Source organism: Cryptotermes secundus, unplaced genomic scaffold (genome assembly GCF_002891405.2).
Source record: "Cryptotermes secundus unplaced genomic scaffold, Csec_1.0 scaffold371, whole genome shotgun sequence".
In the NCBI taxonomy this organism is placed as follows: Eukaryota; Metazoa; Arthropoda; class Insecta; order Blattodea; family Kalotermitidae; genus Cryptotermes; species Cryptotermes secundus.
Genome location: NW_019741978.1, coordinates 1 through 72,089, shown reverse-complemented (window position 1 = coordinate 72,089; position 72,089 = coordinate 1). Strand labels below are relative to the sequence as shown.

The window sequence follows — 72,089 nt, the reverse complement described above, 5'->3', positions numbered from 1 at the left end:
TAATGAGCGTAAATGGCCGGTCACGTTAGCCGAGCGGTCTAAGGCATGTTCTGTCTTCGCTCGCTTGGAAACCGGGATCGTGGGTTCGAATCCCGCTCAGGGCATGGATGTTTAGTTTGTGTGTGTGCGTTTTTCTGTGTTTGTGTACAGGTAGAGGCCTTGCGACGAGCTGATCACCTGCCCAAGGAGTCTTACCAAATGTGTAAGATCTAGAAAAACCGAAGTGAACGGAGTTCATGGAGGAAGGCCTAGGCCCACTGGCGCTGTAGTGCCAAGGAAAGAAAGAAGAAGAAGTGAGCGTAAATGAGCCGATTTGACCCATTCAGTTCCAGCCCCTCATGATTTTCAAGAGACGATGAAGGATCCCGTTGTTTCACACCACTGAGAACAGGAAATACAGAAGGCAAATGTTTATGTAAACGGGCTTTGCCATAAGTAGATTCTAAAGGGCTCTGAAGATGATGTATAATACTTGTCATTGATGGGTTTTTAGATTATGTCCTCCGTCCGGTATTCTAACGAACACAAAGGAACAAAGCGTTTTAGGAAGTGGGTCTGTTTCTGTCCTCAGGTGAGGGGTGGGATATGACTACACTTACAGGACGATGAAGTCCAAAAAAAAAAAAAAAAATCCCAATGACCTGCTATAGATTATATTTACTTCAATCTACTAAGAAGATATTTCTCCCATATATATATAAAGAGAAAAGCGTTCCTAACGAGATTTGGTTTGTCGCAGTGCTGAAAATTATTATTGTAATGTTTGTAGTGCAGATTCGTAGGTGGATACCGAAGTTAGGAGGAAGTTTTTTTATTGCTAGTGGGGTGGGACTAAGTCCCTTGTACTGCGGCCATTTCTGGCCTATTGTACCAGCCCCAGATGATAGGTGAGGGTGATTGTGGAGCAATTGGTGGAATGAAGATAGGAGGAAGTTACGTTCTCTATATCACAGAAGGGAACCAATCTGGGATGTATGTAGGTTATGTACAGAGATGACCAATGGGAACCCGAAACACGAGAGAACCGAAAAGGGTAACTTGCAAGGTTGCCTACGATGTCATAGTACAAAAGGTCACGGTGTACCTATTTGTGCAAGAAACCACTGTATATATCTGAGGGTAATTTCATTTAAGAATAGGACGCCTAAAGATAGGTTCTCTCGTGTATGAGTAGATCATTATGTATCCTCCAGAGTACAAGATGCTCAAAATCACGATTCCTGTCAATAGTAGCACTAAAGCATCTTTTATCAGCACGAAGAGTGAAATACAGGCAACAGGAGACAGCACGTAACAAGAACAAAGTAGTATTCACTTATCTACAGCAAAACATAATGAAATATTCAACTATAATATGCTACCTTAATTTATTTGGCATTCTTTCGTGTTATCTAACAACTCTCTAAGAGGTGTAAAAGGTCATTTAGTGTCAAAGGAAATGTCAGAACGAGAGTGATAAATAACAGACTGAAGAGGAAATGCCTTAGCTTATTTGTAAGCGACTTCTGTCTCGACATTGGGGAGAGAAGATCGAGGAAAACAGAAAACAAAATAAAGAAAGAAGAAACACAGGATAATCGGTCGACTTTGCAAGGTTCAAACCGAAAACTTATCGAATGCAAATAAGACAAGGAACTACCCACTTCCTTGCACTCATATGTGTCTAAGCAATAAATAAACACATGTCGTATCTAACAAATAAAGCTGCACTTATAATCGTGAATTATTGTGTCCTACAATAACATTTAATTTAGCACATCCCTACATCGTTCCTTTGAGTCACAAAACAAGATCGCTGCTCCAAACACTGCTGTTCCTCTCAGTTGTAGCAAATACTCGTTATCAGTTTACTCGACATTAAGATTTCTATCAATTACATAGCTCAAGATAATTACGGCTGGCTTCTGAGAGTGGAGTTAGAGTTCAATTCCTGCTGAATGCTGTGAAATTTGTAATGGATGAAGTGCTACTGCAGCAGAATTTTCTACGAGTTTCTTCAGCCTACGCTTGCTAATTACGATTTCCATCAATGCTCTATAGTTATTTATCACCAAAGGCCGCGCCACAGCTCAAGCTGTTAGTCGCTGGCTTCTCACCGCGGCGGTCCGGGTTCGATCCCGGGTCTGGTGAAGTTGGATTTGTGGTGGACAAAGTGGCGCTGGGGCGGGTTTTCTCCGAGTACTTAGGTTTCCCCTGCCAATCTTCATTCCACCAAATTCTCCATCATCATGATCACCCGGGGCAGGCTACAATAGGCAAATCAGTGGCCGCCGTGCCGACTGGACCCAATTGGACTCCACCCCCTGAGTTGTGCAACAGCACATTATCACACTCGATATTTTAAGTTTGGCGCTTGGTCCGTTACAGGATAAGGAAGTTACTTTACAGCAATTACATTAGTAACAGCTGGCGTCTTATTAAGCACAGCGATGTAGTTTCTGCCTAAACTGTATGGTCCCTCTCAACTAGAAATGAAAGTTAATGTGTACGCAGCAATAAATTTTATCTCGTGTGTAACAGCTGGGCATTGTGAACATTCACATGTCCCTCAGATGTATTACAACATGCTGTGTTTATAGATAGTAACACTGACATTCTGGGGACATAACGCCATGTATTCCGTTGAAAGTCATTCGATATTTCAGAGGAATATGTAGCCTCCATCTTCAGGGTAGAAGAATAAGACAAACAAGAAAGGAGCATGAAGCGGGAGCAAACAGGAGTCGAATAAGAGCAGTATTGCCCGATTTTATTTACTTATGACACGTTTAAAACAGCCACTGTATACATAAACTCATTATCGTCTAGTGGCCAGCTTTATCAGAATTTCCCAATTCCGTTTATGGCTCTTATTATCTCTGTTTATTTTAATACTCCTGTTTGCTACACGCTTAATGATGGTTTCTTGCTTGTCTTATTCTTTGACTCTTACGATGGAGGGGACATGTTCCTCCGAAACGTCTGTTTACTTTAGACGGACTACACGGTGTTATATCCCAGAAACAGATCATCGAAGGTCGCAGTACGAGGGCCGGATTTTATGGCTCACCCCTTACACATACATACATAATATCCCAGAAGATAAAACGCTTCATAACCACAGCTGAGAGAACCTTAAATTCTAAACTGTCTTTATTTATTCTTGTACAAATCACCAGATGCCTGCGTGTTCAGATCAGGGTCCTTATGATTAGGCGGTAATGAATTTTCTCATTTACTTAGTACCTACAAGTACATTACACTATTACACATCACTGTTATCACTATGTAACGCGATGATTCTGACCATTCATTATTTATGACCACTACGATAACAACATATCGCATCACAGCATATGTGTACGACAAAAATTAAAAAATGTTAGAGATATCAAATGCACCTACAGTAGTACTGTGACACGTAGGTAATGGCACAAGTTACGAGCAGAGAACAGAGCACGCGTGCGTTTTCGACGACGATAAACTGAAAGGGAAAACATGACTCCTACTAAACACAGTTAACCGACGCACCTTTCTTCCGTCTTTTTCTGCACATTAACAACAAGGCTGAACAAGAATATTCCGAGCATGCACTGTAAATGTTCACTGCCACCAACATACTGTGATCTCAGAAGATATTTACTTAATAACGGTATATTAGAAACTGTCACTCAAAGAGAAATAAATGTGAATAGATCAAACCTTACCGTTTCAATCTGTAGTATTTCCAATCCATCACAGCACGGATTGTGCTGGTATTCTACACACTTAGTTTGAATTTTGATAGCACTGCGACGTTCACGGTGAAACGTACCGTAGACAGATCTCAGAGTGACGTCAGCTCGCGTCGCCGGATCGAACATATTTCGCTTTCTGCGTCGGCCACTTGTTGGCGTTGCGGTCTCATAACCAAATAAAATAACATATGTAAAAAAATATCCAATATATCATTTAAACGAAGTTTACATGTGGCGAAGATGAATACACAATCAGACAGCAACGGATGTGAGAAAGAGTTATCTGTCCACGCATCTCATGACACACCACAGATTCTGCAACGCCAGAACTGTATTATTCTTCGTTCAATGTGTTTCATTGACGTACATATACCGGAGGTACGTGGCTTACAATCGTCACCAACTTCCAAATGAGGACGGTACCTGGTGCAGTCTGTTGATAAGCAGTGCAGTTTTAGATAACACACCCATAATTCTTGGAAACGCAATCTTTGGCCATGCCTACTGGTTTTTTTTAATGTCACGTGAGTGTGGAAAAAATAGCTGAATAAAAATGAAAAATTAACACACTACAAGTTAAGTGAAGTTAATTTTTCTCCCTGTAAAAATGTTCTTAGGAATCAATATCCGTAACACTTGCTTCCCTTGAAATCTGAACTTTTAGTTCCTCTTCAGGGTCTGTACGTCCTACAGCATAATAATAATAATGACAACAAGGAAGCCATTCTTGAGAAGCTACGCAAAATTTCACTGCCTTTTGTGATACTCAAACGATCATTGCCATGTTTCCAAGATGAGGGCTGGATTGGATCCTGAGGCCGATGCATACAGTCCGAACCTTCACACCGCATTTCCGTGACATTTTTTCTAAAGATCAGCCTCATCTCCTAAGTTTCCTCTACACTTCAGATATTCTGACCAAAATAGCAGTAAAATTATAATAAAAAGTAAAATTGTTCCCGTGCTTATGAATCACTCAGTGAAGACGATAGAGGAGTTCAGTTCATTATTATGCAAGGTATTATATGGAGTCGAGTGGTTAGCCTTACGTTCTGGCTGCTTTTTTCCCTGAGTAATGACCCTCCAGTACACATATGGAACAACAACCACCTAAACGTGGCTGCCAACACGTGGGTGGGAAAAGCAAATGAAGTCTGCCTAGACAGACACCTAGACAAATTATTTCAGTCTCTGAACTGTTGGGAGCATTGCTGCAATACAATTTCACGTTACCAGAACGACCTGATACACGCAGCATGATGGGATCAACAAGGCTGATGGCAGTTCAGAGGTATATGCATCACGATAAGGTGTGGCAAGCGTGATTTAGTGGTGTGCATTGCAACTGTTGCTACCATATGGAAAGGACGCTCCCATCCCACGTGTTCCCTGTGACGTCTCGCGCGCGCCGCCGGGTTCAAGTTGGTATCGATCCAAGATGGCGCGAACGGACCAACAAAATATTGTAACAGGGGGGGAGGAAGGGAGCGTTTCTGTGTATATCATCACCTGACCTCACAAAAGAAAGGAAGACGAACTTCGCAGGTAGCCGCTGGAAGTCCACACAACGATGTCAAGCACTGGCACTGTGCAGAACCGACTACAAACAACAATCTTCTCATGACATATGGCAACTTGTCTTCCACTCCTAACCTCACCTTCTGTATGATGTAGCAGCGTGGATTGTAGGCAGTACAGATGTAGGTGCCATTGGCGTCCAAGCAGGCCGTGAGAGGATCGGCAACCGCCGCTTTGTGAGGTGGTGGAAGTTGCCCGCGGTTTCTCTGTTGGAGCATCTGTACGTTGTCGGGACCTGCTGACCATGCCGACCTGTTGAGTCCAGGCACTTCGCCAGCCGCACACGACGACAGCAACGTCAGCCCAGCTGCTCGTCACAGCCCCCTCCAGCTACGGACGAGGACGCCGGCGCGCTGACTGCGTGGCATCTCGTGATGTAGAGGAAATCATCTCGCACGGCTGGGACAGGTTACGCCGTCCGCAAACTTCAATCCATGTCCTTGGTGCGTATAAAAGGCAATAGGCAGGTTCAAGTAATACAATACCATTGGGTCAATCGAGAACCGGAACTAGTAGCCTGCGATCTGAGGGAAAACTGCAAGTGTTTGAACAATCAGGACCGTAACCTGAACGTCCGATATGTTACAATTTATTTCCAAACACCATTGCACATAAAGCGTACGAAAAAATGACTTGAAATGGAATAAAGTTCAGGCATATTCGTACATTTAGGGCGTTAGAAATTATGTTACGCAAACAGAATAACAGAAATGTTGCTTTCAAGTTAATGTCTGCAAACACAAGGAGAATAACTTTGGAAATGCAGAGTAAATTGTAAAAATGTCTCAACATCTCGAATTATTAATGAATTTATTTCCACTTTACACGTCGAGAGGCATTTCGTCAAAGAAACTGTAGAAAATGGACAAATAAAGACACGGGGAAGTATCATATGACTGTGCCGTTCATTCTCATATTTCAGATTGTACAAACTAGAGTGTTCGTGCGCATTTTCTTAAGAAGTGCATGAAAAGAGAGCATAAATTGGGAGGGAGGACGTATAAGTTTACCATTCATTCTGTATGTTTCATCTTTCAACAACCCAATGAATTTTGATTAAGGGTGACATTGAGGATCGCGCCATAGCTCAAGCGGTTAGTCGCTGGCTTCCCACCGCGGCGGCCCGGGTTCGATCCCAGGTCTGGTCAAGTGGAATTTGTGGTGGACAAAGTGGCTCTGGGGCAGGTTTTCTCCGAGTACTTTGGTTTCCCCTGCCAAGTTTCATTCCACCAATTTCTCCACAATCATCCTCACCTATCATCTGGGGCTGGTACAATAGGTCAGAAGTTACCGCAGTACAAGGAACTTAGTCCCACCCTACTTACTTACTTACTCATGGAGCTGAGCCGTTCTTGAGGAGCCGCCAATTCTGCAGCTACTCAAGAATTTCCCAGCATTTTATGGAACGCGAAGGTTCATCACCGTGTTCACAAGAGCCCTCGACTGGTTCCTGCTCTGAGCCAGATCTATCCAGTTCATACCATCCCATCCTATCTCTCTAAGATCCATTCTAATATTGTCCAACCACCTACGCCTTGGTCGTCCCTGTGGTATCTTTCCTTCCGGCTTTCCCATCAATATCCTATACGCATTCCTCGTTTCCCCATTCGTGCTACATGACCTGCCCACCTCATCCTTCTTGACTTGATCATTCTAATTATACTTGGAGAAGAGTAAAAGTCATGAAGTTCCGCATTATACAGTTTTCTCCAACTTCCTGTCCCTTCATCCCTCTTCGGTCCAAATATTTTCCTTAACACCCTGTTCTCAAACACCCTCAGTATATCTTCCTCCCTTAATGCCAGGGACCAAGTTTCATACCCATACAGAACCACAGGCAAAATTAGAGTTTTGTATATTCTAACTTTTATGTTTTTGGACAGCAGACGAGAAGACAAAAGGTTCTGGACTGAATGGTAGCAAACATTACCCGAGTTCAATCTCCTCTTAATTTCCTCCTGAATCAGGTTTCGATCAGTTATCGTTGTTCCCAAATATCTGAACTGTGCCACATTTTCAAAACATCTGTTTCCTATCTTTATGTCATGATTTTGCTCTGCATTTTGGTGACGAGACAGCAACATATACTTAGTTTTCTCTGTGTTTACTTCTAGACCAACCTCTTTACTTGCGTCAATTAAAGTTTGTGTGTTTTTCGTTATGGTATCTACATTATCACCCAGTAGATTCACATTATCGGCATAGACCAACAGCTGATGTGTCTCGTTTAATTTCAGTTCCACCTGGTTTCCCTGGACCTTCCTAATGGCATATTCTAAAGCAAATTGAAAAGGAGCGGCCCACTAGCAATAAAATAAAAAAGGGTGACATTGGGAGGTTAGTCTAAATGATGTTGGATGAAGCTAATTTGTCTCTATCGGTTCAAAAAATAACCCCCACTTCAAATGAAATACAAATCGAACGTTGTACTTTCTCTCAGAAGCCGTGGATAAATAATTTGCGTATATCATAAAACAGGCACCTCAGTACGACCTACGTTTACTTGAAGCAATTTTCGATATGGTGCATAACGAAATGAAAGGAAAGAATACTTATGACTTTGCGATGTGACGATTTATTGGTGTGATTAAATTGGCAGTAACAGATCTGTCTACGGCATGTACAATAATAAACACCGAGCCTATCCACGTAAGCAAAATCGCGAAAAGGGAATTACGAAAATAAGTAACTAATGGTTGGGGTACATCTTTCCTCTGTTTTTGTTTTCCTCAGTCTCTTCAGGCAAATGTATGGATAGCGTTACAGGGATAGTACTTTGAAAGAGACCACAACAGCCCCCTTCCAAATCCTTACCTATTTCTGATATTATAATTTCATTACACGCTGTTCTTCTATCTTTGATTGAAGTTCAAACGGCTCCATTAAGCAGGATAAAACCCATCAGCCTGGTTTAGCATCTTACAAACAAGAACTGCGTTGGCCCTTTTCCTCCTTACTTTACTGAGTACGGCCTCCTTGCCAGTTTTGTTCCACACTTAAACAACGAGGTGCCAAGCAAATTTTGCAGTTAATTAAACATCTCGGAATTCTAATTACTGGCACCAATACATATGATAATTAATTAAGCACAACGTCATGAAGACGTATGGGAGAGTGGAGGTATAGCTCCACAATTCTTGACTCTGGCAATAGATGGAGGTGAGAGGTCAGTTTCACGCCTCGGCTGCTTTACTCATAGGGAAAGACCTCCCGTACTTATCGGGTAGGAGACTGGGTGGGCCCCAGAGCCGGTCTGGACACTAAGAAAATCTAGTGCCCCTGACAGGAATAGAACCACGGCCGTCCTGCCCTTAGCCCGTCGATATACCGACTGACCTATCCTGAGACCGATGGATATACTATAACATATATTATTGGTATATAGGAGGCGAGGTAGCGCAGTTGGTATAGTGACTGGCTACGGGCTGGACGACTGAGGGGTCGGAGTTCGAGTCCCGTTAGGATCAAGAATTTTCTCTTCTCCAAGTAATCCAAACTGGCTATGGGGTCCACCCAACCTCCTGTCAAATGGGTACCGAGGATTCTTTCCCAGGGGGTAAAGCGGCCGGGTCGTGAAGCTGACCACTCACCTCCAGCTAGTGCCGCGGTCAAGAAAACTTGGATCTATACGTTCACTACCCCATACGGCTTCGTGGCGAAGTGCTTAATTAGTTAAGCACAGAGACAACTTTACCTTTTTTTTTACCTATTATTATTGATATATATATATACCGAAGAGGTTCACCCAGAGGTGACGCTGTGTTTGTACGCACAACGTCTCAGTTGAATCATGGCCGGAACACAGGTATCCTGAGGACTTCGTGGTTTTGCCAGTCGCTCCAGGTTAATGCCAGGAAAGTACCTCGATTACGTCACGACCGTTTCCTTCCATGCCCTATCCAAGAGTTTTTAAAAAATTTTCAACTCACGGTACACGGAACAAAGCGCTAGAATTGTCAAGCACACCATCATTTTAAGGAGAGATTTTATCATTAAAAACGAGTAATAAGATTGTGTTTTAAAAGTTCAACAGCTAAAATTGTTATTTTTAAAAATAATGTTGATCGTGGATTTCGGCAATTCTTTATTCCTCATTTTCTTCTTGGTTCTTTTCGACCTTTCCCGAAACTCTCGCGTCACACCAGTGTGCCGGGCACACGGGTTGAAAATCGCTGCCCTATCCAATTCACCGATCCTCCTACCTTCCTACACAATACAGTCTGGATGTTAGCAGCATCGTTAAACAACCCGCAAAACATATTAACAGGGTAGGAACACCGTTTCTCAGAAAATCGATCGTTTTCTTCTTACCGGCCCGTTAAACAAAATAAATCGAGAACAATCGATATAACACGAGATCTGAGGTTCTCACGGCGGTGATTGTGACGAGTATTTCCGGCATGTAACGCTGTGCAGTCAGGTACAAATTTACAGACATTTAGGAGGAAGGTCCATCTTCAGGCTCGAAGAGTACTCCAAGCAACGACTAAGCAAGGTGACTATGCTTGCTAGACAAGAATTTCGAACCTGAAGATGGATGCAGTATGTTGCTTTGAAATGTCAGTAAACTTGTACCAGATTACATAATGTCGCATCCTGAAGATTACACTCTTCAATTTACAAAGCGTATTTTGTCACTATGTGTTGCAATAAAAAATGTAAAGCTCTTCCCTGTAACAGGCCGTGGAGGCCCATAGGGTTGTGAGACATCCGAGGCTCCCACACTTTCTCTAGACAATCGGCTCACAGATGGCGATAAGGTTATCAGCCTTACGCACCGACCGCCCTTTACGCCCCAAGAAGATTCCTGGTTCCCATTTCTGTTAGAGGCTCAGTTGACCCCAGGGCTATAGTGCGCTTGGAAGGATTAAGTCAACTGAAAAAAAAATCCACCTTCTCGGGACTCGAACCCGTGACCTGGTTTGTAGCATAGTGCATCAACCAACTACGCTACCTCGTGCCGTGTTGCAAAAAAGTTCTTGAAATTTTGGACCAAGACCGAGTATAGTTGTATAATTTCCGTTCCACGTACCCCCAAGCCCAAACGATAAATTCATTCTCGCAACATCTTCGTTTGTCCTGTTTTCTTCAGTAACACAAACTTAGCAGCGCGTAGGTACGAAAGTAACGTTCATCTACGATTTGAGTAGCCTAAACGCAAACCAATCAGCGTCGCGATGCACTGATCCCGCTTTGCATTGCTTGGTTCGAATATGGGCCGTAAAACGTAGGCTTTGCTAAGGTGTCCTGTGTCTTTCCAGGATAGAGCCTGGAGGGGCTTATATGCAATGGGTCACGAAGGCCTCAGTTTCCATCTCATTACACGGCGTCTGTTCCTCTCACTGAATTGCAATGCTATGTTAATTGTGCAGTCTATTCAGTGCCCTTGAATAACCACAAGACACATGACAGGATATTTTAAAAACTGAAGAATTGCTTCCATGATTAATAGCTACAGGCTTTCTTAAGCGACGTCGGTGACACGTACCGCGCACAGGGCTACTTGCCGCGGGTGCGAATCCTAGCCAGGCATCGATGTTGTCAGCGGCGCCAGCATAGGTTCAGATGCTGCTCTCCCCTTCAGTTAAAAATTCAACTTTCTGAAAACTTCGTCTCAAGCGAAAACCATCACCCGCTTCTTAAATAAAAGTATAATTATAATGATAAAGTCAAGGAGGATGAGACGGGCAGGGCATGTAGCATGAATGGGGAGAAGAGGAATGCATATATGATACTGGTGGGAAAGCCAGATGGAAAGAGACCACTGGGAAGACCAAGGAGTAGGTGGGTGGACAATATTAAAATGGATTTTAGAGAGATAGGATGGGATCATATGGATTGGATTGATCTGGATCAGGATAGGGACCAGTGGAGGGCTCTTGTGAACACGGTAATGAACATTCGGGTTCCATAAAATGCTGGGAAATTCTTGAATAACTGCACAATTGGCAGCTTCTGAAGAAGGGCTCAGCTACATGAGTGAGTGAGCATAAATTACTCATAATTAATGGTGGCCACATGAATAGACGATCAATTGAATTTCATTTGAAAATGTGCCGCCCCAGCAAACCGCTTTATTCACTTGTCTAATTTTTCCCTGTTCTCTTTGTATTGTCTTGCAATGGTAGGAATATTTTGACGGGCTCATCCATAATTCAGGGAATCATGTCAAAATAATTCATAATCTAAGAATTACTCTGCAAGTGGTACAGGTCAGTACCTAATCTGTAACAGAGATAAATCCATGCAAGGGTGAGAAAGTATAATGTGCAGTAGAGTGCGGATATGTGTGCAACAAATAGGTTTCATAAATTAGTTTTAACCCTTTGGTGGTTGGCTTTATTTCAAGGAAATTTCTTTAATGTGTTCTGACAGTGATTTTTAATTTCTATTGTTTAAAGGGCAAAAATGCATGTAACTTTTCAGACATGACGGAATACCAGTATGTTTTGTTCTTTAATTTTCTGAACACCCAACAAATGGAGACCAGAAGAGTCTACAGCCAGATTATGCAGTACACAGCATGTGAATGGGTTATTTTACATTTAGGTATCTGGACCAGCGACTCCCTTCATTGTTCGTGGTACACTTGGAGTATTCACTTTCTTTTGCATCGCACTAGAATCAGAAAAAGGAACTAAATTTTATAGCAAAAGTACACCTATTTTTCTCATTTAAAGAAATAAAAGTAGGCTTGTTGAAAGTGTATCTTCCTATAAATTTCTGATTGCCTGAACCAACCTCTATTAAACTTGATTGCCACCTGAGCCCTTCTCAATCGTGTACTTCATAAATTCCTCCCATAAGTCTGTCTGTTGCAAGGCAACGACTCTGTAAAAACGTTACTGAAACAACGAATACACATGCAACATATTTATAGGATGCATCATTTTCTATGCAGTCAATGTCATATCAAAGGAAAGCTGGCAATTAGTCCTTCCTTGAACTTCTTGTTTAAACAGTGTCATATATATATATATCATGAACCATAGAGCTTAAAGTTTTGTTACAAACAGCAATTTAAGAACAGAATTACTGGGTTTTTTACTCTGTCCATATAACACTATTCAGTCCTGACCCAAAGAAAGAAACAGAACCATTTTCTAAATCATTCTCTTCTCCAGTTTTTAGAATACCGGGCAATGGACAAAGTCCAAAAACCCATTAATTCGGTGTTATCCACGATCCTCAGAACTCTTTTGAAAGAAACGCTTCTGCCCAAAGTGGTTCTGCATTATAAAAACATACCATCTGGCAGTGATCAAATTCTGGCAGAACTTATTCAAGCAGGAGGTGAAATATTACATTCTAAAATACACAATCTAATTACTTCTATTTGCCATCAGAAAAGATTGCCTAATCAGTGGAAGGAGTCTATTATTGTACCAGTTCACAAGAAGAGTGATAAAACTGATTGTAATTATCAAAGGATATCACTGCTATCAACTTCATACAAAATTTTATCCAATATTCTTCTCTCAAGGTTAAGTCCATATAGAGATGAAACTATTGGGGATCATCAGTGTGGGTTTTGACGTAACATATCAACTACAGATGAGATCTTTTGCATTCATCAGGTATTTGAGAAAACATGAGAGTACGATGAGAGAGTACATCAGCTATTCATAGACTTCAAGAAAGCCTCTGATTCAGTTACGAGGGAAGTATTGTACAATATTCTAATAGAGTTTTGGATACCCGTGAAACTAGTTAGGTTGATTAAAATGTGTATTAAAACGAAACGTATAGTAAATTCCATGTAGGTAAACATGTGTCTGATAAATTTCCTACCCAGAATAGTCTAAAACAAGGAGATGCTTTATCACCTCTCCTTTTCAACTTTGCCTTAGAATATGCCATTAGGAAGGTCCGGGGAAACCAGGTGAGACTGAAATTAAACGGGACACATCAGCTGTTGGTCTATGTCGATGATGTGAATCTGCTGGGTGATAATGTAGAAAGAAAACACACAGACTTTAATTGATGCAAGTAAAGAGGTTGGTCTGGAAGTAAACACAGAGAAAACTAACTATGTTGCTGTCTCGTCACCAAAATGCAGGGCAGAATCATGACATAAAGATAGGAAACAGATGTTTTGAAAATGTGGCACAATTCAGAAACTTGGGAACAACGATAAGAGATCAAAACCTGATTCAGGAGGATATTAAGAGGAGATTGAACCTGGGTAATGCTTGCTACCATTCAGTCCAGAACCTTTTGTCTTCTCGTCTGCTGTCCAAAAACATAAAAGTCAGAATATACAAAACTACAATTTTGCCTGTGGTTCTGTATGGGCGTGAAACTTCGTCTCTGACATTAAGGGAGGAACATAGACTGAGGGTGTTGAGGAGATTACTTGGACCGAAGAGAGGAAGTTGGAGAAAACTGCACACTGAGGAGCTTCATAACTTGTACTCTTCTCCAAGTATAATTAGAATGATCAAGTCAAGGAGTATGTGGTGGGCAGGGCATGTAGCATGAATGGGGTAGACGAGGAATGCGTATAGGATATTAGTGGGAAAGCCAGAAAGAAAGAGACCACTGCAAAGACCAAGGCGTAGGTGGGTGGACAATATTAAAATGGATATTAGAGAGACAGGATGGGATGGTATGGATTGGATTGGTCTGGCTCAGGATACGGACCAGTGGAGGGCTCTTGTGAACACGGTAATGAACCCTCGGGTTCCATAAAATGCTGGGAAATTCTCTAGTAGCTGCAAAATTGGCTGCTCCTTCAGAAGGGCTGAGCTCCATGAGTAAGTAAGTACCATCTTGTAACACCTGACATACTTCCTGTCTCTGGTGTCGTGAAACATCTTGAGCCACTAAAAAGATTATTTTATTATTGTTTGTTAATTCACATTTTTAGTACACACTTCAGTTGATATATTGGGTTTTTGGACTTTATCCATCGTCCTGGTTATATCAGTGTGTTATACACCATCGTCAGAATCCTATAGTAACTACTCACACTTCAGTTGTTCAACTCTGTTGACTAGAGCGAGTGAAAAGCAAAAGTATGTGAATTACAGAGAGCCCAGAGCACATCTGTAATATAAAATTAGTTAATTTTTGTGCCGGGATTATGAAGACTTTGTGGCCAATTCTGGGGTTACCAACAGGAATAATGACTGTCTAAACAAAAGGCCTTGCATATCTACTAATCTAATGTATTTTGCATTAAAACTTAAATTTCATCAGAGACAATTGAGGGGGCTTTGGGCACCTGGAGAACCTTTAGCCAGTTGGGTGTGCAGAACTATAAAATGTGCTTAAGTCGATTCATGTCGTGTTCAATTACATACTAACCGTCCCAAATTATATGTAAGGGCATTTTATAAAAAGCATTGCAAGTAACAGTGTAAGAAAAATTAGTGATGGAATCAATTACTAATCCTACCTTTTTATACAAAATTGTTTCCTGACAAATGTTCTTCACCACTGATCACTAAATAGTGTTTTCACAGTCCAAGAAACATGCTCCCCTTCATGCAGACCTGTGTTACTTTCAGGAGTTACTGAACTCAGCGATTCTTTAATTTCAAAGTGTACTATCACATAACCTCTACCCTGAGACCATAAGGTGATAGCCAGCCCAAAATTTGAATTCCCTTAACTCTTTGACTGGCGCGGGCGTGTTTTAACGCTGGGGTGATGCCAACCGTTCCCTGGCGTTGGCGTGTTTTAACGCTTTGAAAATCTCTTCCCTTATTTGCTCTCTTGGCACTCATCAACCAAAGACATATATATGGTAGTTTTTGTGCATGGTTGTAAAGAACCCTTGTAAACTTTGTGGGGGTCTATATTACTCTCAGAACCCTCCGAGAAGGAAAAGTTCAAAAAATATTTCACATTCATTCAGTTTCACCGTGTCTTCTCGCAGCAATTGTCGACATGTTCCTACAGACCAGCTGGAAAGTGTTGTGAAGGAGATTTGTGCTGATGATGATAGTGGCGATGAAATAATGATTCCTGAATTGGATGAATTTGATAGTGACAATAATACAGTGATAGACAATGATCCACAAGACAGTAATGATGAACATTTAGCTAACACGAGTGCGGTGCCTGACGCCCAGAAAAATACAAGAGGAGAAATTACAAATTCAAAGATTTTATATTGAACTGTGTAGAAAAAATGACAGAACCAAACAAACAGTGTGGAGAGGGAGAACAGTCAAGGAATGAAGTGAATGACGAAACTAATGCGTCAGACTCGAGTGCAGTCACGCCTCCGCACGCGACCTTGAAAAGACCACCAGTGAAAGACCCAGAAAATCGTCTAGAGGGTGGCCTGAAAGTTCACAAAATGGTCCATGTTCCTCCCAGTAACAATAAGAAGAATGGTGCCATGAGAAAGTGTCGAGTGTGTGCTAAGCACAAGATTAGAAAAGAAACAAGTATCATGTGTGCAAGCTGTGGTGTGGCTCTCTGCAAACTTTCATGTTTCAATGTTTATCACACGAAGAAAAACTACTAAAAAGGTATGGAAAGACATTTATTGCATAAAATATTGTCTTTTTAATAGTTCCTGAAAATTTCATTTTTAAAAACCAATTTTTGTTGAAGTTGTTTAGAAAAAAGCAAGCACATGCATCTTAGCGACATAAGGTTTAAATGGCCTGCCAGGACAGGGGTGGGATTTAAATACCCTTCGCGCCAGTCAAAGAGTTAATATTTATTACATGTACTGCTCCATGATGCTCAGTAATTAACCAACATTTTCTATGTTCCAAATTCACACTTCAGGGTCATTCTTCACTGAAGTCTATCTTAGATACTTCCAAAATTCAAATGCTTTTAACCCTATGAAAACCCTCTGATCATGAAAGTTTCTCTGCTAGCAAGCTCCAAAACTGGGTTTATTTTCCTTCCAGGCTGCAGCACACAACCAACCAGCCAGTCAACCGCCTCTCACTGTTCTGATTTACACGCTTATATCACTCAACACATACTTCAATGTCTTTTTCAACACCTTTTTTGTCATTAGACATCAAGTGAAATGTACTTAGCGTGAGCCATCCTTGCAAGAACAGAGAACTCCAAAGAGATTCCCATTTACACCTTCTGATAACAAAAAGAGCTGAAGTTTGACATGAAATCTGAACCATAGGCAGTCTACAGTAATCAGACCTATAATGTTTGCATTTTGTCTGCGGTGAGACAGTGGACACCTGTGCCATGAGCTTCAGCACCTTACCTCTACACCACCAAGTTTACGAATAGATCGTAGCAATAATACTTAGCATAAGAATACAATGGATTTACTCTTTATGCCTTGTCGTCAATTACATAGTGTCATCTGAAGCCCCTTTCAGACACTAGAAGCACAATAAGGTAGAATTATGATTGGCTCAAATTCTGACTGTCCAATGAATTTTCATAATAGCCTTCATTTCACACAAATGGTTGCGTAACAAACCACAACCCCCCTTAACCCATGTGACTTGTCACCATTGCTTAACCTACATGCCCTCAAATACTTAAATTTAAATTTCCAGTGTAACAAATCCCAGAGAAAAATACATTTTTAAGATGCTGACAATGACTAAATTAAAACTGTTTGCAGGAACTAATCTTTAAATAAATATAGAATACAGTATTTGCCCTTTCTTGCATACATGTCTGCACGACTACAGCAATGCACTGCTTGAGTGCACAATCCACATTCTGCATGCTGCTCCATCAACACACAAAACTCTGCAAAAGGACTTGGGATAGTGCAGTGTTTCTCAAGTGATGGGCTGCAGCTCGGTACCACGCCGTCTTACAGAAAAAAGAATTTACCGGGCCGTGGTCTGACAAAGGTTGAGAAACACTGGGATAGAATATTAAAGTCATATGTGCTGATTAACTTTTATTTGAACAACTGAACCATTATACATTTGAACCACTCTATTCAGCCTACTATTTCATTTCATTGAACACCAAATTAATGAAGTTTAGAAAATAATTAAAATTTGGGATGGAGTATTAAAGTCACATGTGCTGATTAAGTTTCAGCTGAACAACTGAACTATTATACACTTCAACCACTCTATTCAGCTTATTATTACAATTCTTTAAACACCAAAATCAAGGAAGCTTAGAACATAAGTTAACAAACTAGTTTTAAAAACATAGTTAACCACATATTAAACAGAATGACAAATAAATTCAGGAAAGAAAATTCCAAATTTTAGGGACGCTTAACAGTCATACTGAAGCATTATCTGAACTGCAACTCATATCTGCATGATCCCCCCAAAAGGCACGAAATATCAAACTGGAGAGGTTGGAGATTTGAATCATCAGTATGCAGTGCTGTTATGCCAAGTGAATAACCATACTCAAAACTAAATGTAGTGTAAGATGTCAGAAGGCCTCAAAATAAACCAAAAACTAACAAACAGCCAGGTTCAAAAAGGTTTCCCCTTACAAAAATAGTTCTTGTGATTACAAAACTGCATACAACACCCCTCCCCCATTAAATAATAATAAAAAAATCCACTGTTAACACTTTTTCCTCCTAAGGGGCTGGTAAATTTCTCTAAAATCATCAACAGCCCTCAGATACATGCTATCTCACACAAAGCACGCACATTGCTTCTAACTGTTGGACAAGAGACTTGTCCGGAATCTAAAGAGCGTAACAGGTTAAGGGAGCTAAGATTATTGCGTGCTTAAAAAAAAAAAAGATACAGACAGAACAGTAGTGCCGACGTGCCCAAATTCAACAATAACAGACGTCAAGTGTCCCACAACAGATACAAATAACACCTTTCAGACTCCTTGGTTGCAATAATTTAGTGTAATGGGAGGATCATTTGTGAGAGGTTTTCTTTAAAAACCATGAACTTTTAGTTGTTCAGGCTTTGCGAGGCCGGCCTTGGTTAACCACTGGCAGATGTTTTCCCTCTGGTCACCCTGGAGCTGGAGCACTTCACCGTACTCGGGATGTTCAATCACAGTGCCATTGCAGGCAAACTCCTAAAACCAACACAATACAAACTACATTAGTTTACAGGAAAACATATCCAGGCACTCCTACCACTATTCCCTCATGTAACTGTTTCTTAGTTTAGGTTTCAATTACAATCATAGGACCTAACATCGCCATTCTATCTACCCATCTCCCAGCAACCTGTTACTAACATCAGATTTTATATAGTTATTAGCCCTAACACAACCCACATAAGTTACAAGAAGTCACTGCATTCTACGGCTGAATCTGATAATACATAAAATTATAACATGTTTTTGTCGAAGAGTACTATCTTCTGGGATATAATGCCATGTAGTCTGTTGAAAGTCAACTGGTGTTGTGGAGGGAACATTCCTGTGAAATGTCAGGTGACTTGAACGGACCACGCTGTTATATTCCATAAAACAGAACTCTTCATAACCACTGATGTGAGAACATCCAACCCTATGCAATGTTTCTTCTTGTTTAGTTTATGATGCTGTCAGTATCTCAGCCTACATAGTTTTCAATGGGAGGATTGGTAAATAATAAAAATGAAAGTGTTTGGGAGCAGTCACAACCTGAGGCGTATCATGGCAAATACCTCTGCTGCAGAGGAAAACAACAAAAATTGTCCTGACAGCTGGTATCCCAGCAGAGATCCTACCAAATACAATCTAGAGCATTTCTGGTACAGCACATTACAAAAAAAGAAAAAGAAAAAAAAAAAAAAAACACCCCGGTTACAAGCTTAGCGGTAAGTAAATTAAGGGTACTTTCTGAAATGGCTTCATTACACTGTCACTTCACTGTAAGGGTGTTTTCAAAAGTTCAAGATGTGTTATCTCTGGTAGTCTTCAATGACAGACTGACAGAAAGACTTTACCAGAGAAACTTTTTATTGCACAACTCCGACACCTGGGAACCCAGAGAAAAGAAAACCAGGCTCTAATGTGTGCAAATCAGAAAACCAGGCTCTAATGTATGAAAATCACTGAAAACGTCATTCTAACCTTTTTACATGCTCGGACAATCTTCTTCAAGTCATACTCAGATGATAGACCCTGTACAGTAGTTAAAGTCTTCCGACCATTGCGTTGCTGAATTCTTATATGCACGAGACCGTCCTGGACATCATCATCTGAACCCTTGATTGCATCAGCAAAGGGGTCTGAAAAGAAAAACGAACACTGAATACAGTCATTCACTTGTATAAAGCAGTAAACAGTAGCAATTCTGTGAGACCAGAAACAAGTTCATCTGTATGTTGTGAGTGAATATATCCAGCTCCGATGATTTTAAGCACTTACCTCTGCAACTTTACGCTCATATGCCACTTAAATCACATTTCTGTGTTTGTGTTATGTTTACTTGTATTGTTAGATTAATTTAAAGCTTAACTTGTACAGGCTAACCTAATGTCCGTTGCATGGCACGTGTGTGTCAACAATGTCGACAACTGTAAGGTAGTCACTAATTTTAACAGAAGAGTGCACTTCTAGTAAATAAATCAGTGGTGGGAATAAATATGTGGGCAAACCTGCTGCCTTAATCTGCATGGCAGATACAATGAAAATAGAGGCAGCAGATCCCTCTGAACTGCCAATACCTATCTATCCCATAGCACATGGTGCCACATGTTAGAAGACTGTTATGATAATACTCATTAGTGAGACCTCCTCAGGAAGATGTTTTTTTTCTTTTCCATTCCTACTACAACTGCTTTTCCAGTAGTCTTGCAATCTCTCATTTAAGTTTTACCACGTAATTTCCATTTTAAGAAAGGATTAATTTCTTTTTAATTACAGAACACCAGCTTGCTAAATGTAATGTCACTCCTGGTTTGCAATAACCATAACTGGTTTACTATAGTCAGCTCAAACAGATCTGAAATGTCTACTGTGCTCTTTAAATTAAGAGATTAAAATTTCTATGAGTGAAATGCAGTGCTCAACGATGAATCCTGCAAGCATAGAGCAACTGGGTTGGAATAACAAAGGAAATGGAAAGGTAAACTAACCACTGAAGAGATGATGAAAGAAAATGACATCTGAAAGGACATTAAGCAGATGATCATCTGATTATATGACTGCTTCTCAGGCAATAAATCTTCAAGCAGAGGTCACAGATCTGAAAGGCACTGAACTGATCCCACCAAAAAAAAGACTGAATGAACACCAAACTAATGTTGCTGTTGGAATGTTTTTTTTTTGTATTTTATCATATCCATTAACAATACTGGTCTATCAAAAAGACAGAGACAGGTCTATCTAAAGAAAAACAGAATCTCACACTAACGCTACACACGATACATGGGGCAGGTAAGAGAAAATTTCATTCTCCAACATACTTCATGTCTAAAAAGATGCACCATGATTACAGTGGACATACACAAACTTCTGCCATACTAAAACTTAAACTGCAACAGTAACCTAACAAAAACAGAACAAACCTAACTGCACCCTCACTCAACCCATGTGTCAAGTTTCAGATGTTAATCATATCCCATTTTCTGGTCTATACAAACTTCATAGCAGCACTGACAAAAGTTTGTACCACAAGACTGGTATATCGATCAGGTATCGCCCTGTACTAAGGGTTAGCCTACACTTATGCAGAACATCAAATCACTTAGGATGGAACAAGCAAATTTAGTATCTTCATTATCTGAGATGCATTATATGTATATCTTATAAAGACCAAGGCATATTACAAGAAGCAACTGAGTCACTGAAGAAATAAATCAGGTGTTCCAACCTTCACGGTAAAAAAAAAACCATACCAGGATCTTTACCAAGACTATGTGTATGACATATGGAAGTAAAGATGGATGAAGAGCAAAGTCAGTAAGAAAACATCAATGGCATTAAAAATAAACTTATCAGAACTGTTAGCTCATAAGTTATACTATGATACTTTAAAAGAACACTCAATCAATCACCAAATGTATGCAAAATTACTTCCTGGAGAAAACATGGAATAATGAAAAACAAAATACCATCAATACAACAGATAATGGTATATAAACCTAGGAAAAAGTGAAGTTCATGAAGAAATTAGGTAAGTGGCACATTAACTCATATGAGTACATGATATGTGAGGATTTGTGTTAGGTTAGGTTAACGCTGAAGTTTAAATTTGGTTAATAATTTCCTACATATCCAAGTGGAATTGTTGATGACTTCATATAATTTTATGGTTACTTGAACCCAAATGTGAAGTAAGAGTGCTGGTAACCCTTCATGTATGAGTGCAGCTGGAGGTCCTACGAGGGCAAGAGATGAGAAGAATGCGGAAGTTGGTTCTGATTCTGTCTTTAGCGCATAACCATTACGCGAAAGGGAAACTTAATTGCTATTATATGCCTTAATCGTTCACAAATGTTCCCGCTCTACTCTGGTACATCAGCAAATGGTACAGACCTGGCCTGACCCTATTATAAAGTACTAACAACAGGAAAAGGAGGCTTAGTTTAACTACCAAACAAGCTTTCAAAGGCGACAATTAATTTCTATTTTATATCGATTTATAACAAGCCAATATAATCTACTGCAGATGGGTGTAAGATTATAAACATACGGTCGAACAATCGTAAAGTGCAAGGTACTTTCAAGAGACAGGAAGTCACCATGACGACCATAATGGCTACTTTGTTAAGACGCAAAACCAGCAGCGTCCTTGGAACCAAATTCGTAACATGTAATACTTTTATCGTTTAATCAGCAGTACTTAATTTCTTTGTACATCCTGGTGCTTTCAACATGCAATCCACAATGAAAAATATAATGCATATTCATCATGATTAAAAAATTAGGGCAACGGCCTTATTAGAATTGCACAATTCCTTCTGGCGCGCAGTAATCCAGATTAGTAGTAAAATGTTTTGGAACTGTGATTCGGTATTTTTGGCCTTTTATAAATACAATTTATTTTACCTTCTTACTTTACAGACAGGAAAGGTCGCAAATACACGTAACTTTACACACACCCAAAAACAACTCAGCTGCCATTTTGTTGGGATCAACCAACAATCACTACTGCACATTACATTAAATTAAAATAAACTCACCGAATGTGTTCAGATTCTGGATGGACATACGACAAATAAGATATGTCACCTTTCAGTATACACCTGCAAACTGCAAAAATTACAGATGATCTTCTCACAAGAGATAAATAATCACAGCACAATTTTCACTACAAAACCCCTCCTCTAATCTGCTGAACGGAAACGTACGTTGCCTACGTTACCCCGTGAATGACGTACCCGATGACGTCATAGTTTCAGAACAACGCTATTGTCGGCTATTGCCATCTAGGTCAAAATATTTTAAATAGCCCGAAGACAAAAAATGTGATCAAATGGTATATTGTAGATGTATCAGGGAATTGGCCAACTTCATGGGGTTGAGCCCTTCTTGTGAAGCCGCCATATGTGCAGCTACTAAGAAATTTACTAACATGTTAGGAAACACGAAGCTTCATTACAGCTCTCACATAAGCCCTCCACTGGTCGCTGTCTTGAGCCAGATCAATCCAGTCCACAGCACACCAGTGCATCCTATCCCGTCCCTTTTAATATTTAATATTAATATTGTCCACCCGCCTACGTCATGGCCTTTCTAGTGGTCTCTATCCTTCTGGCTTTCCAACCAAAATACTATATGCGTTCCTCTTCACCCACATTCATGCTATATGCCCTGGTCATCTCATCCTCCTTGACTTGATCATTCTAATTATACAGGCTGAAGGGTACAAGCCATGTTAAGTGGGTTCCTTGTCACCATGGCATGGTGCATCCACAGATTGTGGATGAAGGTGACAGCCTCCAGATGTGGAAGGTAGCTGTGAATGTAATGAATAAGCAGCCTCAGACAGCCAACAAGGGGTGATGCTCCAGCTGAGGAGTTGGGTGTAGGGCTAACAACTTCTTGTTGCAAAAAATAAGCTTGTTATGGATTGTCACAAAAAATCCTCAGACTTGGACAAATTCTCTGATTAAATGACCCAAGCTAAGGAAAATTGATGTAAGATTTGGTACATGGAATGTCAGGAATCTGAATAGGGCAGGTTCGCTCATGAGAGCTGTGAAGAGAAAAGCAAAATATAAGTTAGATTTAGTGGGAATATAGGAGGTCAGATGGGACAGAGGTGGCACCGAATCAGCAGGCGAATATACATTTTTATATGGAAAAGGGACTGAAAATCATGAAGTACATACAGATTTTTTGTAAAGTTAGTGATAGGAAGTCATACATACAAAGAAGTCACTGGTGTGATATCATTGTTCTGAATGTTCACGACCCAAAAGAGGATAAAACTGATGATATGAAGGACAGCTTACTTACTTACTTACTTCCTCATGCAGCTGAGCCCTTCTGGAGGAGCCACGAATTCTGCAGCTACTCATGAATTTTCCAGCATTTTATGGAACCCAAAGGTTCATTACTGTGTTCACAAGAGCCCTCCACTGGCCCCTATCCTGAGCCAGATCTATCCAATCCACACCATCCCATCCTGTCTCTCTAAGATCCATTCTAATATTGTCCACCCACCTACGCCTTGGTCTTCCCTGTGGCTCTTTCCTTCTGGCTTTCCCACCAATATCCTATACGCATTCCTCATCTCTCCCATTCTTGCTACATGACCTGCCCACCTCATCCTCCTTGACTTGATCATTCTAATTATACTTGGAGAAGAGTACAAGTTATTGTAACCGTTTTTCTTCGGTTCTGCTAGCTCCGGTAGAGCAATTCGATTCCTTTCAGGGCGTGTTGATTGGCCACGACTTGGGTGATTAGTGGGGCTTTAGGCGTAGGGAAATCACCACAACACCAATTAACTGTATGGAGTCTTTATTAAATTTGCACTAATTAAATAAAACAGCACCGTAGGGGTACACTTCACAGATTCGTGGATGTAGGCTTACTTACTGTTCTGGGGACGCACACTTAATAGTTACCACAGGGCGNTAGCAGGAAACGACGCTGCTAAATTTATGACTTCCCCTGTCAAGTTTAGAATTTCTAAAGGACTCGGCCTTGTTTTACTCATTAAATTGACTGGTTTACGAAAGGGCAGCTGGCTTCAAGCTTGACCCAAGCCACTTGCTGCATGTCTCAAGGGGGAAAATTCCAAATTGTGAGGCGAAAGTGAGGAATTTCACAAAACCCTAACCATACACAAACATCAACTGACCTTCCCATAAACTGGACAGTTACATTATGAAGTTCCTCATTATGCAGTTTTCTCCAACCTCCTGTCCCTTCATCTCTCTTCGGTCCAAATATTTTCAACACCTTGTTCTCAAACACCCTCAGTCTATGTTCCTCCCTTAATGTCAGAGACCAAGTTTCACACACATACAGAACCACAGGCAAAATTATAGTTTTGTATATTCTAATTGTTATGTTTTTGGACAACAGACTAGAAGACAAAAGGTTCTGGACTGAATGGTAGCAAGCATTACCTGAGTTCAATTGTCTCTTGATTTCCTCCTGAATCAGGTTCCAATCTGTTATTGTTGTTCCCAAATATCTGAACTGTGCCACATTTTCAAAACATCTGTTTCCTATCTTTATGTCAAGATTTTGTCCTCCATTTTGGTGATGAGACAGTAACATATACTTAGTTACAACCTCTTTATTACAACCGTCACAACACAACAAATATCAAGATCAGTGCCTAGTTTTGGCTCTGCTACATGTTTCGGCTATCAATAACCATCATCAGGCAAATACACGGTTAACATATATACACCACTGAACTGCAGTACTAGTAAAATTGGATACAATACAAGTAACTATACAAAACACTTGACATAAAAATACAATAAATCAGAAGTTATAGTATAAAACAAGAATAAAATTCTTAGATTGATGTTTTATATCATCGAATCAGTCGTTTGTTTTGTAATTTCGTTGTGTTCCCACGGACAAATTGGTACTTCAATTCAGTGGTGTAAATATTTTAACCACGTATTTGCCTGACGATGGCTATTGATAGCCGAAACTAGGCACTGATCTTGATATTTGTTGTCCTGTGACAGTTGTAATAAAGAGGTTGTATATTGTAATAGAACAGGATGCATGAAATGAAACAAAATGAAAAATATACAGTAAAACTTGGTTATAGCAACATCGGTTTCTGCGACACCTTGTCTATTGCGTATAATATTCAATGGTACGAACTAATTCCTCATAAAGCAACTGTTTTNCTAACAGGACCTCACATTGTCTACTTACCCTATAGTGTTCCTGCCTAAACCCAGAGAAGTGCAGTAGCGAAAACATGGCAATGAAAAGGAAAGTTTTAAGCATTGAAGGGAAAGTTAAAGTGATTCGTGAAATATTGTGTGTATTGTCAGTGAAAAGCGCTGTAATACATCTTTGATATTACACATTTGGGCAATTCCACGTTAATGTTACGTTAGTCTGTACTTAACTACGTATTTCACTAAAAAAATGTAACATTTTAACTCGGTTTTTGGTAGATTTTTACGTGACTAACATAAGGCTACTGCGGAAGTGCCCATTTCGGTTACAACGACATTCGTTTATAACGACACTATTTTTAGGTCCCTTTGTTGACGTTATAACCAAGTTCTACTGTACTTAGTTTTCTCATTGTTTACTTCTAGACCAACCTCTTTACTTGCGTCAATTAAAGTTTGTTTCTCTTTATGGTATCTACATTATCACCCAGTAGATTCACATCATCGTCGTAGACCAACAGCTGATGTGTCCATTTAATTTCAGTCCCACCTGGTTTCCCTGGACCTTCCTAATGGCATATTCTAAAGCAAAGTTGAAGAGGAGTGGCGATAAAGCATCTCCTTGGTTCATAAAAAAGGAAGGACACATCACAGACACAAGACACACAGAAATGACTCCCATAGTGCAGGAACCATACTATACGCAAGTTTGAATTAAGACATATAGATGAATAATCTTAACAAGTTGTAGCATATACAAATTTTATTATAGTTGACAAATAATGTACTTTCTAAATAATTTTATGAAAGACACAAGATGGCAAACAATGTAATAGCTTAACGTAAATAATGAACCTGAAGATGGCACTATGTTGCCGAAACATGTAGTAAGAAGTGACATATGAAATTGAGTGCACTACAAGACGGCCATTACATACATATCGTGGATGAGACATCAAGTATACTTGAAGGATAGCTTATATGATGAAATAGCACATGTATTTGATAAATTCCCTGAATACCATATGAGCCTGCTCTTGAGTATACGCACTACATGAAGTGCAAGGTGTAGCTGTTTCTTAGATACATGCTGCCTCCACCATGTAGGTAGCATGCACCACTGAAAATGTAATGTCTCCTGAAATATAACAATTCCATGTGGTTAAAACAGTGGGTCAACATCAATATGAATTAACACGTTCGTTTTCTACCACCTTTCTCTCAGGCTAATCATTTCAAAGGCAAAATTTGCTCATGGATTTTCTTAATAAGCACCTTGAAAATAAAATTTGGAATGTAACAAGTATTTTCTTCAGCAGCTTGGTAAAAATTATTCCTGTCATCTTCATTTCCTTCTAACCATTTATGAGATACAAACTGGAGGAAAAGGCAAAAAAAGATCTCTGGCGTATCAACCAGTTTCACTTGCCCAAGATGTCGCATATTTTATAAGATACAGTACTAAGTCAGGGGCATGAGGTAGCGTAGTTGGTTGAGGCACTATGCTACAAGCCGGAAGGTCGCAGGTTCAAGTCCCAATGAGGTCATTGGGTTTTTTTCAATTAACCTAATCCTTCCAGCCGCACTATGGCCCTGGGGTTGACTCAGCCTCTAACAGAAATGAGTACCAGGAATTAATTAAATAATTTTCCTGGGGAGCAAAGCGCAGCCGGCGCATAAGGCTGACAACCTTACCGCCATCTTTGAGCCGATTGTCTAGATAATGTGGGACCCTCGTCTCACAACCATATTGGCCTTCATGGCCTGGTACAGGGATAGCTTTACTTCTTACTTTTATTCTTTTTTACAGTACTAAGTCATGGCTGCATACATGTACTGGGTTCTAGACCATAACATCATCTGTTGATGGATAAACAGATACAAATAATATAGTTTTCACTTCACGATAATATAATTTAAAACCATACGGAATGCTTACTGAGTTAAGGATCGACACAAAGAAGTGATGTGAAATCATTTTGTCTCCACACTGCATCCTCAAAAAATTAAATGCTGAAAATTCTTCACTGTTGCACTGCCTCATCTCAATTACTCTACATAGTATATTTAATGAATAATTTATTTCTAGAAAAAAATATCCTGGAATTATTTTCCTCACACTCACATTTCTGTATGAGATGATATTTCTTGGTGACAATTATTGGATTTCATTATACCAAATGTAATTTATTATCAATGGTATCCAACCTGGGCATTACCCAACCTGGAAATAATATTTGTTGAGCATTCCCTGCTCACCTTCCACTGAACATCATGACTCATTTGGCTACAAGCTCAAAGTCTCCTGGTTGGTTTGGTGCACGAAGATGTGAACTGGATAAAGCTAATCATGTAAAACTGAGCCCTCAGGTTCTGAAAAGCAGGATATTTCTTCAGCAGCTAAAAGACTGTCAGCTGTTCAAAAAAGGTCCTGTATCATGAAATCAGTCTGCCAAACAGACTATGGTAACCAGCTACTTATATCAGCCTGAAGAAATTCTCATTTTACTGTCAGTAGAGGAAGGGACTTCCATTATAAGATTTCCTTTGACCAGTACTGACTGGTAATTAAATGAACTGAGAATGGCTTGCCAATTCGTGGATTTGAAATCAGTACAAACCAACAATTATGGGGGTGCTGGTAACTGAGTTTGGATAGCCATACTGGCGAAACTTATTTCGTATGGACTCTGGAAGGAATAAGAAAGCATCTGGCCATTATGCTATACCCATTTTTAGCCTGTTTTCCTTATTCTGAACAAAAAGTTCTGGGAAGAACTAATCACCTGCTCCCTTTCCCTAAATATTAAAAAAAAAAGTAAAGCTATCCCTGGAAGAGGCCGTGAAGGCCCATACGGTTGTGAGACGTTGAGGGTCCCACATTATCTAGACAATCAGCTCAAAGATAGCGGTAAGGTTGCCAGCTTTACGTGCCGGCCTCTTCTACTCCCCAGGAAAATTATTTAATTAATAACTGGTACTCATTTCTGTTAGAGGCCGAGTAGAACCCAGGGCCATAGTGCGACTGAAAGGATTAAAATCCAATGACCTCATTTGGACTTCAACCCACAACCTTCCGGCTTGTAGCATAGTGCCTCAACCACTACGCTACAGTGTGCCCCTTCCCTATATATTTAGCATCTGATATGGCAATACACTAATGTGAGACTGGAAAGGAGCTGATTTTAAATTGGATATTCTTATAAACTCAAAAAAATGTTTATCTGGCCTCGTCAAATGCTGAAATATTGGCAAATGTATGGAAGTTATTGAGAGACTGTGTTACATGCCCATCACATTTACCAGTTTAATTTCCGCCTTTGAGGTCAGTTCAACGAAACAATCTACTGACGTGATCAATTTTATAGTGCAACTAAGTACTTTAACCATCATAAATAATTAATATATGGTATTACAAAACAAAGCAATGCCAAGAAGAGGCACCACATAGCTGAAACAGCCATAGTTATTCATTACTGAAGACACCTCTTTCACTGGGCACTTCCTGGATACTTTGCCTTCATTAGGTATGGAATAATGGTGAACATTAAATAATCCATCCGTTTCTACATATTATGCTATTATCAGTCGCAATGCATCAGCATGGAAATTGAAACTGAGACATGCATAACTAGTTTTATAACAGAGGTCAGCTGGAAAAAGTGTAAATAATGTAAAGAGGCCAACTAAAAATGTTACAAAGTGCTTTATGTGTACAAAATTTATTATTTAATCCAATTTACATATGTAACAGGCATGTGTTTACCAAGTTTAACAGGAATAAGATTCAGATTAATAGTATCAATCATGAGCTGGGCCAGTGTAGTCAGTATGGCGACTGGTTATGGACTGGATGGCCAAGGGGTTGGAGTTTGAGTCCTTGTAGAGGCAAGACTTTTCTCCTCTCCACGCTGTCCATGCTCTAGGGCCCATCCAGCTTCCTATCCGATGTGTACAGGATGCTTTTTCCTGGGAAGTAAAGTAACCAGGGCGTGAAGCTGACCACTCACCTCCAACTTGTGCTGAGGTCACGAATGCATGGATCTATACATCCATTCCCCCATACATCTTCATGGAGTAGTTAACTTTTTTATAATATCATACAGGAGTATGCTGAGAACACAAGGGCTTTCATATGTCTTATTCTGAATTTACTAGTCTTGAGCAACTGTCAGTCAGGAACTCTGCATTATGTAACTGAATCAGCATTCTGGTTGGAGCCATTCGTTGCTAAAGACACTTCTTTTGCCGGATGGTTCTTGGATACTTGGCTTTCATCAGGTATGGCATCCTGGTAAACATAAAGTAATTATACATTATGCAGTTACCTACTGTATTGAATGGGAACGCAAATGCTGCTGAGGGCCGAACTACTAACATATTTGAAACTGCTTTGAATAAACTGTCGGTTTTCAGTGTTACACTGGATACTTACAATGCCCTAAATAAGCAAACAAAATTGTACTACTATGCATATGTGGCAAAGCTATCCTCACACTGCTTTGAACCTGTAAAACATGTCATGCCAATGTAAGAGCAATAAAAACACATGGATGAAAGGCAATTTTTGACAGCTGGCAGTTTTATTTCTACCAGTAAACACATAAAATCTGCCTATAAAAATGGGATATGATGTAATCCATGCTCATACTATTGGCTCATAATGGAATAAATGTGTTATTTCCTAAAGACAGACGAAGAGAGGTATGTGTTTCCGAGATAAAGAGAAAAATAGAGGAAAATGGGAACAACAGCTTAGGTAAGATGTCATGGATGGGGAGGAAAAACATGAGAGAAGTTTTCGGAAGATGGACATAAACGAAGAGGCTTGGTTGTCAGGTGGTACACATGAAAGTGGAAACACTGGCTGAAGAAGAAATGACCCAAGAAGTGTGATGAGAGGTAAGGAAGCAAACTTCTTCACTAAATCCCTAAGCATTGCAGGGTGGTACTCAACTCACCCTATTGACTATAATCTGCTCTTCCATGCTTTCACTGCCGCCAGTAGTGAGAATGATAAGAGAAGCTTCAGAGAAGTCTGATTCATCGATGTAAGTGACTGGAATTTGTGTTGAAACCTGCAACATAAAAATATATATATATATAGCAAACTGTTTCCATTTTTACACATATGCGTTGTTATATCCTCACGTGTAAAAATGTCTTCTGATTTGTACCATTATGTTCCAATTGCAAATTTACATAGAACATACAACAGGATGAGTACCATAACATGAGCAACTCCAGAAGACGTACTTCTGAAAAGACAAGTTTGCAAGTGGGGTGAACACATGTATAAATACTGTACATTGCTTCTATCAAATTAATGCAACAGACTATGAAAGGAGATTTGTATAGCTCAACATCAGACAAAACAATTATTTTTTTTACCTTTCCAAAGACAGGGAGCAAATTCTGAGAAAGACCACCTTACATCAGATGAAATTAATTTAATTCATTTGTCAGGCTACATTTTTTGACCACAAAAGATACAAAGGAATTTCAGGGTGAATTTTCCAACAAAAAATGTCCATCCCATGTAGTGCAAAATATGATGGGCCTGCATCAGATGACATTATGCTTTGGGTGATTATTTAAGAATGTACATATTCATATCCTGAAAAAATACACATATTTACACAATCATATAAATTTCAGTTTGAATTATGACTTTTTTAATGCTAGTGGGGTGGGGCCAAGTCCCTTGCACTCAGGCCACTTCTGGCCTACTGTATCAGCCCCAGATGATAGGTGAGGGTGATTGTGGAGCAATTGGTGGAATGGAGATTGGCAGGGAAACCGAAGTACTTGGAGAAAACCTGCCGCAACGCCACTTTGTCCACCACAAATGCCACTTGATCAGACCCAGGATCGAACCCAGGCTGCCACGGTCGGAAGCCAGCAACTAGCCGCTTGATCTATGGCGCGGCCAACTATGACTTTATATAAATCATTATTTCTGTGCCGAACCTCGCTAAATGCAAATTCTGTGCGTTCCTGCAGTTGGGCTGCAGCAGTATCAGCTTCATTCTCCTCACGTTCTGGTAATTCTGACCTTGAACTCTGCTGAAGCTTCCGCCATATTGTAGTTTTAGGAACCTGAAGCATCCATAGAGTATTCTTTACAGGAGGAGGGGAGTGGTCAAAAATTTTATCAAGTATTATAAATCTATGAATCCTAAGGGCGGCCGCAACACCAACTGCGTCAAGACAAGCATCAAGACATGAGACAAAAGACGCAGTCTTCATTCGAGATTTGTCAGCATGAAGCTGATGTAAGCATCAAGACTCTGACTGGTGTGTGGCAGTTTTAATCTCATTCGTTTCAACTGTGCCCCTTTCTTTGCGTCATGTCGCAGACATTTTATCTTGGCTGTTATGTCTTGACGCATGCCGGTGTGCAGCCTACTTAACATTTCATGATCATGCTTCATGTATCACTAGACCATACATAACTTTTTATTTACTCTTTTGGCTACGTTTTATATTCTTATAGGAAACAAGGCATCAAAATAACTTGCTGTATGCTATCTAAGTTTCATAAACCTCTCTCACACTGTCACTGCTAAGTGTTTTATTGGTAAATATTTTGAAGTGGTGAAATTGTAATGGACACACTCTTTCAACCTACATAGTATCTTGGTCAGACACTAGCATTTATTGGATGAGACTTCGCTGGATATCCTTTTCAAAATTTTTCATATTAACTGGTAGTCCTGATGTACAAAGTCTACTTTAGAATAAATTTATTATACGGAAATAGTATCCAAATTTGTTCATGAGAAGAGAAACTTGACTAGGATGACCATAATCTTTGACATTGAAAATGGGAGAGGCCAGATAACTTCTGTGCCTGGTTTTTAAAATCCAAAGGGATCTTCTTGTACCTGGAAGGTAACAGAAGCCACTGCCTGCGACATCTTTCCCTCTTTACAGGCTGCCACGGCTTCGCTGAGTCTGTGCTGCTTGAAGCCTCCGATATCAGGATCCCGCTTTCGCAGACATGTCCATGGAAGCCTTCCAGCTTCTACCAAACGTGCCTTTTCACGAAACAAAGTTGTCTTTGGTATCTACAAGCAAAATAAATTTATTTGCTTCAGATACAGCTGTCAGCTGTGAGATAATTGTCTAGAATGTTCAAAGCTGGATGAACAAATGTTCACAATGAAGAGTGAAGCGGTCAGCTGTCTGTAGTGAGTGATGATCTTGTTCACAGTGTTGACCATAAAATTTGTGAAAGACAGTGCTTCACAATTTCAGAACTTTGGTGTGAATTTCCACAAATTTCACACACTGTTCGCTACAAGATTAACACAGTTAGGCTAGGCTGTCACAAGTTTGGTGCAAGATGAGGTCCAAAAATGTGCAGGGGTGTGCACAAAACACAGAGAATGGCTTCAACTATTGTAGACTTTTTTAGAGTGATAACACAAGGACAGTGATGAATTTCTCAATCACATGAAGCAAGTAACAAATGATAAAACCTGGGTTTCATCTGTGAATGTTGAAACCAAAGAGCAGTGGAAGCTGTGGATGCACATACAGTCACTAAACAAGCTCAACAAGTTTAAATGAATGCTGTCTGCCAGAAAGCTGAGAACAACTGATGGTGGAATTTAAGCAACAAGGGGCCAAAATAACATCATAAATGTACTGTGATATATTAATTCTTTGATTATTTAATGCTGTTTTAGAACAGAGTAGTTTATATGCTGTCATATAAGAGAAGGACCATGAATGACATATTGGAGAGGACATGAAAATAGCCACACATTATTTTAGGGGACAATCTAAACACACAACTTAAAAAAAAATAAAATAAAAAAGAAGAAGAGGATGAAGAGGAAGAAGAGGAGGAGGAAGAAGAGGAGGAGGAGGAGGAAGAAGAGGAAGAGGAGGAGGATGATGAAGAAGAGGNCTTGACAAAGGTATTATTCTCCTCAGAATATTTCCACTATTAAATATTTATTCATGAAAAATGCTTAGAAATGAAAATGACAAACTCCAGAAGAGTCTCTCATGGCCCAGTATAAGTGATGCCAGGGCCCACTACTGGGCCACGGCCCAGCAGTTGAGAAGCACTGATCTAGACAATCAGCTCAAAGATGGTGGTAAGGTTGTCAGTCTTATGCGCCAGCCACACTTTACCCCCCCCCCACACACAGGAAAATTCCTGGTACTCATTTCTGTTACAGACTTGAGTCGACCCCAGGGCAGAGTGTGGCTGGAAGGATTAGGTCAATTGAAAAAAATCCAGTGACCTCATCGGGACCTGAACCCATGACCTTATGGCTTGTAGCATAGTGCCTCAACCAACTACGCTACCACATGCCCTCAACATATAACTAAAGGGAGAGGAAATACTCATCCTTAAAAATAGTATTGTGACGTGGATGGCGCAACGGGAAGTGGGGGTCGCGTGAACTCTGTGGTCTCGTGAGTGACGTCACATACACTCACTATTTCCATCAGTGTGAAATGCTCAGTAAACAACCCCCTCCCTTGCAGTGGTGTAACAGAGGAGCAACTGTGTCAGGCAACCATTGTCGCAGTGACATAACAAGGGATACCGCAATTACTACACAGCAGTAAACAACTCTCGACAGTGTTGCTTGGCAAATTGTAAACACGGCGTCACGCAACAGCGGTACCTATCACATTAACTGCTTTCTGTGTTGTCTGTGCCAAGGCTAAATAAGGAGCAGTGAACACTATTCAGCAGTGAGTGAGGATTGAGCCAGTTATGAGTGAGTAAGTTACTAGTAAGTAACGAGTAACCAGTCAGTTGCAATCTAGCAGTTGACAAGTTGAGTTGTATCGAGTGCATGGAAGTGACTACAGGAGAAGTATTTGTGATACTGCCGATGGCAGTAATTGTGAGATTGTAAATTATGTGATTGTGAGAGCGAGTGTTCAATAAATTCACGATATCAAATAAGGCATGAAGTTACCTGTTGCATGACATACACCCAACAAGTGACAATTTGGTGTCAGAAGTGCTTTACGAACTTGAACATGCCTCGACGAATAATCAAATTTACGAGTGCATCGACTATTATACTCCCATGATGGAGATGGAACAAATGATCTAATGCTTGCTGGCGAAAATGGACGCAGACTCCAAAACCTGGCGAGAAGAGATGGCCGCAGAAAGAGAAGCCTTCTGAGTAGAAATGAGAGCCATCAAAGTAAGGACAGCCGCCATTCGAGAAAATATGGGCACAAACCACAAGGAGATGATGGCTGTAATCAAACCAGAAAGAGACGTAAAGACAATAGCCTGCCAAGAGATGGAGGCATGTATAAAAGAAGTAGAGCCGACCTCACTGGATAGGAAACCCGAGGCGGCAGAACAAGAAGTCCCCAAGGAAGATGCCATTGTGCAACTGGTCAAAGAACGGAAGAGGCGGTATAGGGGCAAGAAGCAAGCTGCAGAGCAATGCAAGGAGCCAAAGGTACTGACCCGAGGAATTTGTGGATCCCGGAGGAAGTTGACTCCGCCTGCAGGAAGGTATCCCACCATGCAACAGTGGCATGATGTAGGAGAGATGCCTTCAAGAAAGAATGGACCCAAAGTCAGGATGGGTGCCAGAAGAAATATGTCACCACTCCTGGCAGGATGTCCTGCCATGCAGGAGTGGCACGACGCAAGGGACACATCATCAAGAACAACCAGACTATGAACAACGTTGCAAGAGGAGCCCTCAGAGGGCGGAGACTTCAGGTGGAACCGAAGGGCAGCATTGGAGTGAAGAATGAATACACAAGACAGCGGCTGCATCCTGGGAACTCGAGAACAGCCAGCCGAACCCTCAGGAAGACCCTAGGCCTGGATATCGGGCAACAAGCAGTAGAGATTTCCAGCAGATTACAGAACACAAAAAGTGGACACTGTGGAGGGGTCGACCCCTTCCGAAATGGAAAAGAAAACAATGAATAGAGGAGGAACCGGTAATGTAGAAATGCCGGCTTCCCTGGTATGAATGAGGACAGACTGAATGTGAGGAGTGAATGTGACACAACTGGGTCTTCTGGCATGTTAGCAGGAGACCACTTGAGACGAGCTGGTCTTAGAGAATGAGCGGATGTAGCGGTTGGAAAACGGACAACGGGAAGAAAAACGAACGTGGAAGTACTGTTAGGCTGTTCGGGACGAACAACCTTTAGAAGAGAGCAGTGTGACATGGATGGCACAACGGGAAGTAGGGGTCAAGTGAACTCTGCGATCTCGTGAGTGACGTCATATATCCCCACTTTTTCCATCAGTGTGCAACTCTTGGTAAACACCCCCTTCCCCGTGGTGGCATAACAGAGGAGCAACTGTGTCAGGCAACCATTGCCGCGGTGACATAACAAGGGATACCGCAGTTACTACACAGCACTAAACAACTCTCGACAGCATTGCTAGGCAACCTGTAAACACGGCATCATGCAACAGCGGTACCTATCATGTAACTGTTCTCGGTGTTGTCCGTGCCGAGGCTAAATATGGTGCAGCGAACACTAGTGAGTACTGAACCAGTTACGAGTGAGTATCGAGCCAGTTACTAGAGAGAGTGCGTTACTAGTGAGTAACGATTAATCAGTCAGTTGAATTGTAGCAGTCGCCGAGTCCAGTGAAGTCCAGCAGCTATGAGTTGAGTTGCATCGAGTGAATGGAAAGGACCACATCAGAAGATGTAACTGTGATACTGCAAATGGCAGTACTTGTGTGATTGTAAATTGTGTAATTGTAAGAGCAAATGTTGAATAAATTCACTATATCAAATAAGGAGTGAAGTTACTTGTCACGTGACATATATCCAACATGTGACAGTATTTTTAACAATAACAAGATTACAAAAGAGTGCGCATGATCACCTGAAACTGGTGTGACACCTTAGTGAGGTTCTCTCCCCTTTCCAATGCCTTTACTGCCGCCTGCTTCTTATCTGAACCATATGACTGCTTCAGCTTTGCTCGAAAACTCATTGCATAACTCCCAATTTCCTTCTGCACACGTCGCCAAAGCACTGTCTTTGGAATCTTAAAGAGATCAGCTGCTTGCTGCAAACTTGCACCATCTGCAAAAACAACACTTTCATAAGTAAAGAAAAGAGAGTTAGGACAAGGAGCGGGATGAAATGGTATAACTTGTACAAAAAGCTGATGTCACTGAACATGGAAAAAAATTGATGATTTGAGCCTTACCTATGCTGTGTAACGTGCATCAAGAGATAGATGAACACTTGTGACAGAGACATATTTCAGTCATGGATAGTCATGGTTCCTTGCTATGGAGCCTACATTCAAGTTCAAGACAGTTCATATCAGACTAGTCATGGTTAAAGTAACAATGCAGCAGATCTCTTTCGTGGGAACTTTGGTTTTCCTTGCAAATCATTCCACCAGTGCTTTATACTCACCATCATTTTTACTAAACTCACTTGAGGCGGAAGTACAAGGCACTCAGTCTTACCCAACTCCAGTCATATCATTAAATTTCTGACACAAGAAGAAAGAAATTGTAACTTAGTAATAAGGCACAGAGAGATTCAGAGAAAAGGTCACAGCCAGCAGATAAAAAAATACTTAGGGCCTTTTGTGAAAGTGGTTGTGTGGAAAGAAAAGGCTGTAATGTACATACAGGATGACGATTCATTCAGGAATGTATAATCTATCAGTAAAATCACTGTACTGTATGTGATTTTAGAAACACTGAACCATATTCAATAACTTCATGAACTGCAAAGTTCTGCAAAGAATGAGAAAAAGGATAAACCATTTTAATGCAAAAATTGATAATTCATATATAATACTTTAATAGGGTAAATTTCTTTTAGGAGTACTGTAAAATCCTGAAGATGGAGGTATCACATGCCTCCCAAACAACAGAGAACATTCACCAGACGACATGACATGACATCCCACAAGATGACAATCTTAATAGTCACTTACAAGAAAACCTCAAATCTCACAAATATAAATCTATCAGGATGGCTAATCCTTGCTAGGAATATAAAATAGAAGTAGTGCCGGCTATTAGAGAGTCAACATACCTGCAACAGCTTGGATTGCTGCTTGTACTCTCTCACCAGAGTGTTCCTGTCTGGTGATGGTAAGAGCAATGCCTTGTGCTCGAGCTTTCACATGCAGAGTTGAGCGAGGGATGCGATATGCTGCAGCTGTTTCCACAAGAGATCGCCCTGCTCGTAAATCCTCTAGTGCTGCCAACAACATATCTTCACTATTTAACAATAAGAATGGGTATATTTTACGAAGCTAAATGTTTGCAGAAGAGGCTATGGTAAAACATGAAGATTCATCCACAGGACCAACATGGGGAACATAACTTCAGACCTCATATATACTGCTTCCCTCTCTTTATATAGGCAAGCCTAGCCCTTTGAAATATCAAATGCAGCAAAATGTAATAAAATAAATGTTCTATGAGTAAATGCCTTCCCATACTTTCACCTGAGGATGGGAATATTTTCAAACCACTGTGTAGCGTTCAGAATACCAGATGGTGAAACAAAGTCCTGAAACCTTGCAACATTTAGCATGATATACTCTCATGAAAACCTCTCAAAATTTTGCACAAATGCAAATGCTGAAACATATCATGTGCCTCAGGAACAGCATTAATAGATGAGGCTGTTGGCTAGATTTTAAGTAAATCTGGCAAAGCTTCCCAAAAGAAAAGTGCAAACTTCTTCAAGATGCAACAAAGCAAGAACTTGAGTGTCTCTATTGGGAAGCAAGAAGCAAAATGGTTAAAAGATCACAAATGCTGCCATTGGAAACCAACTAACCAACAATGAATATGCTATATAAAGGTACAAACATGTAACAAAATCCCATTAAGGTACATCAACTCTGCCTGCAGTGTACAACTCCAGTACCAATGAGAATTCTCAATGCCAACTATTACTGACCTGTAATACTTCTTGCTTGTTTCTCTTCTGTGTTTCTTTTTCTTCTCTTCCTCACCCTTCTTCTCAAACTGGGTGTGCTCCTTTGATTCCTAAAAGAACATACCTGTACAATGAAAATAACTAAACTGACATACTCACATTGTTATACATGGGTTACTTCAAAAGTCATGGCAACTAATTTTTTTTGGGCAAACACGTTACAGTGAAGAAAGTTCAAAATATACTTATGAAAGGGCATGATATAACCCTCTGATTGGCTTAGTCAGATCAGGTAGATGTGAAGGGGTGTACGTATAGTAGGCAAGAAAAATTGCACATTATGGAATGACTGTTATTTTCATTCTTTAATCCTCAAAAAATTCAATTGTGATTAAGAAATAAAAAATTGAATGTAAGTCACATAAAATTCGATGCATAGTTGCCTGGTCAATCCCTGTATGTCTCTCTAACTCCTTTAGAGACCAGCGCCTATCTTCCTCCATGCACTGGGCGATCACAGCACAAGAAACATTGGTACAAACGGACACAGGGCATCCACTACGTTGCAAGTGGAATGCTTCTATCCACCTTGCAACAGTCTGTATGGTAGAGCACGATAACCGAGAGCTTCACAAGCTCTGAGTGACATTCAGTCGCATTTCTGCCGCGAAGCACTGCTATTTTCACGTAACAACCCTGTTCCAGCCGGCTAACGTTCATTCATGATGAAGGTTATGATCACACTAACTTCGTGCTGGACTCGCTTAATTGTCCTTGCACTTCATCTAGTGGCATCATTAGAAATCATACGGTCCTGTCTCTCAGCAGCAAATTTGGAAATTCTGGTCGGAGCTTTCGAAATTTCGGAAAAATTATGTTGCCATGACTTTTGAAGTAACCCACGTATTTCTACCAAGGCTAGAATGTGTTTCTCTTATAATCAAACAGGCACCTGCAAAAGAAATGTCACTATCAAGCCAGCTTGACTGCTATTGACTGCTAGTTCACGTTTAAATAGCATTTATTACTATTCTTTGAAATAAGTCACCAACTGTCTTCAAATGAAGAGAAGACAAGACAATTGCCTATGGCCCCTGCATGTATTGCGTGAACTGAAAATAATGGCATGATTTTTGTCACTTTAAGCTGAATTATATAGAAGTTACCCCTGTGCATAGTATTACATGGGGAATGAACACAGAGACCCACAACCTTTGGATCTTGACGGCCAGCTGGGTGGGACATGAAGTCTTGAAAATTAAGACCTTCCATTAATCACTAATATAATACGGAACCACATACTCATATAACCATAAAACTACACTTCTTGTAAATAAAAAGAGGAAATTTGTTTTATGGGGTATATGGCGGGGCTTTGCTTTTTGGAATAATAACCCATGGGATGCCAGATTCAAAAGGTCGAGAAACACTGCTTTAGACAGAGGTAAACGATCAGGTTCACCCTCTCAGTGCTTTGTCCTAGGGAAAAAAGCTTCAGTATTAAATGGGTCAGAGGGTGGTTGAGTCTCAGAGCAGTTTTGAATTGCCCCTACTGATAAGTAGTCCCCAGCCACGCTGCCCATACTCCATCCATTTCGTGTTTACCATTTTGAATTAAACCTGATATTATCAGAACAAATGAAGGCACCATCTGCATCCAAGTAATTGCAAGGCCACATTACACAACATCACATTTTGCACTATAAACAACAGAACAAGTAACACCAATTCTATAATTTACTTGCCAATTTTGTACTTTCTGTGGAAGGCTCTTCATGCACATTTTCAGAAACTTCCATGAAAATATCTACTGAATCTGTCTGTGGCATATCAGGCAATGTATCTGAACACTGGCTTGAGTTATGATTTTCTTCCAATGCTGGAGTTGACGACAGAGGTTCTGGATTAGATTCATCACCATCTTTATTTACCAATATCGGTAAATGGTTACTGACCTGGTAAAATGAGAATTTTTAATAATACATTGAACAGGATAAGTACAGAAATAATATTTTACTGCAATTTTAAAAATTACTATTCAGCAACATTCTTCATTTTTAGGATCTTAGGTTTTCACTGTAGTGGTTATGCAGAGTTCATGAAGAAATATGATGAAGTCCACTGATGTTTTTGAGGACCATACTGCGTCCATCTTCAGTGTTGAAGAATAAGCTAAACAAACCACCGAAATGAAGGAGGCAGCAAACAACATTTAGCATCCTGCCTGCTTCAAGCAGCTTTCTTGCTCTCTTTATCCTTAAACCTGAAGATGGAGGTGAAGTTCTTATGAAACATTATCTGACTTTCAACGGACAAAGCCGTGTTAGATCCTAGAAGGCAGAAATCTTCTTCATTTTTAGTTTACTTTTAGCAGTCAAATATTTTCCATTGAACATTACTAAATTTAGTATTAGTAAGTTTCCAGATTCATTCTGAAAAACACGATCCAACATTTCAGGAACTGGATCTGTTCCTGTACTCAGTTGGGTCAGTTTTTATTAGACCCAACTGAGCAGGCACCTCCTGCCTGAGAGTTGGAGAAGATCCAGCTTCTGAACCAATGTGTTCAGGTTTTTATAATATCAGATGACAGTCAGAGTCCAGGAAGTGTGATACATCATCAGAACCCTCCAGGACTGGGTTATTGTTCCTTCTCCTCTCCATTTCATTTCATTTAGTAGTATGAGTGGACAAGTGGCAAGAAAAAGGGTACAAAGTTTTGGGATACAATGTTCCTCAGATATGGGGAGGTTAAGCATTGTTACAGAACTCTGAACCTAGGACTACTTAATTATTTCATGTGCCCTAACGTATATTTTGGAATTGTGAATATATGATATAAAAAATAAGCATGGTCAGATGTGCTACTAGTAATGAGATTCACAGAATATTTGTACTATTCAATGACAACCAAAGCACCAGTTACTGGGAAAATCTACACATCTTGTCAACTGCAAATGAGAAAAGTTTGAGAATCACTGCCATAGATAACATACCTTTTACAGGAAAGGAAACTACAATAATACAATGGTCTCTAATTACTAACAATAAGCCACGGATATAGTATATAAATGCAAGGATAAAAAATTATGTAAGCAAATGATGTTTGAATTACCTCCATGTTTACTTTACTTACAAAGATATGAATTTCTAACAGACTCTAAACGATTCACTGCTATATGCTGTTTTCACATTTTGCAATGTCCTACAGGCATGGCAAAAACTGAATTCAGAATGGCATGTAGCATGCATACACTTCTTCTTCTATGATTACTGTGGTTATTTATTTCCATTCTTTATCAAAAATACATCTAAAAGGCCAGTAGGAAGTTCAGTGGCTAGTGTGAGGCCTGAGGGAAAGCATTATGTGCTCAGTATAAAGAGAATGGTGGCAATAGAAATAAAAAGTACGTACGGGTCACATATGCCTTAGAACAAAAAATCCAGCTTGGCTTAGGTCCCAAGCTTCCCAGATAAGAGACCCTGTACCTAGTAACTCTAGTCTGCTATGTAACTGAACAAAGCAACTATGTGGGGGGGGGNGGGAGTACAGTGTGACTGACTCAATGTAGATTTCTAAGCTAAAAATAATCCATTTTTTACAGTATAGCACTCACTGTGCTCTGTTTACAGGTACTCATTTTATTAACAAAACTTAATTTATTCTACTGTACCTTGTGTATCAGACATAATTTATTTCTTTCTGACTTAATTGCAATCTACTTTCACAAATATGGATATGGAGGGGGGGATGCAGGCAGGCACACAGTACTTTAAATTCCATAGCAACAGGTAACAAATGAAAGTCAGGGGGAAAAATTCTTTAATATCTAGTACTCACTTCCATGAGGCCTCTTATTTGCAATTCTTCAGCTAGTTTCAGTACTGATGTGAAACGATCAGCACCAACATTTAGCTCTCCACGATATATGAACTCAACAATTGATTTTACATCATCAGAATTCATTTCACTTAAAATTATATAGGGATGGGAATCTTCTGTATTGGTCAGGATATCCTGCAAAAGAGTAAATCATCTGTCATGAAGACTGTGATGTTGAGGAAAGTGCCAGGACATCTGATTCGGTTTACCCTGGTCTGTCACACTAGCAATATTATAAAAGGTTAATCAATTATATCCTTCTGAAGATGGTCTCTAAGATCGAAACATGTCAAGGATGAAAGACTAAAAAGGATAGAAAAAAAACATTTTATCAGTCACACTGGATGGAGTTGATTAAACTTTTGTAATAGTGCCAGAACGCTGCTGTCGAGACAACTCGCTTCCATTTCCACATCACACGTGGCTCTATGAAAGCTCCTACATTTCCGTTCTGTTTCGCCCTAACATTGATTCGAAATACTTGTGAAATGCAGTGGAATCACCATTTAATGTTCCTTAATTTGTTTTTCCTCAATGTTTAATTTCAATGATCCAAAATCAGTAAAATCAGTGTTACACTCCTTTTCATTCACATTTTCCTCAGTTTAGTATTCTAATTCACTATTTATTAATTTACATTTATGGCTTATTAAGTGACTGTAAACATCAGTGCAAGGTTTGGCATCAAATGGACCTATATGATCACCATGCAACTCAAACAGAATCATGGCCACTTCAAAGCCCTTTGCGAATACTGATAAGCTCAAATGACGCAAAAATTATAGAGAATGGTGCTTTGATATTCAAAATGTTCTAGTGATTGAAACTGTGTGGGCAGCAGTCAGTGGATATGCTGCAGAAGATACAACTCCCGCATCCCTCAAGAAACAAAAGGACGAGAAAGCCAGAGCCATCATTTGTCAGACATTGGAGCCCCAAGTTAAATCTTACATAGTCCAGACAACTACAGCAAAGGAAGCCTGGGATGCGCCAGAAAGAACATTCAAAGAACAGGGTGTCAATAGTTGGATAAGTATTTTAACTGATTTGTGCTCTTTGAAACTTGAGGACTATAAAAGTATGCAGGAATATGTTAATGCCTTCATGACAATAAATCTTAGATTAGTCTCAATGGGCAAGAAAATAGAAGATGAGCTATTAGCCGCTTTAATGTTAAAGGGTTTAACTAAAGAGTATTATTCCATGCGTATGGCACTTGAAAATTCCTATGTGATTTTGACTAGTGAGCTCATTAAATCTAAGCTATTGGATGATACTGAATTTGGTAAAAATGCAAATTCAGATTCAGCCTTTCTGTCCAGAGATAAGTTTAAACGTAAACCACCAAAATGTCAAATTTGTGGTAAGCCAGGCCATATAAACAAAAACTGTTGGTTTAAAGATAAGGATAAGGCAAACAATAATAATCACAACAATCAACACAACCAAAAATTTAAGGGCAATCAGTCTTCTAAATCAGTTAATAGTACTGATGAAAATAAAGAGGGATCCGATCAAAGGTATAACGAAAATAAATGGAAAAATAAGACCAGTAAAAATCCATGTATGTGGTATCTGCCTATCCAGTTAAAATTAAGGATGATACTTGGGTAATAGACGCTGGTGCTTCACACCATATGACCTGAAATAAGACTGTTTTGCAAAATTATAAAACACATGATTCTAAGGAACATGAGATAAGTCTTGCTGATGATAATGTGTTCAGTAGTGCAGGTTTTGGTGATGTAAAACTTGTGAATGACAATTTTAGCCATATCTCAGATGTATTGCATTTACCAAAATTGTCTACAAATTTGTTATCTGTGAACTCAACTGTAAACAAGGGTGTGATTGTGTTATTCACCAAAGACTGTTGCAACTTGTATGATTCTGATAATTTTGAGGTAACAGGCAAAGTTCTTGCCAAAGCATATCCCAAAAATGGGATTTATTGTTTAAATACCAAAGCTAACTTGACCCAATATGCAAATATTGCAACTAAAGACAAGATTAATACCAAAGAGAATAATGACAAATGTGAGAGATCTTGTACTAATATTGTAAAGTATGAACAAGTTCCAGGTACCCAGCAAATTGATGAACTGTTGTGGCACAGGCGTTTGGGGCATTTAAATAGGGCTAGCATGCGGTTGCTTAAAAAAGGTTTAGCTAGTGGAATTGATTTTCAAGAAGAAGATCAGTGTAAGAAATGTGTTCCATGCCTGGAAGGCAAGATGACAAAGAAGCCTTTCCTACAATCAAAGAACAAAAATAACAGGTTATGGGCTCAGTTCTATTTTATTATTTTCAGGTTAATATATTTTGTTTTCACATATACTGTCACCTCATACAGCCACTGAACAGTCAACTATGCTCGCATGTAACATTCTTGTTTCCATGTGAAACAGAAGCAAGTAATGTAGTTTCTCTCTAAGTTACTTCTATCATGCAGTGAATCTGTTGCTTGCAACGACCCTTGCTCTTGTAATTTAATGATGTTTCCCCCTAACAACTACAGAAAACCAAAACAATCAGGAAAAAAGCTGATTCAGGTACTGTGTTGTATACTGAATGATATACAGGAGGTGGGCCATCATGTTAGAAGCATATTCATGCCTGTGTTGCCAGAGGCACATCTTCCAATGGGTCCAGCAGCTTACATTCCACGTTTGCCATGTGCCAATCATCTTGACTTTCCCTATCCACAGCTCTGTAACCATTGAGAATCATACCCATGTTGATATAATATTTTTATATCAGAATCACCAAAGGAACCTGTATATATACATGTGTAATACAGAATACCAAAGATATGTCAGGCAAAGAAAGAACATGGGTCCTCCCTTAACCAACTGCCCAGCATGTACCTCCTTTCTGCATGTTTTTTCTCACCCAGTCTTTTGGCATAAAATCAAGAATAGACAACCTGTAGTCTGGTTGTCTTAAGGACTTATAACATGGATTACATCAAATATGAGGTGGACTCCACTAAAATATTCTCATTCTCAAATGTGCAAGAGGAAATTAAGATTTTAAATATGCATATTACAATTGAATACAGTGCCAAAATCTAGATTCCAAATGTAACTTGTACATGTTGTGAGAACACAATATCTGCTCCACATATGAGAAATAAAATATTCATGTAAGGGCTATATTATTATCTCAATATTGCTGCTGGCTGACTAAATATTTTGTGGACCACTGTAGTTTGTTTGCTGCTATATGGAATCATTGTGCAGGAAGAATAAAAAATTAATGACTAAAACAAAGAACATAGGAGTAAAGCAGTGTAGCCTAGAACATATTCACAGAGAGAATGCTTGGGAAAGGATTGACAACTAGGAGCTAGAGAGTGGATATGAAATTTGAGACAGTGACACCAAACACAAAATATCAATTTTCAGCAAAACTCTCAGTATTCAACATACCTGAAAGTAAGGGCTACATGCAGACAGAACAATACGATGTGCACGTATTTTATGACCCTCAGCACACAACGTCACATCCACCATAGATTCTGCCTGGAGGAGCTGTGTAAATATTTCTGCCACATAGCTCTGGTAGTTGTTCCACTTCAGACAGTAATGCTGTGGCCTGGTACTCATATTCACCTAACCGTCAGAATGTGAGACACATCTTATTGTAGCACATATAAAATTTCAAATTCTTGTGTTCAGTAGTTTGTTTTCATAGCAAATACAGTTGCTGTCAAATAAATAACATTAAAGTTAACTTTCAAAGCTTTTCATTTCATAGTATTACGTATGATCTGCAATTTTTAAAATACATTTACTTTCACGATCAATTTGAGCCCCAAGTTTGAAATCAGTATCAGCAGATGCATGTCTTTTACTTTTGACACATTTGCTGGTATAAAACTGTTCGTTGGTAAGCACAGCACTTGAAGGGGTCTGCACTTTGGTGGGCTGTAAGGTGCTCACACAAATATTCAAATTCACAACATGGCCATTTCCAACTCAAGTGACTTCTACAGTACTGAAGAAACTTTATTTTCAGAAAATCCTATTATAATTTTCTGTTCACAACTACAGTATTTGAAAAGGTCACAGGATTTTCATATTTATACAAAAATGACAGGAAGATTGTTTTTTTACTTGGGGGGGTGGAGAGAAAATTGGAAGTTATAGGGTCATGTGGTAAAATTAATCACCCCCATCATGGTTTAATTTTACGTCCAAAAAGGCATTTAAAATATTATTTTGGTCCCTAAACTCCACCACATCGTCACCCCTGAATAACTGTTTTTCGTAATTGTATGGTTTGATTTTGTTGGGCTGAATTCCGATGTCGGTTTAAACTGGCTCAGCTCCCCAGAAACATATTCTGCAATTTTATCCTGAATGCATAGTCAAGGGTTTTCATACAGACAGTCCCATAAATACTTCAGGCAGAATTCACTGACAGGTTAGGAAGTCAGACACACTGAAAGGGTACAGGGCATGAGGAAAGGGAGGTCAAGATACGTAAGACATACAGCGCTTTGCTTCTCATCACACTAGTTACTTACACATAGAATACTATGCACTTGTTTACTTAAACGAAAAAATTAAGAACACTGTAGTTACTAAACACACTCTTCTTTCTAACCTATAACGACCTTCCCCCCCCTAACCAATTCATGACATGTGACGTCTCACTACCAGTCACTATTGGTCCTATTGGTCACTATGAATCACGGATTGCCCACGATTATGCATTCGCCATCTACACATGAACACTGGTAGCACAGTGCGTCTATGACCGTTGCCGAACGGCAGCACCGGATAGCACAGATTAGTGCTTTAGTGCATACGCAAGTAACACGTTACTGAAACATTCTCATCTGTCACCATGGTCACCACTATAGATTTCGCGGGCTTGGGTTGAAAGGAAGTCCTACGGGTCGGTCGTGTCCTCCAATATGAATAATTCTCCAATGTACTTGCTATAATAATTTTATTCCTATTATATCTGACCTATCCAAACCAATATATTTGCAGACGATACAAGTATCCTTATCTTTGATAAGAATCCTGCGACATTTAAAATTAGAATAAATAAATTATTTGAGATGATAAATGAATGGTTTAGGAAAAATGTGCTAGTAATAAATTATGAAAAAACTTATTTTCTACAGTTTAGAACTAAAAACAGTAAAAACTTAAATGTTCAAGTTAGTTATTTAAACAAACAAATTCCAAGTATTTCTAATATATTGTTTCTGGGATTAAAAATTGGAAATTTTTTAACATGGGAAAGTCATATTGATGCATTAATTGATAAGTTAAACAGATCCTGTTTTGCAGTACGATCAGTTAAATCCTTTTTACCACTGGAGACATTAAAAATTATGTATTTTTCCTATGTACATTCTATAATAACGTATGGATTAATATTCTGGGGTAACTCCCCTCATAGTATAGAAGTGTTTAGGATGCAGAAAAGGATAATTAGGATTATAACAAATACAACAAAGAGAACATCGTGTCGTAGTTGGTTTCAAGAATTGGCNGAAATTTTTTAACATGGGAAAGTCATATTGATGCATTAATTGATAAGTTAAACAGATCCTGTTTTGCAGTACGATCAGTTAAATCCTTTTTACCACTGGAGACATTAAAAATTATGTATTTTTCCTATGTACATTCTATAATAACGTATGGATTAATATTCTGGGGTAACTCCCCTCATAGTATAGAAGTGTTTAGGATGCAGAAAAGGATAATTAGGATTATAACAAATACAACAAAGAGAACATCGTGTCGTAGTTGGTTTCAAGAATTGGCTATCCTCCCACTACAAGCTCAATATATATTGTCGATTTCCCTGTTTGTTATAGTAAATAAGGAATTATTCACATTCAACTCAAAAATGCATAATTGTAGTACCAGATCTATCTGTGATCTGCATTATCCGCAAACTAGTCTAACACAATTCCAAAAAGGAATATGTCACATGGGGGTAAAGATCTTTAATCATTTGCCACCAAAAATCAAATCTATGTCTAATGACTTGAAAAAATTTTAAATTCAGTTGACAACATTTTTATTGCAAAACTCTTTTTATACATGTGATGAATTCTTTAGTAACAAATTTGCCTAGAAATAAGGCTAACATAAACAATTTTAATATTTCATAATTTCATGTATAGTGATGCAAGACTCTAAATTTAACACGTTTTTTTATCTATTATAATGATTATAAGCTGTACATATATATTTATAATTGTATTGTACTATATTAACTATGTGACTGGTTCTATATCTATCTATATGGATTTATGGAATATACAATGAATGAATGAATCGATTTTGAATACCAGTGGTCATGTCTTTATGTAATTACATCACACGGCAAGTTTTTTGTGCTTAACTTAAGCAGTACGCCGTGAAGGCCTATGGGACACTGGATTTGAAGAGTCATGTTATCTTTGGTACTAATTTGAAGTGAGCGGAGAGTTTCATGCTCCGGTCACTTTACCCCAGGGAGAAAAAGCCCCTGGTACCCATTGGGTAGCTGGTTGATTCGGCCCCACATGCAAATTACATTATGTACCTTAATTAGCAACTCTTGCATTACTAAGTGCCCTATTTACAAATACTTGTTAGTTACTTCGAAATTTATATTATTGGTAATGAATATGCTTGGTATTCTTATATATTTAGGATCAGCAATGGATGGGATGTGGGGCTATAAGGGCTTAAATATTAACAAGAAAGTTTGGTATACACATGGAATTATTTCTTGTTTATATAAAGACAGCAGTACTAAAATGGTTCTTTATGTATCCCCTTGCCAATTTTATTTTTCATCCCATTCAGACCATCAACTTACACCTACGAATATCTTCCCTGTCGGCAGTATGTTTCGAGAATCCAAAGACACCAGTCATTCAGGCTCACCCCGAAGAGAAGAGGAAGCGGGAATATGCTGGATGTTGAAGGACATTGTGATGAACCATTTTACCATACCTTACCTCCATTGTTCTGAATACCTATCATCCAGTGATGATTTTTTAAATGGTTACCTTCATATTACAATGCACAATTTTCCAGTTTAAAGACAAAAGTGTCCAATTTTGATTTTGTTCTGTAACATTTTCATTTAAGTCTATTTACACCTACTTACATTTCATCCTCATATATTCTGACCAATCAATTTCTTGTCCAGCATCATTTTATATAAATCCTTTCTCATTCCTAGAATATTTCCATTTAACCAACCATCCACATCACGCATCCAACAGCACACTATTGTAAATCTGACTGCCATTTTTGTTCAGTGCTAGTCTCTGTTCACACACTGTTTTCAGGTTTGTTCAGAATGCAAGAATGCCCTTTCACTTTATTTCATGTAATTAGAATTCTGCACAGAAAATGTTAACTTTCAAAAATTCTACCTACAGAAGCACCATGGGACTGTTCCTGAATTGCCTTGATTTTTTTTCTTGTTTGTAATATGTGAGGCATGAGCAGGGATAACCTTAACAATGTAGAACAAAAAGCTGGAATATCTGACAGACAAAATCAATAACCTCGAAACAAACATTAAGAACAAGAACACCAAATACTTGCATGCAGGCATAAATGAATTTAAGAAGTGTTATGAACCTGAAACTAACTTGGTAAGGGATGAGGAATTTGATTTGAGGTTTCTCACAACATTTTGATAGAGCACAATTACTTCTCTCAGCTATTGCATGTATATGGGGTTAATATTGTTAGGCTGACTAAAATGCATATTGCTCAGCTATTAACATCTGAGACCGATCATTTTAAAATTGAAACTGCTAATGAAAAGTTTAAATGGTATAAATGAGATACTGATAAAATTCCAGCAGGAGCTGAAACATTCTCAGAGCCATGAACTATTCTATCTGGAATATGGAAGATGAGCCTCAGCAATGGGAGGAGGCTACCACTGTACATTCTTTACAAGAACTGTGATAAAACTGACTGTGGTAATTATCAAGGCATATGCCTGCTATCAACTTCTAACAAAATTTTATCCAATACCATACTCTCAAGGTTAATTCCATATGCAGGCAAAGTTATTGGGAATTATTGCTGTGGGTTTCAACTACTAATCACAGTTTTTACATTTGTCAGAGACTGGAGAAAAAATTGGGGACAATGGGACAGAATATTAACTGTTTACAGACTTCGAGAAATCCTATGGATTGGTCAGGAGGTAACTGTGAATAACATTCTCACGGGGTTTGGTATATCCATGAAACTAATGAGGATAATTAAACTGTATTTAAATAAATCATGAGGTAAAGTCCATACAGATACACACTTGTCTGACACACTTCCTAGTTGGAATCATCTGAAAGAATGATATGTTTCATTGACATTGTTTTTCAACTCTGCTTTAGAATATGCCCTTGGGAGTGACTGAAACTGAATGGGATACACAAGTTTCTAGTGTATGCTAATTATGGCAATTTACTGAGAGAAAACACAAATGCCACAAAGAGAAATGAAGTGGAAGCAAATGCAGAGAGAACTATATGCTAATATTGCATTACCAGAATACAGGCTAAAATCATAACATAAAGATGGCTAATGTGGCCAAGTTCAAATATTTGGGAATGACAGTAATAAGTCAAAATTGCATTCATAAAGAAATTTGCCTACTGCCTTCTTCGTGCTGGTTTCTTGCTCGGCTCACTTTTCAACCCTGAATAAGGAGGCAACATGTTCCTCTGAAATGTCAATTGACTTTCAATGGACAGCACAGTGTTATATCCAAGAAGAGAGAATAAATCACCTGCTACCAAACCACAAGTGTTCTGTAAAATTCTTTGTATCAGCAGTTCTACTACATACAAGGCAGCAATTAAATATTTCTGTTGCATGTACTCAGATATAATTTGACAGTGAACAATAATCAGACCTTGTACTAAGCCCTTAATTATCCATCTTGCTTTGACTGTGCTAAAAACTGCGCTAAATCTTAACAACCCATTCTGGGTCTCTAAACTCATACACATCTATTTACATACCAACTAGCAGATCGGTATTCTGTCTTGACACTAATAGCACCATCAAGTTCATTAAACAAGTACACAGCTTATGACTCAAGACACCAATAAAGTCCATGGTGCAGCTATGCTACAACTGCTCTGAGATGTAACATGAGATGACACTATTGCAGATAGGTTTTTGTGCATTATCAATTATCAGAACCACACCATTACCAATGCTGATGGTTTGGAAAGGCAAGTCTAATACCAGTATAAAAGATTTATTAATGCCATTCAGTGTGATTGATAAATGTTTTTTCCTCCTTTTTTTTTTTTAATCTTTCATCCTTGACATGTTTCGGTTGGAACGACCATCTTCAGAAGGACATATCACTACATGTGGAAACTACTATTATAATATGATTGGTCATTATCAGTACATACAGATACCAGTATTACAATGTCATGAATATAAAATAACAACCTTTAAAAATCGTTGTTATAACAACACAGCATGGCCCAACAACTGAATAACATTAAAGAGTCCTATTATTCAAACAATGGAACCATGACATGGTAGACACTCAACTTCCTTTAAAGAGAAGCAGTATAAAGGACACGTATAAAACTGGTTCTAGATTTTAACAAAGTTTTAAACCATACATGTAAATAAACTATTTATGATAATTTATAAATATTTTAATAAATTAATGCATATTCCTGTAGCTGTTAAAGGCTAATATTTTACATTCATGACATTGTAATAGTGGTGTCTATGTATCGATAATGACCAATCGCATTGTAATAGTAGTTTCCGCATGTATCGATATGTCCTTCTGAAGATGGTTGCTCCACCTGAAACATGTAGAGGATGAAAGATAAAAAAAAAAAAACATTTATCAATCACACTGGACAGTATTAATAAATCTTTTATACTATTACTAGTGTGATGGACCAGGATGAACCAAGTAAAACTAATACCAGTTCTACTACTACTGAAAAGAAAGTGATAATTAAAGCATGACAATATGAAAGATAAACAGCTTATGCAGTAACATATGTACAGTCATTCATACTGTGCAGAGGAATACTATGAATTACATCCTCTATGTACATAACTTAATATCTTTATTATGTTTCTCGTGTTTCAACAATACATCACATTTACATTTAAACTAATAGTTTCATAAAAAGCAGCTGTGTAAATCACAGGCATACATAACACAGCAACGATCTTCAATAAACATGTAACAATGTATGTGCACAGAAACTAGACTACAAAAACTTACCAAGCACACTGATATTCATGACTTCGGAAGGCGGTAAAACCCCCCACTGAACAGAAGTTTATGCTCCCGCACCTTCCTATCCAAAAAATGACGCAATTCTTGAAGACTACATTCAACGGCTGTTGGACCCTGGGATGCAAACATCTTTAACATCTGATGGATTCGGTCTAATGGCATCAAATCCAAGTTTGTCAACATTCCAACAATGTATGACCAGAAGACCTAAATGAAAAAATATTAGCAATCTGTCATTTCAGTTGTCATCACTGCCATCACCTTCATCCTTATTGTACTCTCAGTTTTATTACTTTACATTGCTTTAATCTTTATCGGGGTATGCATCACACTGTTGCAATAGTAATAATGTACCTGCAGTTCAATTGTTTGAGGGTCACTATGTTCTGACACCAATTCACACACAAATATATTATGCACATTATTTCTTAACAGGTTCCTCATATACATAACAAAAACTGTCACACTTCTAGAATATTTATTTCTCTATTTTCAATCTGTATCTTTGTCTGCCAGTTCCCTAATTCTAAACACACCCATAAAGCATATATCAGAGCTGAAAATCACACCCAGGACATCCTTAATGTTCTATCACTTCCGCCAACCCCTGAGAAAAGGCAAGGAAGCTGCACTAATCCCGTCTGAAAATCACGTTTATCTGCTTCTGTGAGACCATAATGTGAGCAGTCCATCTGGTCTGTGCCCTTTTCCTACTCAAATTGCAAGTGACAACACTTGGGGAATACCAAAGCTTAGCTGTAGACACACAATGCTGCTCATCCCTATCTCAATTCACTCCCATCCTCTCTCTAAGCTACAGTACTGGTCCATGTAGCAACTCGGTTACTTTGAATAATTTTTGTATGGGACTAGACTGACTAATCTAGCTGTAAGTGGCATGATGTGAGCAAGGATCTTTGCATTACTGCTTCTATCTGCTCTAAAGAGACAAAGTTGAATCTGTGACAGACAAATTACACTAGATGTTATATACTTCATTTAACTCAATGTCCTTGGCTGTGCTTATATATTCTTGCTGCAATTTGTATTGCTTTTTAATTATTGTATGTGTACTTGTTGCAATTTGTATTGCTTTTTAACTATTGTATGTGTATTTGCTGCAATCTGTATTTCCTTTTAACAATTTTATGTGTTTTTTTGACAAGTATGGATTATATATGCTAGTGATTTTGTTTGTGAATGTACAAGTTTCCAATGTCTTGTTGGCTTGTTGACATGTTTTATATTCTGTGCCTGTGCACATTTGTGAATAATCTGAAACGCAAATGTATATGTATGTATGTATCTATGTATGTATGTATACCTGTGTAGACATTAGCTTGTGGGATCAGTTATGGAAACTGAACATTGCACCATGACAGAGCTAGGGGTGGACATGCAATAAACTGAAATCTGTATATATCCTTCTCAAACATGAGGGGGTGGAGTCAACATATAATTAAATAAATCTATCATTATTACAAGGTGGGATGGGAGATTAATGCAGAGGGAAATGATTCATATTACCTGTAATTCTTCTTCTCTTTGGTCATGGGCTGAAGCCATCGCACTCTCTGTCTCTTCATCTTCACACACCATGTCAGGAGCCACTGGGCACCTAGAGCGTGTAGCACTCTCCTCAACTAGTAGAAATGAGTCAGTTGAAACCTCACGCAGCATGCCCTAAAAATCACAACCATTGGATAAAATAATGTACTACAATATACTGGTAAAGATGAAACAGTGGTATGAACTTTGAAACAGCATATACATAGACTTGTTTTCATTGCTGATTCAGTCTTCTTTCCACATTTTGTGAAAGTACTATGTAATAGTAGAGGCACGTGGTAGAGTGGTTGGTTGAGGCACAATGCTACAAGCTGGAAGGTTGTGGGTTCAAGTCCCAAAGAGGTCATTGGATTTTTTCAATTGACCTAATCCTTCCAGCCACACTATGGCCCTGGGGTCAACTCAGCCTCTAACAGAAATGAGTACCAGGAATTTTCCTGAGGGGTGAAGTGAGGCCAGCGCGTAAGGCTGAAAACCTTACCGCTATCTGTGAGTTGATTGTCTAGATAATGTGGGATCCTCAACATCTCACAACCGTGTGGGCCTCCAAGGCTTGTTACAGGGACAGCTTTACCTTTCTTTTACCTTGCTATGTAATAGTAATATAGTCACGTATAACAACAGGTTCTGGGGACAACTGATGACAGCTCTATAACTTCTATTCCTTAAATCTAGGCAGTAAGCTTAGCAGGAATTATAAGTAATAATAATAATAATATTTATAATTCAATTCTTTATTTATTTATGTGCTGAGCTCAATAGCCAACTGCCAATTACAATGTTAGCATGAATAGAAACAACAACGGCAATAGGACAAAAGAAACAATGACATTATGGGAGGAACACAGAGTGAGGGTGTTTGAGAACAAGATGCTGAGAATATTTGGACCGAAGAGAGCTGAAGTGATGGGAGATTGGAGAAAACTGCATAGTGAGGAGCTTCATAACATGATCAAGTCAATGAGAATGAGATGGGCAGGGCATGTAGGATGAATAAGCAGAAGAGGAATGAATATAAGATACTGACATAGGCGAGTGAACAATATTAAAATGGATCTTAGAGATAGTTTAGGGTGATATGGACTGGATTGATCTGGCTGAGGATACGGACCAGTGGAGTGCTCTTGTGAACACAGTAATGAGCCTTCAGGTTCCATAAAATATTTGGAACTTCTGGAGTATCTGCAATACTTTGGAACTGTAAGTATACAATTAAAAATGTGTGAGTACAAAACTGATTAAATTATGGTGCATGAAGTTGTGAGCAGGTGAACAGTGGCCTGTGAATACTTGACATAATTGTGATATCATACAAAATACTTTATTATTTTCTTACAATACCTGAGACTGCCAAAAAGCTATCTTCCTCCGCAACACTGTAGCAGGAACATGCATTAACTGGCTCAGTTCTTCAACTGTCCATTGATCTATAAAAGAGATGACTGGATATGAGACATAAACATTTGGGGTAACCAACAATACTGATAAAATTAAGATAAAATATTCAGTTAATTAGAATTAGTTAATGGGGGATGTTCTATGTAATCAGAACCAGTGCCTCATTGAGCTCAGGCACCTTCCCAGATAGATTAAAATTAGCTGAAGTGATACCTCTGCATAAAAAAGGGGAATATCATGATATTAAAAACTATAGACCGATATCCATTTTATCGGCCTTTTCCAAAATATTAGAAAAATTAATGTATAATAGGCTAATGCCTTTTTTAATTCAAAATAATACATTAACAAAGGCCCAAAATGGCTTCAGAAAGAATAAATCAACTGACACAGTAAGTCAGTTTTCAATGAACGTATGCAGGAGGCCTTAGATAACGGCCTATATGCCACAGGATTATTTTTTGATTTATCAAAGGGATATGACGTAATAGACCATGATATATTATTAGAGAAACTAGACTCATATGGCATAAGAGGTGTGCCAAACATGTGGTTCAGGTCTTACCAGTCAAACAGACTCCAATATGTAGAAATAAAAAACACTGACGGCAGTGTCAAAACCAGTTATAAATTCATCATGTAGGAAAGTGTATCACAGGGATCAGTGTTGTGGCCGCTTTTATTTTTACTATACATTAATGATCTTACAGAAAATTTTCAAGGAGCAAAGCTGGTTTTATATGCAGACGATACCAGTTTGTTAATTACTGGAAAAGATGAACTTGACCTTCAATATAAAATAATGAACGTTGTGAAATAATTAGAAATATGGTTAAAAAAATAACCTTACAATAAATACTAAAAAGACATCTGCTATGTCATTTCATTCAAAACAGTGGAGAGATCCATTAAGACCACAAATAGTTTTTAATAATACAGAAATAGTATATCGGTCAGAACTGAGATTTCTTGGAATTCACACGATAGAAACCCTAAAATGGTGCGCTCATGCTCAATTTCTAGAAGCAAAGCTATGAAAATTAATTTATATGGTGAAAATATTAAAAGAAATAATGAGTCCATATATGATAAAAATTATTTATTTTTCGAATTTTGAGTCATGTATGAGAAATGGTATCTTACTGTGGGGTGGGGATGGGGAAAGTAAAAGCATTTTTAAATTGCAAAAGCGGGTTCTTCGAGTGATTAGTGGTATTAGTAGTCACATGTCATGTAGACAAATTTTTAAAGATTACACTGTTTTAACATTGCCTTCTGAGTATATATTGGAGGTGACATGCTGTATCAAAAAATACAAGGCTTTTATGGTAATAAATTCAAACATTCGTAATTATAACACACGAAGAAAATTAAATTTTCATGTATAGCACTGTAATACAGCTCTTTTTAAGAGGAGTGTGATAAATATGGGAATTAGTTTGTATAATAAGGTTGCCGATCAAATAAAACAAAGGGAAAATTTTAACTCATTTAAAAAGGAATTAACATCTTTTTTGCTGAAACATTCCTTTTATTCTGTAGATGAATTTATGTCTTTTGATTTTTCAAGTTTGTAAATGTAATATGTAGCTGATTAATTTGTTGTATCCGTGTAAAAACAATGAAATTAATGGTAGCTGGATCTAGATAATATTATTCAGACGACAAACCCCCCTGTATTAGGGGGTACAGTGTATCATGTAAAGATATGCAGGAGAATTAGATGTAAAACTGACAATTTCCTTATCCAAATGGTTGTAATACCTGTATGTATGGATTGTTGAATAATAAATGATAATGATAATGTATGAAACTTTAACAATGTGATTCATATCAACTAATATAAGGTCTAAACAGGGGTCACCTTCTGAGCAGCAATGCTTCTAAGTTAGGCCATGAGGACTTACAAATCAAATATCAGCCAGCAAAGACAGAATTATTTATCAAATGATAGGCTGTGCCATAGCTCAGGCGGTTAGTTGCTGGCTTACCACCGCGGCGGCCTGGGTTTGATCCTGGGTCTGGTCAAGTGGGATTTGTGGTGGACAAAGTGGCGCTAGGGCAGGTTTTCTCTGAGTACTTCGGTTTCCCCTGCCAATTTCATTCCACCAAATTCTCCATCATCATAATCACCCAGGGCAGGTACAATAGGCCAATGAGTGGCCACTGGGCCGAGCGAACCCAGCTGGACTCCACCCTCCACTAGCAAATTTATAAGATGATGGAGTGTAGAAAGAATAAGCTAAAGATGACAGAAGAAATAAAATAATTTTCAAACGTCTTATATATGCATCTGAAGTTGGGAGGAAAACAATTACCAGAAAATCATATGGGGTTAAAACTTGTAGTAAGCTTTCAGAAGTAACAAAATTTAATCACTTTGAACAACTTTACATTATGGTGAGCTCATGTCATGTACCTGAGAATGAATCTGTTTAATTTACATTTTCTAGACTCACCATAATCCAACCTAACCTGTCTAACCTTCACAGCTTAATAACGAAGTTGATTACAGTTACTCACACATACCTGTACTGATTCAAAGATAATACTTTACTACTGTATTCATTTTAAATTGTAAATAGCAACATGGGCTATTATTCAAATGAATACAGTAAATCACTCTTACTTTTTGTTTGAAAGTGCCAAATGATAGTGGCATGAGTTGGAGATACTGTCAGATTGATTTTCCTGTCTTTCAGCTCAATATCAATGTTTACAGACCCCAGGTGTGGTTTCCAGCTTAATGTGCGATTACCCTGAAAAACACAAGGATCTGTACTTACTTTGCAAATGAAGTGTAATATCAGCATAATTAAAGTCACAGTTCATTTGAGCATTTCCTATTGTTAATTATCAATATAATTAAATATGTGTGCAGTTTATCTGACCTCTGGAACATACTACAGAAAAATTAAACATGTGTTTGTTGGTAAGGAGGAAAACATATGAACAAACTTATACAATACACTAACTTAAACTTCTCGTTTACTTCTATCCATAAAGACTTGGAAAATATTTATGCACTGAATAAAACATGTGCTTTATATTTAAGGTTCATCTCAGGCAGGTAAAAGGGGTGCTTATTAAGATTTTAAGGTCTGAACAAAATAATCTCTAGGTTAGAGGAACCAGAAACATACAGCCTATTCATAGTAGAATATGGACTTCACATTCTGTACCTGCATATTACAGCTAGGAATGTTTCAATACAGTCTTCTACTTTAACTAAAACATTTTACAGAACTTTGTGATATAAAGCATATATATAACTGTACCAAGGAGCCTGGTCAAATCCACAGCATAATGAAACATGGTATAAGAAAGGCCTACTGTATCACTATGAAATTATTACCTTCAAAGTCTCAAAAGCTTTTGTATAAATTTGTAGGTGTTCTTTCACAAAACTGGGTAACTCTAAAGTTTCTTCTTTAAATGGTGGCCAAAACTGTGCTGATAAAATCATTGCCATGGATGGGAACTGCTGTCTGTCAAGGTTGAAGTTGGGATCTGAGTGAAGATGAGCATTGATCCTCTTGGAATCGTAAACATCTTTCAACATGACTTCACAGTAATGAAGTTGTGATTCTCCAAACCTACATAAACATTAGTAAAGTTCATTACTTTCCCCACCATGAAAAGAGATAAATTCACAAACTGAGACATAGTATCTGTGTTTTCATGCCTCTCTGCTGCTTCCATTCTGACCTATCTAATTTACACACACTGGGTAGCTAACACCCACAATTTTTCTCACTGTATAAGAAATATACATGGCACTTGCAAATAAGAAGTGGCAAATACTTTCTTTGGGTGTTCACTAAAACATTCATTTTCATTTATATATTATGTCTGCCATGTACGTGTATGCAAAATGTTGTATATCAAATGGACATGCACTGCAGCAGGTTGGCCAAATTAATAGGGATTACTGTTATCCTTAAAATTACCTACTTCGATGCAAATATTATGAGATATGTGTAATTTATCAGTCTCTATAACTTCTATGCATGACAATTTGCTCCTCACATGAATATACAGCATGCAACACCCAAACACCTAACAGTGTCAATATAAAATTAAGTGAATCAAAGATGCAAGTGATACAGATATTTGCTACATTTATCTTGAGCCATTTTTATACAAATTTAAGAGGGATCTAAATTAATATTAGCTATCTGAGATCTGAAGTTCTCACAGAAGTGACTATGAAGATGACTGTCTTAGTAACAACTAATTTTGAATATCTCTTCTATGTTGTACTGCCAATAAAGTTTGTTGTTCCTGAGCATCACTTCATAATATGTCAGTAAGATCCTTCTTGGCCCTTTTCTTCATTCTAAAATGACTTCCTAACCCTTACATATGTTTTGGAGAGTAAATTGTACCATGTCTAATGTTCTCCATCTGTGAGTGGTGGTTGGAGCTTGTTGCCTGGTTTCCTTCACTTTGCAGATGTTTAAAAGTCTAACAAAAATATGTGAGGGAAATCAAGAAATTCTGATAAAGTTATTTTTTATTCTTTTACCATAACAATATAAGAGGCATTCCAATGATAAGTTCTATTCCCCTGCCACTACAAAAGGTTCCTAGTCAGAACCTCACAACTCTGTCACAAACTCTCGTTTATGTTTGCATTGTTCCTGGTGAAACTCTCTTTCATTCGTTTATTCAACTTATCTTGATCATCAGTCATGGTGTGACGGTTGTTTGATGTGGCTCTGTTTCAGATATTGTATTTTTCTTATTTGCAAGACTGATTGTGATGGAAACTTTCACAGATTTCTATCAGCCCCCAAGGATGAAATACTTACAGTTAATCTCTCATTTAATGGGCTTAATATCAGTCAATGAAGAACTGTGCTGGGGATAGTAATTCACCAGTGGAAAAACTTAGTGCAAAATAAGATTCCTGAAACGTTTCCAATGTGAATTAAGAGGAAACTACACTGAAAAATCAATAACTTTTGTGTAGACTGTTTTCAGCAATAATTTTTTTTAAAAATAAAGTTCAACTCAGTTTTGGGATGCACCTTTTATGTTATCCTCCACGACAGCAGGCAGCATTCTGCTGAACCACATTCATCTTGTTCACAGGCATACATAGTAGCAATATATGCGAAGCATATAAAACAGCAATGAAAGAGGAGAGCCCAGTGATACACGCAAAAATTATAAGTATTTTGTTCACTTTGAACTTTCTTACAACAAAATCAAACTGATGGCATACTTCACCTGAGCTTCAGAAGTTCAAGATACCGAATCTCCTTCTCAGTGTTGTAGCTGAACTGAGACAAGAGACGATCAGCTAGGAGTGTACGATATTCATTCACAAACAGCTCTTTGCTTCCATATACATTCACTAGCATAGAAATAATATCTGATGTTCGTCGACTTTTAGAAGTCTTGGCTGTAATCAATTACCAAATAAACATCTATGCATTTACATCTGTCAACTATGAAAGATAATAATTATATAATTTATTCTCTTCTACATTTTATCACTATTAATTCTTGAATATCCCACCAAAATAACGTAGACTACGCATATTTCTGACCATAAATTCATTTACTGCTTGACACGAAGGCAAAAATATGGTTTAAATTGAAGTCAACCATGACCCCGCACATGAATAATATCTCTGTAGTGCAACTAAATGCCCTTAAACTGACAGTAGCATGAGGAATATAAATTTGTTACACTATACATATGATGAGAGGTCAGATTTATATTCCAGCTATATTCATACCTGGAGAAAGGCCTGCTACTGTGCATCAAATTCTGGGCACCCAATCTGTAGCCAGTGATTTTACCAAAAAAGATACCATGGCTTCAATTTCATAAATGACTTACATGGATCAGCATCAACAGGATCAGGGTTCCAGGTTTCCCAATTAGCCATATCTTCATCTAAAGGAGTGCCTTCATCTAGTTGCAATGCTTCACCCCTCACGAGCTCGTCTGCCAGCTCGCTTGGCCCTTCTTCTGTCAAGCTACTTACTACACATCGGACAGTGTCATCACGCCAACGCAAGTACTGTCTGAATTCAATTTATTTATGAATTTTCTGACACATTTTGGGAATAAAGTTTGATAGATCTATTTTAACTTGTAATAAAGTCCAAAACACCAAACAAAATATTTCTCTGATATCACCTATACTCAGTTTCCACTGTTAAGAATAGTGATGGTGGTGGTGACAGTAGCAGATAATTACACAGTAACAACAGGGAAGCCATTCTGTAAAGTTACACACCTGACTGGCTGAGTCACTGTTTCGAGGAGCACTCCTGTTGGATCCAACTGTCGAAGAGCCCTGATAGCTGCAACGTATGCAGTTAACACATCTGGAGTGTTAACTCCTGGATGGAGCAATCGTGTCTCAAGGGCACGCTGCAACTTCTGTGTTAGATACAACCTCAAGTCTGTTTTCTGCAGACAAATCCGCAAATCTTCTACTGCAGGCTGTGAATCGGGGTATTCTTTAAATAAAAAATAAATAAATAAATGACAGAAATCTTTCCATTAAATGACCAATTCACAATATGGCATGTTACAACAATTTGCTAACTTGTTTTCTCATCACACTATATGCCAAGAATTTAAATGTTAAAACTCTATTCCTGACAGCATTGCTTCAGACCTTCTTCCTTGTATGTAGTTACATACTCAAATGTTGGCATTTTCAGCTATGAAAATCAAATATAATATTCAGTTTCATTAATGTTTTATTTCTAAGCATATTGAAACAATGTTACTTCCTCATACAACATATTCATATCACATATCTTCTCAAAACAATAATTTTTCAAGTGTCTCCACTTCGATGTATGGACTTACACATTGAAAAAGATAACTTGTAACTTAAAAACTAATCCATTCCTTTTGAATGATACAGCTCTAACAAACAAAAATTAAAGTGACATACTTTACCATTCATAAAGAAAATTATATATAACACATTACTGTATTTTTGTTACTCAGTAAATTCCTCTGAGATCCATCTGATATCTCTTCAAATGTCACAGAATGACATACAAACTACATAATACCAACTAGTGAGAACAAATATACAGAGGGGGAACAAACATGGATGCCACAAAGGGAAAATAACATGGAATGAAGAGAGAGATTTTATTCTCAAACCACCACATTTTAGGGTGAAGGATGGATTACACTGACTTACAAACTAGTGCAGTGCAACAGTTTCAATTAGTGAACAATTGCCTGAAGATGACCAAGTGGGGCTGAAATATGTAGAAATTGATGTGCTTTTAATGTCATTTTAAATAAAGGAGAGATTGTGAGCAATTTCATGTTGCATTAGAGACAGAAATGAATGAGTGATACATAAATGCAACAGGATGCTCAAATAAAATATATTATAATAATATTAACACTGATATACTACATGACATAAATTCACCTATAATTATATTGAACAACTGTTCGATTCTTGTGCGAGTGTAAGTCTCATATAGGAAGTGTGATATTTTCTGATGAAATTTCTTTATTGAAGACTGAGTTGATGCTGCATTCCCGCTGTACACATGAGTCAGCCATCCCAACACAACTGTACTGAGCCACTGTGGAAGCAAGAACAAAGAGCCAAATGTTAATTCCTTTACCACAATTTCAGAACTTCACATTTCCTATATTCAGATTTAATGAATCAAACATGCCAGTGCAAAGGATGTAGGTGAATAAGTCAGCTTCACACACATTACCCTGAATGGACTCCAGGGTTGGTAATGAAGAGAAAAGGAATGGACAAATGCACTCATGTGAGTGGCATTACAAACAGGCATTACATATAGGCATGATTTCTGCCTGCTGTCTAGTTACATGCCAAGCATTATACTCACTGGACATGAGTTACATGACATTACAACACTTCTGATCACACACACACAATATTTACTGTGAGTGTTCTGGACAGTACAACCATGCAGCAAATTTATGTACTGAGTCAGTGCAATTTGATGGGAAAAACATCCGACTCTTCTGCCCAAGTCTCATTATTTAATATCAATGCCTTGTACACCAAATAATAATAAGTATCACCTCAAGGTGGGTAGGGCATGTAGAATGAATTGGGGAGAAGAGGAATGCATATAGGATATTGGTGGGAAAGCCAGAAGGAAAGAGACCACTAGGAAGACCAAGGAATAGGTAGGTGTACAACATTAAAATGGGTCTTAGATAGGATGGTATGGTATGGATTGGACTGATCTGGCTCAGGGTAGGGACCAGTGGAGGGATCTCGTGAACACTGTAATGAACCTTTGGGTTCCATAAAATGCTGGGAAATTCTTGAGTAGCTGCAGAATTGCCAGTTCCTCAAGAAGGGCTCAGCTCCGTGAGTAAGTTAGTAAGGTAGTGGCCTCCGTAGTCTAGAGGTAACGTTCCCACCTCATGACTTGTAGTACGCAGGTTCAAATACCCGGCGGAGGTCGTCAAATTTTTAAGGGCAGAAAAATTCAGGGAACAAGTCCTCCGGGAGGGACTTTAAGCCGTGGGTCCCGTGTCGTAGCTTTACGGCACATAAAAGAACCTCATACCTCCAAAGGAGGTCACTGAGCAAAATTGCGGACGTTTGCCGCCCAACAGCAGTCACTAATACCTACGGTAGATGGGGGAAGCATTATAGATACTTCTCAGCCAGTAGAGCCGGTCTCGCTGGCTGGGCGGGACTGATGGTAAGCACCAATACCGGTAGGATATAGAGGCTGGTAGAAATCATAGAGGGAAGCACAATGGACCACTACAGGTCTAAGTGCATGGGGAAACCCACCCTCTCTAATAACTAACTAACTAAGTTAGTAAGGTGTGACCTCCTTATGAAACATTCATTTTATGTGCTGTGTGTAAATAATGCACGAAGAACACACTGTTCATAACTTCTTGAATACGTCTAGTAACATATTCTCAGTATACTCACTGATTCCAACGAAGATATGTATGATGTGTCAAAGCTTCCTTTGCAGGATTCTTGAACATGGTTTTCAATCCTGATATGAATTAAAGAAGTGATTACCTCACCTGCAAGTCTCTCCAGAAGGTCCAGCTCTATGAGTTTTCTGCAAATTAAATTACAAAGATAATAATTTTTACAGAAATAAAAACATTATCAGAGCTAAAAAAAGACATCAGAAAACTGACAAATTGGATAAACTGCACAATATATAAATGATAACAGAGAACATACCGACACTTTCACTGTGATGCTGACTCATAAATTAAACAGACTATTAACTTAAAAACATTATAATTTCTGAATCACATCCAAGAATGTGTACACAGCTATTCTTCCAAGTTTGGAGCATAAATTAATCCATGAAAACCTAGACTCTAGAAAGGGAACACATCCCTTAGTCATGATTAAGGGAGTAGTTACCTGGTATACAAGGATGATGACGGTGCAGACAGGCAACAATAAATAGGATTTACATATGCATATAGAATTTGTGATTGGAATACTTCAGTAGTGACACTCTCCATGCATATCTGGAGTTCAGGTGGTACCAAGAGTAATTTCTCTTGTACAGAACTTACAAAGGGAAGAACTTTTTTCTTAACCATATCACTGTGAAGCAGAAGTGATTTATTTACCTGTTTGTTTCATGGAACACTGACAGGATTGTCTGACACCGGCAGTGCTCAATCTCATGGCTGCAACCGCCACACTGTACAACATCTTCTGTTGATTCATCTTGATCTGTAAGAAAGCAACATTACAACAAACCAAAGAGAACTGGCATTTTCGAAGTGACAAATCAGAATAAAAGAGCAAGACAAATAATGGATCATAACAATACAATCTGCTCTGCATTCATGCTTTTGGCTGGTTGCTGGAATCTTAATTTAATTATCTAACATAATGCTAATGATGACTTTCTCTGCTACAGCAGGGACGCAAATGACATAAACAATATAATAACTCGGACTATGTCATGTGTGTCAGCATCAAAAATTCATGTGCATACTTGATCCTATGCACTTCTTCAATGTGCCCTCTGTGGTAGTGACACATCTAGCAGCATGAAGGTGTGCAATAAGTTGTTATTGGAGGAAAACATTCTTAGATGTTTACAATCTTATAACTTCTGTCGATGCCTACAGAAAGCAGTGGGCAAAAACAAATGTGGTCACCTCTACTCAATGATGACATCAGGAAGCAGCAGCCATGCAAGTTCAGTTGCTACCTGCAGCTCCTCCATCCAAGTCGCATATTTTAGAACCACATACTCCCATACAGCCCCATCATTTTACACTTTTTGTGTACACAAGAAGCACACTGATCATATTCATGTTAAAAACAGTGGGAAAAAGGGAATGACATGAGGGCACAAACATTAAAATAAATTAAAAGTAATCTAACACATGTTATTATACTAGCAATGTGCATGCCTACAGCCTCTGACCTACAGTAACGCAAGATTCGTAACATTCCAAACAATTAACACTTGCTATTTGTTCAGCAGTTACATGTAAGACAGGCACATGGCATGCCCTGCACATTTATGGCAAACTCCTAGCACATCCATTCACCAAAGGTCATCTTCCAGTTACATTTCAATTTTATAGATACCAGATGGTACAAACATTAGGAGACAGTACATAATATTCATGGATATTTCTTTTATTTATGGATGCAGACCTGGGGGGAAACACGAGCACACATGCCCCCGCATGCATGTGCGAGCAGACACACCCATTGAACTGGTTGTTAGGTTTCTGAACAAAATTCTTTTTATAGGATGAGGTTGTTAGCCTCAAGCCCAACCACCAACCTGGAGGACCAGGGTATATCTCTTAGTCTGAACTCTACCCTTTGACCTTTCTGGCATGGGTGATCCTACTGGTAATTAAATTACTGCTGGCATAGCTCTCCGGGTCACAGAGTCACACAAGCTCCACCACCACAACAAGGTGGAGACACCTTTTGGGGATGTACATTCAAACAACCCATAGAAATAATTATCCCACCTACTGTAAATATTTCAAGTTAGGTGGGTCCCTTGTCACCATGTCATGGTGCGTCCATAGGTTGTGGATGGAGACACCCTCCAGTTTTGGAGGGAAGCTGTGAATAAATTGAATAAGCAGTCACGGACAGCTGACAAGGGATGGACCTCCAGCTTGGGGGTTGGGCATGGGGCTAACAACTCCTCACCGTAAAAAATAAGTAAGTTATGAAAATGAACACAAAGCCTCGGACCTGAACAGATNTCAGAGCTAAAAAAAGACATCAGAAAACTGACAAATTGGATAAACTGCACAATATATAAATGATAACAGAGAACATACCGACACTTTCACTGTGATGCTGACTCATAAATTAAACAGACTATTAACTTAAAAACATTATAATTTCTGAATCACATCCAAGAATGTGTACACAGCTATTCTTCCAAGTTTGGAGCATAAATTAATCCATGAAAACCTAGACTCTAGAAAGGGAACACATCCCTTAGTCATGATTAAGGGAGTAGTTACCTGGTATACAAGGATGATGACGGTGCAGACAGGCAACAATAAATAGGATTTACATATGCATATAGAATTTGTGATTGGAATACTTCAGTAGTGACACTCTCCATGCATATCTGGAGTTCAGGTGGTACCAAGAGTAATTTCTCTTGTACAGAACTTACAAAGGGAAGAACTTTTTTCTTAACCATATCACTGTGAAGCAGAAGTGATTTATTTACCTGTTTGTTTCATGGAACACTGACAGGATTGTCTGACACCGGCAGTGCTCAATCTCATGGCTGCAACCGCCACACTGTACAACATCTTCTGTTGATTCATCTTGATCTGTAAGAAAGCAACATTACAACAAACCAAAGAGAACTGGCATTTTCGAAGTGACAAATCAGAATAAAAGAGCAAGACAAATAATGGATCATAACAATAAAATCTGCTCTGCATTCATGCTTTTGGCTGGTTGCTGGAATCTTAATTTAATTATCTAACATAATGCTAATGATGACTTTCTCTGCTACAGCAGGGACGCAAATGACATAAACAATATAATAACTCGGACTATGTCATGTGTGTCAGCATCAAAAATTCATGTGCATACTTGATCCTATGCACTTCTTCAATGTGCCCTCTGTGGTAGTGACACATCTAGCAGCATGAAGGTGTGCAATAAGTTGTTATTGGAGGAAAACATTCTTAGATGTTTACAATCTTATAACTTCTGTCGATGCCTACAGAAAGCAGTGGGCAAAAACAAATGTGGTCACCTCTACTCAATGATGACATCAGGAAGCAGCAGCCATGCAAGTTCAGTTGCTACCTGCAGCTCCTCCATCCAAGTCGCATATTTTAGAACCACATACTCCCATACAGCCCCATCATTTTACACTTTTTGTGTACACAAGAAGCACACTGATCATATTCACGTTAAAAACAGTGGGAAAAAGGGAATGACATGAGGGCACAAACATTAAAATAAATTAAAAGTAATCTAACACATGTTATTATACTAGCAATGTGCATGCCTATAGCCTCTGACCTACAGTAACGCAAGATTCGTAACATTCCAAACAATTAACACTTGCTATTTGTTCAGCAGTTACATGTAAGACAGGCACATGGCATGCCCTGCACATTTATGGCAAACTCCTAGCACATCCATTCACCAAAGGTCATCTTCCAGTTACATTTCAATTTTATAGATACCAGATGGTACAAACATTAGGAGACAGTACATAATATTCATGGATATTTCTTTTATTTATGGATGCAGACCTGGGGGGAAACACGAGCACACATGCCCCCGCATGCATGTGCGAGCAGACACACCCATTGAACTGGTTGTTAGGTTTCTGAACAAAATTCTTTTTATAGGATGAGGTTGTTAGCCTCAAGCCCAACCACCAACCTGGAGGACCAGGGTATATCTCTTAGTCTGGACTCTACCCTTTGACCTTTCTGGCATGGGTGATCCTACTGGTAATTAAATTACTGCTGGCATAGCTCTCCGGGTCACAGAGTCACACAAGCTCCACCACCACAACAAGGTGGAGACACCTTTTGGGGATGTACATTCAAACAACCCATAGAAATAATTATCCCACCTACTGTAAATATTTCAAGTTAGGTGGGTCCCTTGTCACCATGTCATGGTGCGTCCATAGGTTGTGGATGGAGACACCCTCCAGTTTTGGAGGGAAGCTGTGAATAAATTGAATAAGCAGTCACGGACAGCTGACAAGGGATGGACCTCCAGCTTGGGGGTTGGGCATGGGGCTAACAACTCCTCACCGTAAAAAATAAGTAAGTTATGAAAATGAACACAAAGCCTCGGACCTGAACAGATTCCTTGGATAAACGTCCTAAGCTAAAGAAAATGGATATGAGATTTGGCACTTGGAATGTTCGAAGTTTGTACAGGGCAGGTTCGCTCACGGCAATGCCAGAAGAAATCTTAAAATATAAGTTAGATTTAGTGGGAGTACCGGAAGATTAGATGGGATGAAGGTGGCATTCTTTTTATTGCTAGTGGGGTGGGACTAAGTCCCTTGTACTGCAGCCACTTCTGGCCTATTGTACCAGTCCCAGATGAGAGATGAGGGTGATTATGGAACAATTGGTGGAATGAAGATTGGCAGGGGAAACCGAAGTACTTTGAGAAAACCTGCCCCAGCGCCACTTTGTCCACCACAAATCCCACTTGACCAGGCCCGGGCCACTGCAGTGGGAAGCCAGTGACTAACTGCTTGAGCTATGGTGCTGCCCTGGAGGTGGTATCACATCAGCAGGGGCCAATACATTTCTCTATGGAAAGGGGAATGAAAATCATGAATTAGGTACAGGTTTTTTCGTACATAAGAGAATCATATCAGTTAAGAGGGTAGAGTTTGTTAGTGATAGGATATCATATACTATAATACTAAAATGTTGCTGGTGTGATATCATTGTTATGAATGTTCATGCCCAAACAGAAGATAAAATTGATGACATAAAGGATAGATTCTATGAAGAACTAGAACATGTACTTGATAAATTCCCGAAGTACCTTATGAAAATTTTTGTTAGGAGATTTCAATGCCAAAGTAGGGAGGGAAGACATTTTCAAACCAACAACTGGGAATGAGCGGGGGTCCGCTGCGCTGACAACATGGCACCCTCCATCTGCAAAACTTGGCACTAACTTCGCTGACAAGCGGCGGTTGCTCGATCGGTATAGTTTACTTGCAGACTACAGGCCACGGAGTTTTCATTACCAATATTGCGATACTCTCCAGGCAATTTGTTCATTTCTGACATATGGAATTATGTCTCCTCTCAATGAGAAGCTGATGATGAAGATGGCCAAAAGGGCAACTGACACCAAATGTAAAAGTTTGAGGTTTGTACAGTGATAACTATGAAAACTACTGTCTTCTTGGGTCTGATGCCATGTAACTCAGGCTACATATCATGTATGATAGTGCTGTTCAACAACTGTAAATATTTTAAATCTTACCAGCCTCAGATTTATCCGTATTGCAAAACACTTTGAAAGACACCTTATAGAAGTCTTCAGTAATTACTTGATGGGTCAATGGAAGCTGAGACAGTAATGTTGATGTCATAATCACTTTGAAAGCTCCAAGTAATGTGTCTTCACCATAAATTACTCGATTAAATCTGGAAATGAATCTAAGTTTTTCCAGTTTTTCCACTGTAGAAAGGAAACTGGCCAGGGAACTGTATAAATAGTCAACAGCACCTTTAAAGCGTTCAAAACCATCAATCTCAGTTTTTCGGCCAGAAAATCTGCCCCAGAATTCTGGAGTGATCTTCTGGCGCATTATCTGTTCAATTCGACATATTACAATGTCTTCTACAAATGTATTAAGCTTCAATTCATTAATTTCCTTCAAGACATTATCATCATCTGGGCATTCTTCAGGAAGCTCCTGGAAAGAATCACAGAAAAATGTGAATTACAACACTTATTACAAGTAACTGTTATGTACAGGGGGAAAAAAAATATGGAAGGAGGGAATATATGACAATTATAATCCACTTATTTCTTATTTCTAAAACAGTATTAGAACTGCAGTCTATAAGGTGTAAATCAAAATCTGATATTCATACTATTATGTTTATGTCACCTAGTAGAATTTTTGCACATGTTACACGCCAAACACCAGTACAGGCAGGGAAGTAGCATATGCATCTGTCAATTCACTAACCCAACCTAACCCTGCTCAGAACAATGAAGCACAGCCCAACCTAAACCGCCTAACACTATTTTCTTCCCTCATGCTAATTATTTTAACTCGGCTCTCATTTTATTTCAAGCTCTCTGCATCACCTCAACTTAGCCCAGTTCCCCCAAGCTATGACAGTTCTGCAACTCAAGACACTTAAAATTGTATAAACTTATTCCAAATGTCACCTTAAGTTCTTTCAGTTACCTCAGGTAACTCAGATTACCCTTAAATCTTCAAAGACATTAACCAATACATCACAATAAAAACAAGGGCTTACAAACCACAAACTTCACTTGCCATAAATATATCACATATTGATTCGGCCTGCTTCCCTTACGTCTGCATATCTCAACTTTCGAACCTATTTATTTGTACGGTCAACATAATGAATAACATTATTCTACGGACATATAAATTGCACCTACATTACTTGTAAGAAGAGGATACGCCAGACAAACTTTATCCCATACACCGTCGGTTGATGTACTGATACCTAAATCTCCTGTACTTAACACGTTCAACGTTGCCTCCATTGTGAATCTTTTCAGATCAATTCAAGCACCACGGATCGCATACGAGACAGGTCCTAACAGACTAATCCATGACTTGATTGACTAGAGCGACTAGAGTTCGATAATCCGTGTCTATGTTTACGGTTTTCTACGAAAGGATTTCTACCTAATGTCATATAATATAAACTTATATTGTTCGACAACTCAGCTGAGGGAACTTGTTCTCATGTTGTAATCCTCAAGGGTTACAAAAAAGTTTGCGCCTGGTGCCAAATTCAAGTGATGGGTGGATGCATACGGGGAGCTTAGTTGGAAATTTGGGGTAATTCACCCGTTCAAACAACTTGACCAATATGTAATGTAATATTACGCTACTTGCTTTTTACGCTTCAGTTAACAGTAATTCGTGACACTTTTCATATAATGATAAATACGTGTATAGGAGGCAGTAAACACAAAATACCATTTACAATTCTGGCGGGACTGTGGAAGACTATGAAAAGCCTCAGGATCACTTTATACAGATATTTTACATGCTATGCAGTCATGGAGTAAGAATTTACATACTGATTTTTCAGGAGGTTTACATATTAAAAGAAATTCACTGTGTGGAAAACATGTACCTAAATATCTTTGACGTCCAAATCATGTCTGTTCCTGAAACTGAACATTACCAAATGTGTCTCAGATGGTCAGTAAGTCTGGGTTCTTGTGTTACAGACATTGGGGTAGTACAGTATACAGGAGGGCAGTGACTTGCATCCAGCCACTCAGTTTTCAAACCCTGTATTTCCACCAGACTGAAGCAAGGCTTGTCTTCTTTCAAGAAATGTATTTTTGTATGTTTTTTAGTTTCAGACACATTAATTACTGCTACATAAGTAACG

The 72,089-nt window shown here is 38.8% G+C and overlaps 4 protein-coding genes across 7 annotated transcripts in view; all 4 read right to left on the bottom strand.

Annotated features, from left to right (window-relative positions):
- Nucleotides 1-5,698, bottom strand: part of LOC111872894 (la-related protein 4) — an 82,909-nt gene extending 77,211 nt beyond the window's left edge. The window contains exon 1 of one of the 3 annotated variants that reach the window (XM_023867153.2): nucleotides 5,375-5,698. In XM_023867153.2, the coding sequence (XP_023722921.1) occupies nucleotides 5,375-5,512 (138 nt within the window). In that variant the 5' untranslated portion in view covers nucleotides 5,513-5,698. Of the gene's footprint in view, nucleotides 1-3,686; nucleotides 4,028-5,374 lie in introns of those variants that run through there. The other 2 variants (XM_023867152.2, XM_023867155.2) reach the window with 2 other exon arrangements.
- Nucleotides 5,699-17,136: 11,438 nt separating this feature from the next.
- LOC111872896 (eukaryotic translation initiation factor eIF1) lies at nucleotides 17,137-22,482 on the bottom strand. The gene is made up of 3 exons (XM_023867157.2): nucleotides 22,307-22,482; nucleotides 19,251-19,408; nucleotides 17,137-18,263 (listed from the first exon to the last, which is right to left on the bottom strand). Exons 1-3 carry the CDS (start codon nucleotides 22,332-22,334, stop codon nucleotides 18,117-18,119), a joined length of 333 nt encoding a protein of 110 aa, XP_023722925.1. The 5' UTR covers nucleotides 22,335-22,482; the 3' UTR covers nucleotides 17,137-18,116.
- A 7,054-nt stretch (nucleotides 22,483-29,536) lies between these two features.
- On the bottom strand, nucleotides 29,537-46,883 carry LOC111872893 (zinc finger and BTB domain-containing protein 43). 2 transcript variants are annotated; one of them, XM_023867151.2, is made up of 11 exons: nucleotides 46,761-46,883; nucleotides 45,661-45,843; nucleotides 42,188-42,364; nucleotides 40,092-40,301; nucleotides 38,368-38,456; nucleotides 37,489-37,676; nucleotides 36,311-36,513; nucleotides 32,338-32,520; nucleotides 31,421-31,549; nucleotides 30,412-30,528; nucleotides 29,537-29,741 (listed from the first exon to the last, which is right to left on the bottom strand). In XM_023867151.2, exons 2-11 carry the CDS (start codon nucleotides 45,835-45,837, stop codon nucleotides 29,640-29,642), a joined length of 1,575 nt encoding a protein of 524 aa, XP_023722919.1. In that variant the 5' UTR covers nucleotides 45,838-45,843; nucleotides 46,761-46,883; the 3' UTR covers nucleotides 29,537-29,639. The 2 variants fall into 2 exon arrangements, with proteins under 2 accessions (XP_023722919.1, XP_033610772.1); XM_033754881.1 differs by lacking the exon at nucleotides 31,421-31,549.
- Nucleotides 46,884-52,307: 5,424 nt separating this feature from the next.
- LOC111872875 (anaphase-promoting complex subunit 2) lies at nucleotides 52,308-71,247 on the bottom strand. Its single transcript, XM_023867117.2, has 13 exons — nucleotides 71,116-71,247; nucleotides 69,955-70,390; nucleotides 67,187-67,292; nucleotides 64,414-64,552; nucleotides 62,899-63,058; nucleotides 61,729-61,954; nucleotides 61,326-61,513; nucleotides 60,707-60,881; nucleotides 58,827-59,067; nucleotides 58,101-58,230; nucleotides 55,415-55,500; nucleotides 54,032-54,187; nucleotides 52,308-52,711 (listed from the first exon to the last, which is right to left on the bottom strand). The coding sequence occupies exons 1-13, from the start codon at nucleotides 71,221-71,223 to the stop codon at nucleotides 52,505-52,507; spliced, it is 2,358 nt and encodes a 785-aa protein (XP_023722885.1). The 5' UTR covers nucleotides 71,224-71,247; the 3' UTR covers nucleotides 52,308-52,504.
- Between the last annotated feature and the right edge of the window lie 842 nt (nucleotides 71,248-72,089).

Coding starts and splice junctions, on each gene's coding strand:
- LOC111872896 (XM_023867157.2), bottom strand. CDS start 22,334: ATGTCCATCCAGAATCTGAACACATTCG. Junction 19,409..22,306: donor CCAGAATCTGAACACATTCG/GTGAGTTTATTT, acceptor TTTTCTTTTCAG/ACCCCTTTGCTGATGCAATC. Junction 18,264..19,250: donor TTGTCCGAGCATGTAAAAAG/GTTAGAATGACG, acceptor TGTTGGTTTTAG/GAGTTTGCCTGCAATGGCAC.
- LOC111872875 (XM_023867117.2), bottom strand. CDS start 71,223: ATGGAGGCAACGTTGAACGTGTTAAGTACAGGAGATTTAGGTATCAGT. Junction 64,553..67,186: donor GTGTTCCATGAAACAAACAG/GTAAATAAATCA, acceptor TTTAATTTGCAG/AAAACTCATAGAGCTGGACC. Junction 60,882..61,325: donor TCCTGTTGATGCTGATCCAT/GTAAGTCATTTA, acceptor AATTGATTACAG/CCAAGACTTCTAAAAGTCGA.
- LOC111872893 (XM_023867151.2), bottom strand. CDS start 45,837: ATGAGTACCAGGCCACAGCATTACTGTCTGAAGTGGAACAACTACCAG. Junction 36,514..37,488: donor AGCAATCCAAGCTGTTGCAG/GTATGTTGACTC, acceptor TTGTTTTTGCAG/ATGGTGCAAGTTTGCAGCAA. Junction 29,742..30,411: donor AGCAGATTATAGTCAATAGG/GTGAGTTGAGTA, acceptor TATGTTTACCAG/GATGCCATACCTGATGAAAG.